This window comes from Hirundo rustica, chromosome 31, assembly GCF_015227805.2.
Source record: "Hirundo rustica isolate bHirRus1 chromosome 31, bHirRus1.pri.v3, whole genome shotgun sequence".
Taxonomy (NCBI): Eukaryota; Metazoa; Chordata; class Aves; order Passeriformes; family Hirundinidae; genus Hirundo; species Hirundo rustica.
In genome coordinates this window covers 953064-1023550 of record NC_053480.1, presented here as the reverse complement: position 1 = coordinate 1023550, position 70487 = coordinate 953064, and the positions used below count along the sequence as shown (strand labels likewise).

Sequence of the window (70487 nt, the reverse complement as noted above, 5' to 3'; positions counted from 1 at the left end):
ATGCCGCAGGGCCTCTCCCTTTGTTCAGGAATAAAGGCACTTTCACAGGACTCCTCTGTCTCCTTTGGGGACAGAAACCTCTGGCGATGGGATTTTTCCCGCACAGTCCCGGGAACAGGGCAGCCACCTCCGTGCTACCCACAGGAAGCGGGACGAGGCAGCGCTGCTCCGGCAACCGGCCCCTGCCGAGGCCCCAGCGGCAAGGAGACCGCGGGCAGCCGCTCCCGCAGCGCCCTCAGGCCACGGGCAACACGGGGCGGACACGGCACAAGGAACCCGCCAGAGCCCCCGGACGCCCCCTCGGCCCGCAGCCAGCCCCGAGCCCCGGCAGAACCCAGCGCGGCTCCCACCTGCGCTGGGGCCGCCTCCGAGCTCCGCCGCCGCCTCACCGGGCTCCGGCCGCTGCCGCCGCTCCCGGGCCCGCACAGACGCTCCGCGAATGGCGGCTCTGCTGCGCCAGGGGCGCCCGGGAGGGGGCGGCCCCGGGGCCGTGCTTGGCCCCGCTCTGCCCAATCAGCGCGCCAGAATGATGAGTGACGGCACAATCGCCCAATCGCAGCCAGCGGCGGGCTGTGCACACGGCCCAGCCTCGGCCCGCGCTCTCCGGGACCCCCGGGCTGTGTGAGGGGAAAGGCGGAGATGAGGAACGGCCCTGGGACGGGCCCGGGCCCGGGCCCGGGCCCGAGGCGGCATTGATCTGAAAACACAAACAAAGTTCTCCGCAGCTCCCGGCCCGCCTTTCCCAGCCCTGCGTGTTCGCTGCCACCGGCTCAGAGGAAAGCCATCAGTTCTCCTATCCCGAATTAGGAGCAGCAGTGCATGGCTTTGATTGCCCCCAAAAAGGGAAAAGCCCCAACGCCCTTCGGCTGAGTGAAGGAGGGGAGAGATTTCTGGCAGAAAACTCCCAAAGTCGTTTTTCCCCAGAGTTGGGAAGAACGAACCAAACCCAGGTGAGGTGCCCACCCCCAGCAGCGTCTCTCTGCCGTCCCAGCTGAAGCCCTCGCTGGCTGCTCCAGGCTGCATGGGCAGACTGGGAGCGCTGGGAAGGGGCCCCGGCTCGGGGCGCAGCCCCCGGGGCAGCCCCAGGGCCCCCAGGGCAGCTCCAAGGCTCTGGCAGCCGGGATGGAACATGGGAGAGGGAGCAGCCCTGTCCCCTGTCCCCTGTCCCCCCTGGCTGTGACCCCGGCGGTGACAGCGGCGGGCGCGGGGGCCGGACCGGCGGGGGTTGAGGGGCCGCACCCGGACCCGCCCGTTCCTCGAGTGTCACCCGGGCGTGTCCCCCCGCTCCCCGGAGTGTCCCCAGCGGCCATGGAGCCTCGAGAGGTGCGACAATCCCGGCGAGAGGACACGGGGTTGGCAGGAGGGCGTGGCAGGAAGGGGGAAGGTAACAGAGGGGTGCAGGGGACCGAACGTGGCGGTGGGACAGACAGTGGGCGCTGGCAAAGAGGACAGTGCAGAGTGGCAGAGTGGACATTGGGCAGTGGCAGGGAGTGGCAGAGGGGATGAAGAGGTGATAAAGGGACAGAGGGGACAGCTGAGCCTTCCAGGGAGGGGACAAAGGGGTCCCCTGGAGGGCACAGGGGCCACCCCAGGAGGCCAAAAATGCCACGAGGTCTCTGCCAACCCCCCAGCTGTCCCCTCACCAGCTGCTGGAGATGCTGGTGGCCGTGGTGGTTCACCCTAGGTGAGCTGGCAGCCACTGTGACCATGCCATGCAGGACCCTGTGGCCGATCCCTGCAGAGCGACCTGAGGAGATTCACTTGGCACCTCTGTGACACCCTGGGCCACCACCTGGGCCACCTTCGTGGCTACCCCTCAGGCCACCTAGGCCGATGTGACAGCTATGTCCAGTGCTTGGCAGGGCTTGGTGAACGACTTCCCAGGCAGCTGGTTCTGGCTGGTCTAAGAGACAGTCTGAAGATCCTTCATCTGCCTCACAACCGTTGCCAAGGATAGAGAATGAAACCCTGAAACCCCAACACAGGAGTTCTGGCCTGGCTGAGGTGGGATGTCTGCCTAGTGTTGCCTGCAGAAGTGTTCACTGGACCAAAAAACTGGTCAGGAACCATGGGCAGATCACAGTGGACCAGCTGTGCTTGTTGCAGAGTCTGTCCTGTACCTGTTCTTTCAAATGATGTCCCCTTTGGCCAACTGCCTGTCACTTTGGAAAAGACTATAAAGACAACTCTCTAAGTTAACCAACTTGTGATCACCCCATGGGAAGACGCATCTATTGGCATCGCCAAGAGGACTGTTCTTTGTTGGTAGCTATTACCCCTCTCTCTCTCTCTCTTCCTCTCCCTCTATCACATACTGTGATTGCACACATAAAAGTGCATTGTTGTTAAGTAAACTGTTGTCCCCTGCTGTGTCTTTTGTGCTCTGAGACAACTAACAGAACCATCACAACTCCTGCTTGTATTAGTGTATTGTGACAGCTGGTTAATGAGGCCACTGAGTGCTACAATACCTGGGAGGATGAGGCCACCGCGGAGGCCACCACCTGGGCTGGGGACATGTGGGATGAGACCACTGGCTGGGGGACAGCTGGGGACAACCTGGAGGCCATGGCCCGGCAGCTGCTGGTGGCCCGCCCTCAGTGGTGGCTGAACACGATGCCTGGATGGCAGCAGCCACCAAGGCCATAGAAGAGGCCGTGCTGGCCATCAGCCAGGCAAGGGCAGCCACCAGGAGGGGACAGTGGGTGGAGGTGGCCCGGGGGCTGCTGTGGTGCTTGGTGGCCAGGTGTGACAGAGCCAGGGTGCTCCCCTTGGAGCTGCTGTGCCAGTTCGGGCACATCGAGTTGGCCCTCGCGGGGACAAAGGAGGCATCCACCGATGTCTCTGAGGCCTTGGTGACTGCAATGGTTGAGGCCAAGTGGCTGTTGGGAGGCCAGTGCCCACCTGACCACGTCACCTGCTAGTGACACTTGAAGACATCCACCACCTCCTCTTCAGTCCCTATGGTGGCTCTGGTGGCCCTGGTGGCCGTGCAGTGTGCCAAAAAGCCATCGAGGACATCCCGAGGCTGCTGGGGGGACAGTGATGTCACTGCTGTGATGCCATCAGGGCAGTGATGTCACTGGGGAGACTCGTGGACACTCGAGTGCCACCAGCTCTTCATGTCACCAGGACTTCATGCAAGAGTAATTTGGGGGGGTCCTTGTGCGACCAAGAGCTCTTCACGTGTCACCTGGACCAGCCCCACCCCCGTGCAAGAGTCCCCAGTGTCCCCCAGGATCTATGTCTGTGTCACACACCACCCTTGGGCTCCCACCAGGGACCCCCGAGTACCGCAATCCCCATGCACCAGGACCAGCCCCTCCCTCAAGCACCGGGACCCTTGGCCATGATGATCATCATCCTCCTGCACTAGGACCCCTGCCTCGTGCACCGGAACCCCTGAATTTCACCATCCTCGTGCACTGGGACCTCCCCTCAGGCATCAGGACCCTCGGATTTCACCTCCTCTTTCCTCATGCACCGGCACCACCAGACACCTCCCCCGCCAAGGAATCGCCTCGTGCACTGGGACCCTCCCACCGGAGACCCCTCCCATCAATCAGCGCCATCACTGTTCACTGGGACCCCCCCCTCGAGCATTGATCCCCATCCATCGTGCACTGGGACTACCAGAGAGCCTCTCAAACAATTGCCAGCCTTGAGCATCGGGACCACCGGAGACCCCCTCCACAAATCACCAGGCACCAGGACAACCCCTTGGGCACCACCCCCACCCTCGTACACCAGCAGCGGGACTGGACCATTCTCATGCACGGCAATTCTTGTGCACTGATCCCTCACTGGGCACTGGGACCCCCCGCTCGTGCACCAGGACTGGATCCCCCTTTGTGCCCCCCACCCATACCGGGGAGTTCGGCCCATCCCTTTTCACCACGCAGGAACAGCGCCGGGACTGGGGGGGCCCAAAAGGGACTGGGGGGGGCACAGGGGGGTCCCCAGCACTAGCGGGGATCCCCTGGGGCTCGGTCTTGTCCCCTCCGTTATCAGCTGGGACCCCCCGTTATCATCAGGTACTCCCCCCAATTTACCAGGGCCCCCCCCAAGCACCCGGACCCCCCATTCACTGCGTCCCCCTTCACCGACCCCCTCAAAGTGCTGGGAACCCCCCGATCCATGAGCTCCCCCTGTGCGCCAGGACCCCCCACTCACCGCCCCTCCCCCACCCATGGACTACCACCTCACCGCGCTCCCCCCACTCACCACGACCCCCCAATCCATGGGATACCCCCCCCACACCTACCACGCCCCCCCCTCCCCCAGGATCCCCCGGGCTTCCCCCCATTGATTGAACCCCCGGGAACGCCCCCAGCCCTTCGGCCTCCCCGAGCCCCCGGCCGGCGTTGGGCCCCGCCAGGGCCGGGCTGGCTCCACCCCCCGGGACCGCCGCTGCGCGGAGCCTTTCAATGAACGCCCATCGGTCTTGTAGCCACGCTCACAGGGCGGGACTGTGAGGGACGGCCAATGGGGAGCGTCAGAGCGGGGAGGGGGCGGGGTTTTGGAAAAGGCGTGGGAGCAGGGGGCAGGGCCAAAGGAATGTCGGCCAATGGAGAGAGGAAGGGGCGTGGCCTAAAGTGGCGAGGGGGGGAAGGGCGGGGAAGGAAAGGGGTGTAAGGGGCGGGGCCTGAATTGAGATGAAATGGGCGGGCCCTGGGACACAGGGAAGGGGCGGGGCCATGGGAGCGCGGGCAGGGGAGGCAAAGGGACCCTTTGGAGACGTCGGGGGAGTTTGGGGACCCCGAGGGTCCCAAATGATCCCAAATCCTGCTGGATCTCAAGGAATAGTCCCAAATCCTGGATCCTGAGCAGTCTTAAATTTCAGATCCCAAATCCTGCTGGATCCCGAGGAATGACCCCAAATGACCTCAAATTCCAAATCCTGGATCCCGAGCAATCTTGTGCCACTGGCGGCTGGTGGCACTGCCCTGTCCCTGGTGCCACTTTTGCGGTGTCGCCGTGTCCCCGCAGTGTCCCTGGACCCGGCCTGCGCCGCCCGGGTGATGGCCGAGTACGGTCACCTGCTGCCGGCCCTGGCCGCGGCGGCCTTGTCCTGGTAGATGGCCCCGCGGGGAGGGGGGGCGGGGCCGGGGCCATGACGTCACCTCGCGTTGTCTGTTCCGGCCGCGCCACTTTCCGGGGTGTCGCTGAGTGCCACTGCGGGCGCCTTCGCCCCTCGCAGTGTCCCCGGAGTGTGCCCAAGGTGGCCCCGGAGTGTCCCCAGGGTGTCCCCATAGTGTCCCCAGCGGCCATGGAGCCCCGTGAGGTGCGACAATCCCGGCGCGGGGGGGCAGGAGAGGACTAGGGGGCCACGGGGTGTGGCAGAGGTGACAAGGGGTCGCAAAGGGGACAGGAAGGCATGCGAGGAAGGGGGTAGGTGACAGAGGGGTGGAGGGGGCCGAGGGTGGCGGGTGGGGGGGAAGAGAGGGAGGTGGCATGGATGGCAGGGGGGACAGTGGGCGGTGACAGGGAGTGGCAGAGGGGATGAGGAGGTGAAAAGGGGACAGAGGGGACAGCTGAGCTTCCAGGGGGGGACAAAGGGGTCCCCTGAAGGGCACAAGGGCCACCCCAGGACACCAAAAGTGCCACGAAGTCCCTGCCATCTCCCCTGTCCCCTCCCCAGCTGTCCCCTCCCCAGGTGCTGGAGGCGCTGGTGTCCGTGGTGGCCACTCTGGGCGAGCTGGCATCCACCGTGACTGCGCCACGCAGGAGCGTGTGGCCACTTCTGTACCCAAAGTCCCTGCATACAGACCTGAGGAGATTCACCTGGCGCCTCCGTGACATGCTGGACCACGGCAGTGTCACCTCTCCAGGCCAGCACGGTGACACCTCCCTGAGCCGAGCCCTGGCTGCCCTCGGTGCCACCTCGGGGGTCACCTGGGCCAATGTGAAAACCTGGCATGACTCGGTGTATGTGCTCACAGAGAGCTGGTTCTGGCTGGTTGAAGAGGCCGTTGATCTCCTTGATACCTGGGAGAACGTGGCCACCGACAAGGCCACTGCCACCACCCAGGCCAAGGACCTGCAGGACAAGACTGCCAGCTTGGGGACAGCTGGGGAAAACCTGGTGGCCACGGCCCGGCAGCCACTGGTGGCCCTGGCTGAGGACGAGGTGGACTCATTGTTGGCCACGCACGAAGCCCGGGTGGTGGCGGTCATCAAGGCCATGGAAGAGTCTGTGGTGGCCACCAGCCAGGCAGGGGCAGCCACCAGGAGGGGACAGAGGGGGGAGGAGGCCCTGGGGCTGCTGAGGCGCTTGGTGGTTGAGTGTGACAGAGCCACCGTGTTCCCCTTGGAGCTCCTGCGCCAGCTTGGGGACATCAAGACCACCCTGTTGAACATAAAGGAGCGGTCCCCCAATGTCCCCGAGGACTTGGTGGCCGCAGTGGCTGAAGCCAAGCGTCTGTGGGAGGCCAGTGCCCGCCTAACCACGCATCACCTGCTGGTGACACTTGGGGAAATCGACTTCCTCCTCTCAAGTCCCTATGGCGGATCTGGTGGCCCTGGAGGCCCCCGTGGCCGTGCAGTGGCCGAGCGATGCCAAAGAGCCATTGAGGACATCCCGAGGCTGCTGGAGGGCAGTGGTGTCACCAATGTGATATCATCAAGGCGGTGACACCAACGGGGACATTGCTGGTGTCACTTGTTCCCTCCACGTCACTGCATGGTATCTGAGACAGTTTATGTGTGCACCTTATAGCTGACATAAATATAGCATAATAAATCAGTATTATATCAAAGGCCTTAGAAAATATTGAAATAGAGACTGCACAATTCTAAAATGCTTTTATAACTATTATAACTAACTTCTGTATTATAACCAACTCAGGGAATGGTGTAAAACAATTCTGTTGTTTCTCACATCTGCGGGCCAATGATAACAGTGACAGAAACCAGAGCACCAGAGAAGAATTTATTAATTTACCAGGGAGTGTGGAACAACAGGATGGGACCAGGAGAAGAAATAAAATACATGAACCTGATGTGCGGATGTCCTGCAGACAAGTCAGAGGTTGGAACCAAACAAGAGAGTTCCTGGAACATGAAAACCTCACAGGAATGTTTGAATGACGTCCAAACTCATGAATGTGTATGTGCCGCAGCAACTGTGTGGTGCATAGGGAACATTGTTTTAAAACACTCCAGCGCTGGATATTGTCCCTTTTTTATCCCTGATTAAACTTGTAACAATTTCAAAGAGTGAGCTTTGTTTTTCACACCCAGGTGTGATTTGGGGGACCGGGGGTGTCCTGGGCAGTCCCCACCACCCCTGATCACGGCCCCACTGCTGAGCACTGACCCCACCCTGGGGGACCCCCCAAAAATCCACACCCACACCCCCTTCAGTGGAGCTGGTGCCTGGAGAGGCTCTTGGAACAGAGGCTGGACAGAGTGAAATGAACACAACAGGGATTTATTGAAAAGGTTCAAAGGGTTCACCCGGGGCAGAACAAGAACCCGGCCAGGGCTCCCCCTCAGGGCAGTCCTGATCTCATCAATCTCATCAACCTCATTAATCTCATCAATCTCTCATCAACCTCATCAATCTCGTCCTCCTCCTCCCTCGCAGCCCTTCGAGCAGGAGCTGTCCGGCTCTGCTGACTCTGCCGGAATATCAGCTCTGCTCCCAGCAATCGCCATTCCAGAGAGCGCCGAGCCAGCCTGACCGCGCCGGGCGAGCCGGGCTGTGCCCGTGCTGGCCTTGGTGACGTCATCGCCCCGGCCTTCAGGGTTGCCATGGAAACTGACGGGTCTGAGAGCGGGAGAATCCTCGCTCCGGCCGTGGGAGGGCAGAGAGCTCTGCCCCGGCTGCTGCTCTGGGGCGGTGCCGTGCCTGCCCACGCTGCCTGTGCCCTGTGCCCTGTCCCCTGTCCCCTCCCCGGCTCTGGGGTAGTGCTGTGCCTGCACACACTGTCTGTCCCCTGACCCTGGCAAGGGATGGGGCTGCCAGCGCCAAGAGAACACGAGGGACACCAGGGGCACTTCACAAGCATTTAATGCAAAAGATAAAATCATGTGGAAGAAAAAATCAAGAGCAATTGTGGCACCATAGCACAGGGCCACACAAGGACATGTCCCACTGTAGTGGGGTGACGCTGCCCGAGGCCAGGCACCCACCAAAGCCGCTCTCACTGCCCTCCACAGCCACACAGGGGAGAGAAAATTTAACCAAACGTTTGTGAGTTAAGGACCAGGAGAGATCCCTGATCAAACACCATCATGGGAACAACAAGCTCATGGAGATACAAATTGGATTTATTGCTAATAAACTCAGAGCAGGATAATGAGAAGAAAAAGAAAACCCTTCATAACACCTTCCCCCACCCCTCCCTCCTTCCACCTCTGCCTCCTACCCGGCATTTCAGGGAGACAGGGAATGGGGTCATGGTCAGTTCATCCCCCGTGGGTTCTCCCTCTGCTCAGGGACAGGAGTCGTTCCCCTGCTGCACCCTGGGGTCTCTCCCACCAGAGAGTTCTCCAGGAACTTCTCTAACCTGAGTCCATCCCATGGGGAACAGCCCCCCTCAGACTGCTGCAGCGTGGGTCACTCTGCCATGGGGTCAGACCTTCAAGGACAGGCTGCTCCAGCGGGGGCCCCTCTGTCCATGGGGTCACAGCCTCCTCTCAGGCATCCCCGTGCTCCAGCGTGGCTCCTCCAGGAGCTGTGGGAGGATCTCCGCATCCTCGTGGATCTTTGCATCCAATACCTCCATCTTTGGAGCCACCAGAGACTGGATCTGCCAGACAGAGGAAACTTCCAGAACCTTCTCTCAGAACCCAGTGTTGTAGAAAACCCAGCTACCAAAAGGAGGCCATGTAAACCCAATACAGCTCCAAAAATGGGGTCCCAGATGTCCAGCAGCTCAGGTGCGCCCCAAAATGGCTATCCAAGATGTCCAGGGGCTCAGGTGTGCCCAAAAATGAGGCCCCAGCTGAGGGCGTTCTCTGCTTGGCTGAGCGCTGCCTGAGGGCTGGGGCTGCAGCAAGGGGGGACACCCTCCTCCAGCAGGGATGTCCCACAAACAGGGAATCCCCAGAAGCCCCCTGGAACCCCAGGGCTGGGCTGGCCCTGCCTGCATGCTGAGACACCAAAACTGCTCCTTGTCCCTGCCCTCTGCAAGTGCACAGGGACAGGAAATACAAAGAAAGGCCCAGGAGCTGAGAGAAGGATGGGCAGGGATCCTGGTCCCAGCACTGTCACGGGCACAGGGAGTGGATTTATTCACAGCAGAACCGAAAGAAAAATCTCTCCAACACTTTCCTCCCACCTAGTGGGGATCTGGGGGATGAGGTCTGCAATGAGACAGCCACACTTTGGGATGAAGAGCTTGGGGCAAGCCAGTTACTGAGGAGGTTTTGGGGCACCCTCTAGTCCTGAGGAATGAGTTACTGGGAGAGGAAAGACACCTGGCTCTGACATTGGAGCTGGGCCCATATTAGGAAGGATGTGGGAAGCCCCTGTTAAGGAAGATCCTGCTGCTTTCCGCCAGTTTAGGGGGGTTATAAACGGCTTTGGGGGATTTCCTGGCCAGTTTATAGGTGAAGGTGACCCCGTCTTTTGGAGAATTCTGATGCTTTCTGCCAGTTTCAGGCATTCTACGTGGCTTGTGGTAGACTCACATTCGTGGGTTCTGATGCCACTCGCCCACACTTTGAACTGGTCCGGACTGGTGCTCCCAATGCCGCCCGGGGCGGGGCCGCGGGGACCCCCCCCAGCACAAGCGCGGCTGCTTTGGGGCCGGCGGCACCGCCCGGCGCTGGGGATGGGGCGTGTCGGGGGAGCTGGGGCCGTACTGGTGGTGCTGGTGGTGCTGGGAGCTCACCTGTCTGGGGGCCAGCGGGACTCGGGTGAACGTGTGCGCTCCCCCTGGGGACCCCCAGCCCGGTGTCACCCCCTTTTCTCTGCCCACAGAGCTCCTGAGCCCGCAGCGGCCGCAGCCCCTCCCTGTGGCCTCGGGCCCGGCCGGGACCCCCCGCTCCATCCCCTGTGGAAGATCAGACAGCTGCAGAAGCTGAGCTGGGTAACACTGCCGGCCTTTTGGCCCTGGGACAGCGGAAGCTGTGGGAGAGAGAAACTCAAGGCAAGAACAAAAGCAAAGACTTCATGTCTGGTCACTCTGACCACTCTGACCAGAGAAGATGTAACAAGGACATTGCTGGCAAAAGAATATAATGAGGACTTGATAACTGAAAAGATTGTGCTACTAAGGGAACAGGGGCAAAGGGGTGGAAGGAGTGGAAAATTCTGTATGGAACTTAGAGAACTATAACTACAAGTGTTTACTGTAATAATCTGGCTTTGCTTGCGCAGCACAGTGTGTCCTCTCAATTCCTGCAGTCCCTGCGCTGATTTTGGGAGGGGTCAGGTGCTCCCCTCAGCCCCACTGTCACTCTGCCCCCGCCCGCCTGCTCCCAGTGTTCCCAAAAAAGCTTCCCAGTTCACGCCGGTGCCGTTTATTGGGAGGGTCTTGGGGGCACCCGCGGGGGAGCCGCGATGAGGCGGGAAGACGAGTCCAGGAGGGGAACGCTGGGCACTGCGGGTCTGCCCGGCAACTGGTGAGTCATCAGATCTGCTAGCTCCAATTGGCTGAACCCTGTTCAACGCCTCCTCTGATTGGCTGAGGAGCGGCCTGGGAGTTGAGAGAAGGACCGAGAGAGATCCTGCCCTGAGCGCCAGCGCTGGCCCAGACCCAGCACTAACATTTAGCTCAATCAAGCTCAGAAACACCAACATTCACCCCCGTGAAAATCGTGGATCCCCCTCCCCGATCACCTGCTGCATGTAGTGGGGGGCAACGCTCCTGGGGCTGTGGGGAGGCTGCAAATACAGGGAGGGGTGGAACCGTGTGGTTTTGTTGGGGGTTAGGTTTGTTCCTTTTTGTCTTAGATATTTTTTCCCCATAAATTACTAGGAAACAAAGTGCTGGTACTTAGAGGGTACTTGACTAACACAAAAGATGTGGCCAGGAGGGAGAAGATCAGACAAAGTTTGAGGGAGGGAAAAGGACAAGGATGGGTGGAGCTGAGGGTTCTTCCAGCTCTTGGCATAGGAGAGGACAGTCAGGCTACTGCTTGCTGTGGGAGGAGTCCACGGTCAACAGAAACTCCGGTCCTGGGAAATCTACCACCATCCATCATCTGCTGGAGTGCCCAGGAATTCGGAGCCCACTTCACCTGTCCTGCTGGAGCTGGGCCAGCCCCATCCAGCTGTCACTGGCTTCTTCAGCACTGCTCACTTTGCCGGGACACCCCCTGCCTGCTGGGACATTCCCCCTGGACTGCCGGGACATCCTGCTGTCCCAGCCACCAGCCCCGGAGTTTCCACCACTCCAGCTTGGTGCTCTCAGAGCCCCAAGAGATCAGACTGCCCCGGGCTTTGTGAAACAAAGCCCCTCGAGGTTCCTGGTTCTGTTTATTATTAATATTGTAGTTGTTGGCTCTTTGTCCTGTTATACTTACTAGTAAAGAACTGTTATTCCTTTCCCCATACCTCTGATTGAAAAGCCTCTTTAATCTTCTTAATTAAAATAACTTGGAGGGAAGGGATTGGAATTCCCCACTCCTAGAGAGGCCCCACCCCTCCCTAGCAGATACCTGTCTCTCAAACCAAGACAGGTTCCTTGGCTTCGGCAAGTGAGGACACACTGATCCAGGTGTGGCAGAGCTCCCATCACACCAGGGATCGATCACACTGGAGCTCTTGAGAACATTCAGGATGGGTGTGGATCGAGAGGAGGTCTTTCCTCATAGACACAGAGGCCTCTACATACACTCTACATCTTAGAACCAAGGAGGGAAAATACCAAAAATGTTGAATTGGGATAAGTTGAAAAGATGAGTGGGTGTGTTTTATTCAACCACTATTAGCAGATGGGGGGATAGGTTTGAAATGCATGAATTTTCATTTGCTCCTAAATGTGATTGTAATTTACTGAGAAGGGATTTGATGGCTAAATTAGGAATGCAAATTAATATTGTAAAAGGCAATACAGAGGCCAGTTTTGTGGTACCTTTGTGTCAAATGTCACAATGTCACTGACAAGGCCACTGCTGAAGTGAACCCAGAAGTGTGGGCAGCCCCAGGGAAATCGGGAAAATCAGATACCCAGCCTCTCCAAATTACTCTCAAGCAACCAGGACAAGTGGTGTCTAAAAGCAATACCCTATTCCAAGGGAGGGAAGGAAGGGCTCACAGCCTGTCATTGAGCCCCTGTTAAAGGCAGGGATTTTGGAGACAGGGATCTCTCCCTGGAATGCTCCAATGCTGCCAATCAAAAAACCAGATGGAATCTACAGAATGCTGCAGGACCTAAGAATAAGAAATGAGATTATTAAACCGAGGCACCCCACAGGCTCAGATCCTTACACCATCTGCAACCAGGTTCCCTCCTCACACTGCTACCATTCAGCACTTGATGGAAAAGATGCTTTCTGGGGATGCCCACTTACACAGGATGCTGAACAGGAGCTGGCCTTTGACTGGGAACAAGAGGAAAAACAGATTATGGTAAAGACATGGATGGTTCTTCTGCAGGGATGCACAGAAGCACCAGCCTTGTTCAGGCCAGCCTTGCAGAAAATATCCAAAGTATTTACCTCACCCCCAGGAACTGAGTTAATGCACGATGTGGAAGACTTGCTCCAATCAGGAGGACAAGAAGAAGTGGTAGAAGAAGCCTCTGTGAAATGGTTCAATTTTCAGGCTAAAAAGCATCTTTGACTACTTGAAAAAAACAGTGCAAATGGTGGAGAAAAAGGTTAAATATTTGGGACATATTTTGACTGAAGGTTTGTGGTGTATTGACTCAGAAAGGGTCAGGGGTATCTGAAAAGTAACGTTACCCAGGACTAAAAGGGAGCTGCAATAATTGTGAGGATTAACTGGGAATTGCAGGACACGGATTGAGGTTTCCCTGTTCTAGCCAGAACGTTGTAAGACTTTTTAACCCCATTAAGCCAGAATGTTATTGTATGAACATGAGAAAGTGAACTAAACTTGAGAAAATTTAAAAAACCAAAATAATTGATGCCCCAGCCATGGCTCTTCCAGACGCAGAAAAGGAATTGGAATTGTATGTGAATGTTAAACAGGGCCATGCCAAAGGAGTTATTGTGCTAAAATAATTAACCCACCGGCCAGAGTGGCCCCCTCATTGTCTGCACAATTGTGCAGCCACAGCTCTAAGGGGACCTGAGGCCTGAACACTAACAGCACAAGGAGCTCCTGTTGTTCAAGTCTGGCATCAAGTTCAAGCTTTGATAACCAAAAGAGCTGTGCTCGGTTATTACAGTATGAAACTTGTTCAGTGGCACAGGAGGATGCAGAATTGAGGACAAGGGAAGGGTTTAACCCAGCCTCCTGTTTCAACAGCCTGGACAGGGGCTGGCAAGAAACCCAGGACTGCATTCAAGTGACAGAGCTCCAGACCCAGCCTAGGAGAGATTTATGAGACATTCCCTGGCCTGAGGGAGAAAATCTGGTTATGGATGGGTCTTCAAGGGCAGGAGAAGGGAAAAGAGTTACAAGACAGGCTGTTATTTAGGAAAGGGAATTAGACAAAGCTCAGGTTACTGCCCACACGGTCAGCTCAACCAGCAGAGCTGTGTGTGCTTGTGAGAGCCTGGGAATGAAATGCCCTGAGCAGGAAGGCTCAAATATCTTCTGCTAACACCATGTCACCTAACAGGGTGCCAAAAGCAATTCTGACTTCTTCAGTAATCACTGCATCACATAGGAGGGTATTTCTAAAATAAATAATTCAGGGATAAGGGATTGTGGAAGCAATAGACTCACATGGGGAACTCATTTGACAGGAGAGATCCCTCAGGCTGTTTTGGCAGCTTTAGGAATACAAATGGATCTGCACATCCCCTGGCACCCTCAGAGCTCAGGTCAGGTAGAAAGAATGAATGGGGAAATAAAGAAACACCTTTGGAAGCTGGTGAGAGATACCAATATACCATGGATACCACTTTTGCCATTGACTTTAGGAAGAACAGGAGCCAGATCCAGGGCAGATATTCAATTATCTCCCCTGGAATTGATCTTTGGAATTCCTTACCCTCGTAATTCTCTACCCAGTGCAGGGGGGAGAGAAGGGATGTGTATTTAAAGCAGTCTGTGGCCAGAATCCTGTCTCTGGTGAAATCTCTCCCACAGGAAGCTCGGCTGGCACAGACCCTGCCTTGGGACTTTGCTCTTCACAACATCCAACCAGGACATCGGGTCCTGCCTAAGGACTGGGAAGAAGCAGCACTGGTGGCCAAGTGGCGTGGCCCATTCCAAGTGTCCCTGAGCACAGAAACAGCCCCAGCACAGCTGAACACAGGCGGACCCCTTACCCTCGGCTCAAGTTTTCTGAAGCCCTGGAGATCTGGACGTCCCAGCTGCAGGAGGAGGATGGGAGGCTGCTGATATGGGAAACGTATAGGCATATGAAATTCAGAATTTGGGAAACATATAATGTGCTAAAACAAGTGAAGGGGAGAACAGAAATATATACAGCTCATATAGCAGTTTTGTAAAAGTAGAGAAACAACTTATACCAGAACAATGGAGTGTAACTTGTTAGGTAGGACCAATTAACAGAACACTGGAATTCAGTTGCTAGGTAAAGGCCACACAGTCAAGATGTACATTGTTAAAACTCAGTAGTGTTACACAGGTATTGTGAGGACCCGATAAAGCAGAACTAGTTAATTAAGAAACCAGCAAGAACAAGGTTCCTGGATTTGGCCAGGACAAACTGACCTGGGAATTAGCCAAACCTTCCCTTGGCTTGCTCAGAGATTGAGAGGAATGACAAGATTTGTCTTTAAAAACAAGCCCTGGGTCTGCTAGTAGATAAAACTAGCACTGGGAAGTAAGAGAAACAATGGGAAGGATTCTATTGATTGATGAAAGGAGAAGAAGAAATTTGCCTTTACAAACAAACCTATGCTTTGTTTGTAAATGAAATTTAATATTGAAAGATGAAAGCAACAATGCGGAAAATCCCATAAAAATTAAAAATATGGGGGCTTATACATTAAAAGGGGAATCTTAGGCATTTCAGGAAGTCTGTACCTCTCAAGTACCTCAGCCAACGGGGAAAGAGAGAGGGGAAATGCGGCCGGGAAATTAGGATAAAAAGGAGGCTGTGTCCTCCGAAAAACTGAGAGACCCCAGGGGAAATGCCCCATGGCCTCTCCCTTTATTCGAATAAAGTAAAAGGACTCCTCTGTCTCTCTTTTGGACATAAACCTCTGGTGTTCATGGAATAATTTTCCTAACAAGATGGAGGTCAAATAGCGAACACGGAGGAAGACTTCTTACTTCATCAGACTAATTGTAATATAAAGTGCAAGGACGCAGAGAGTAGGCAGAGAATGGGTGGGCAGGGAGCTGCAGCTTTTTGGGATCTAAATGTATTTAAACCTGGAACCTGTCTCAACCAGGTACACATAATTGGTGGAAATATCACCTATGTGTCCCAGCTGGAATAAAACAAACCTGCTTTACAATTTCTAACTGTGTAGTCCTTTATTCCACAATTCCCTGCACCTGATCCTGCACTGAAGGCAAGGGAGCAGCAACCCTGTGCCTGCCCACACATCCTCTGCTGGAATAGTCTGCCTGGGCACCCTCCTTTGGCATCTCCAGCCACTGCGGGCCAATCCTTGCTGCCACTGCTGGAGCTTCAGTGCTTTCTGTGCCTGCACTCGCCACAGCTGCTGGGGAAGACAACCTGACAATTCCACTCTGGGGCTCAGACTCACACACTGGGCTGGCTGGGATTAGACTGCTGGAAAATATACCAACTTTGAAATAATTTATTTTATTTCTCTAGTCTGGCTTGGTTTGCCTTTGCCCTGGGGAAAGGAATTTTAAAGGGGTTTTTTTTAAGGGAGGTTACACCACTCAACAGAAATGAGTTTAACATCTCAACAGATTGGGAAGAGCACAAAAGATACCCACAAAGATAACGACCATCAACAAAACATCAAAGCCCATCAGCAAACACCAAGGAACACCTACCCCACACACTGCCCCTGGAATAGTTGGAGACACCTGATTCAGAAAAAGTTGATAAGGAAATCTAGGAGTGCGGACCTAATTAACATCAAAGGCAAAGAAATCGGTGTCCAGTTGGAAACCAAATACTAAGAACTTCACGACTTGGAGGCAGTCAACATCAAACCAATGGATTTCTCTGGGTTCAGACTGTTTAAAGTTTAGGAAAAATCTAGTAAAACTCACATGTCATGGAATGATTTTCTCTGCACACCCTGGCTATGTCTGGATGAAATAATTTCTGTTGCACATCCTGGCCACAATCAAGTAATGCTTTGACTCTTAAACACGAAAGATATTGTTGCAGAGTTTTTGGTTTTTTCCGCAGTATCAGTGACAAGATTACAACATTAGAATAATATTTACTAATAATCCAACTTTTATATTGCCATTTAGGTTTGGACCAGGGATGTGAGAATTAATTTTTAGTCCTCAGAGAAGAAGTAGAAATACTTGATTGCTCTGGTAAGTTTTTGTGTATGTCTGTGTGTGGCTCTTAATGATGGCAGAATTTTGGTATGGGTTTTTTGATGTCCACCTTTAGGCTGCACTTTGCAAAACTAGAAGAGCTTTAAAGGTGACCATTTCAAGCCTAAACAGTTAATGAAATATTGTTAAAGAAAAACAAAAAAACCAAAAACAAACAACAACAACAACAACAAAACACCACCCCACCCCCCCCCAAAAAAAAAAAAAAAAAAAAAAAAAAAAAAAAACCAAAAAAAAACCACCAACAAATTGTGAGGGCACCATGCATGAAGTCATTCAAGGGTTGCCCTGAAAGAGAAGCTTCATTCTAGGCAGCCAGGGGAGGAGCTTTAAAAATGCAAATTAACACTGCTGGGGAAAAGTGTGGACAATGCACCAGGGTCTTCTTGCCTGGGGCAGGAATTGGGCTGATTCCCTCTGCCCCTCACCCCAAGCTCTGCCTGCTTGCACAGATGGAATTTACACAGCCAAAGGCAGAGCCCACACTCAGCATATCTGACTCTGCAACAGAAACTGGTGCAGCTGCAAAGGAAAACAGCAAATGGAGAATGCTGTGAAAACCTCACTATAATAAGGGGGGGAATCATCCCTCTCCCCACTACCAACATGTGCTGTCACTGTCTAGGTCACATAGGGAGCATGAGAGAACTGGGGTGTTCTTCCTACCACAATTTCAAAGAAATTAGTTGGGAATCCAACTATGTGATGATTTAATTAGAGAAAAGCGACAAACTGATGTTCCTCCTCGCTGGAGGGAGCAACCAAAATTGGGGAAAAGATGGAACAGCCAGCAGAACAAATCCTACAACACCATGGAGCAGCCCCTGGGAACCCTAACCAATGCAGATCAGGAGCCAGAGAACCCATTTATCATTTCAAAGGCATAATTAGATTACAAGATATCCTCGAAATAATAACCAACCAGACAGATCCAGCTCATGAGTCTGGCCGATCAATCCACTCAAATGAAGAACGCGACATTTTACCACAGGATGAGATCAGATTATCTATTAGCAGAAGGAAGAGCACACTGTGGAAAATTACTCAAGATCCTGTTTGCAAATAGATGACAACCAAAAAGTGTGAAACAGGTAACAAAGGAAATAAAAAAGCAGCTCATGTTCTGGTCCAAACATAGAAAGGATGGGAATGGGCACGGTTTACTGGTACCCTGGCACACCATGGGTTAAACGAATGCTCTTTCTCCTGTGTTACAGCAACTCTCATCTTTTGACCATGCACAGACACCTTGCTGGGTGCAGCTCATTCAGCAGGGGAGCAAGGGGATGCAGGTGGCAGCCAGGCCTCCTGAGCCACAAACGGCTCCAAAGGACAGGGAAGGAGGTCACTGAGAATAATCCCAAATCCAAACAGGACCCAGTACGAAAAAAGAGTCAAACAGTGAATCTGCTTGGAGATAGGGTCAGGGACTTGGAGATAAAGAGGTAACTGGAGAAACCATCAGTTTCAGAAAATGTTACTCATTGACACGGACTGCTGCTCAGCCAAGATCCTGCTAAACTCCTGAACATTGAGAAGAAGAACAAAGACTGAACAGAGCCATGAATATCGGATGTTATACAAAAGAGGGGATGCATATTAAAGGGAAACTGAAGCAGGCGGATCGGGAAGTCTGAACTTTCAAAGTACCTTCGCCACTGGGCAAAGGGAGAGGGAGATGCAGAAGGCAAAATCTAGATAAAAAGGAGGCTGCGTACTACAACGATCAAAGAGACCCCATGGCAAATGCCGCATGGCCTCTCCCTTTGTTCAGGAATAAAGTCACTTTTACAGGACTCCTCTGTCTCCTTTGGGGACACAAACCTCTGGAGACGCGAATTTTCCCGCACACTCCCGGGGACAGGGCAGCCACCTCCGTGCTACCCACAGGAAGAGGGACGAGGCAGCGCTGCTCCGGCAACTGGCCCCTGCCGAGGCCCCAGCGGCAAGGAGACCGCGGGCAGCCGCTCCCGCAGCGCCCTCAGGCCACGGGCAACACGGGGCGGACACGGCACAAGGAACCCGCCAGAGCCCCCGGACGCCCCCTCGGCCCGCAGCCAGCCCCGAGCCCCGGCAGAACCCAGCGCGGCTCCCACCTGCGCTGGGGCCGCCTCCGAGCTCCGCCGCCGCCTCACCGGGCTCCGGCCGCTGCCGCCGCTCCCGGGCCCGCACAGACGCTCCGCCAAGGGCGGCTCTGCTGCGCCAGGGGCGCCCGGGAGGGGGCGGCCCCGGGGCCGTGCTTGGCCCCGCGCCCGTGCTTGCTTGGCCCCGCGCCCGTGCTTGCTTGGCCCCGCGCCCGTGCTTGCTTGGCCCCGCGCCCGTGCTTGCTTGGCCCCGCGCCCGTGCTTGCTTGGCCCCGCGCCCGTGCTTGCTTGGCCCCGCGCCCGTGCTTGCTTGGCCCCGCGCCCGTGCTTGCTTGGCCCCGCGCCCGTGCTTGCTTGGCCCCGCGCCCGTGCTTGCTTGGCCCCGCGCCCGTGCTTGCTTGGCCCCGCGCCCGTGCTTGCTTGGCCCCGCTCTGCCCAATCAGCGCGCCAGAATGATGAGTGACGGCACAATCGCCCAATCGCAGCCCGGGGCGGGCTGTGCACACGGCCCAGCCTCGGCCCGCGCTCTCCGCGCCCCCCGGGCTGTGTGAGGGGAAAGGCGGAGATGAGGAACGGACCTGGGGGAAAGGCGGAGATGAGGAACGGCCCTGGGACGGGCCCGGGCCCGAGGTGGCATTGGTCTGAAAACACAAAGTTCTCCGCAGCTCCCGGCTCGCCTTTCCCAGCCCTGCGTGTTCACTGGCACGGGCTCAGAGGAATGCCGTCAGTTCTCCTACCCCGAATTAGGAGCAGCAGTGCATGGCTTTGATTGCCCCCCAAAAAGGAAAACTCCCAACGCCCTTCGGCTGAGTGGAGGAGGGGAGAGATTTCTGGCAGAAAATGCCCAAAGTCGTTTTTCCCCAGAGTTGGGAAGAACAAACCAAACCCAGGTGAGGTGGGGCCCCCCAGCAGCGCCTTTCTGCGTCCCAGCTGAAGCCCTCGCTGGCTGCTCCAGGCTGCATGGGCAGACTGGGAGCGCTGGGAAGGGGCCCCGGCTCGGGGCGCAGCCCCCGGGGCAGCCCCAGGGCCCCCAGGGCAGCTCCAAGGCTCCGGCAGCCGGGATGGAATGTGGGAGGGGGAGCAGCCCTGTCCCCTGTTCCCCCTGGCTGTGACCCCGGCGGTGACAGCGGCGGGCACGCGTGTTAGCGTTGAAACGCATTATCACAGAATGATAATATGCTGGTGTTTTTATTGAAGAGCTCTGGGAATCAGGGGTACAGACGGACCCAAATCTGACTCCAACATAGGTTTGATATGAACATATTTTTATACCCTTTTTGTTATATAACTATATATTAATTATTAAACCATATTGTTCTGTTGTATACCTTGATCTTATCCAAGCATGAATTCTTGTAATTTTCATCCGGTCCCCTAAACATTCTTTCTCATTATTCTTGTTACAATTACATAGTTTCTCATGATACTTATTATGATTGACCACTAATCATATTCAATTACTAAACGACCACTACATTTAACAATCATTTATCATATGACAAATATGCAGGTACAGTTTCACATGATCTATTAAAAACAAAGCTCAACATTTGTTCCTAAGGCCTTGTTCCCTATCCCAGGCCTACCAGACCCAACCTTTTTTTCCACCCCCTGAATTTATTATACAATTCCTATGACTTTAGAAACATTTTACCATATGCAATAATTTCCCTGCTTTGAAAGAGTTTTCACTTCTCTACGATAAATGCAAATGCTTTCACTTGATACAGTCCTTTTGGCTTCTGAGTTTATACTTGATATTCATCTTCAAATCCATGGTTGTTAGAACCATTGTCATGGATGTTGTCACAAGCCAGGGAACTTGAAGATGATGGATGTGGGTTCCTGTCCAGTGTCAGTGCTTTCATTATCTTTCGGTTCCAGGATGTCTTTTTCTGTATTTCTCTTTTCAGGATGTTGTTGATTAACCAAATCACTAAGAACATAACTAGTAAGATTATCAAACTCTCAATGATAGACTTAATCCATAAAGTCACATTCCATCCTGATCCTTTGAAGATTTTGTATAACCAGCTTGTAGTCAAGTCCTTTTGTTCTTCTTGTGCCTCATGCTGTATTTGTTTCAACTGATTGATATCATATTCTACATCTGCAGTTATGTTTGGGATGTGGATGCAGCAATAATCAATTTGTCCTTTTAAAAATCCACACACTCCATGCTTTTTCAGGAGTAACATATCTAAGGCCAATTGATTTTGTAAAGTCATTTTTGTGGTGGCTTGTAATTGCACGTTTACTTCTTTAAATCCTTCCTGGGTGTCTCTTGCTAGTCCATCTACTTGACCTGTAAGTTTATACACCATTTCTCTATTTAGGTAGTTTGCTATAAGGACCGAATAAAGACTCTAGGGCCCACCCAAATTTCACTCTACTAGAGGGTTCTTGCCAAGTTTCATCTTGATCTGGAACTTCTCATCTTGTTCTTACCTGTAGAAGTTTGTGTTTTCCATTAAATGGGGACTTTTTCCAAATTGGACATAAAGTAGGCAGGCCCAGAGTAATTTCTCTTACTTTCCCGTCCACAGGCAGTTGTGTTCTCCAGGTACCATCACTTGTTGCCCATACAAATTGCCCTGCACTTCGGATTGTACTCTTAGTACATCCCACTATTATCTTATAATCTACTTTACCTTGTTTGTGTTTGATCCCTCTGCAGACACAACCAATTGGCAAGGCTACTGCCAGTGGTGACATTTGTTTTATCTTTACGTCATCAGAAGTGCAATCATAAGTTTTATTACATTTACAACTTACTTTATCTGCCTTCATTTTACTACTAGTGGCAGTGTTCATTACTGCTGAATTTGTTTCATTCTCAGGGCCTTCTTCTTTAATACGCCAAGGGATGTTTGCCACATACTGAAATTTCTGGAGTATACTCAGGAACCATGCACTGTCCCAGGGTACCATTTGACCTTTCCAATCTTTTTCCTCACACTTCCATACAAGAGTCTCTGTGATATTTTCTTTAATCTTTTTATAGTGTGGCAAGAAACATTCCCAGTTTGCAAGGTGTTGGTCTTCAACCCACCACTCTATGATTTGTCCCACCTTTCCATGACTTAAAATACAATCCTGTTTCTTCAAAGGCCTCATCCATTCCCCTATTGCTTTCTAGGTCACTTTGACTACTTGCCTTGACTCTGGTACTTGTTTACATGTAATTGTTGTGGTTTTTTGTATTTCAGGTAATTTTGACCTTATGATTCCCCAGCTTATTGGATCTCCTGCTGCCTTCAGTATTGGCTGACAGGCAGTTATTCTACTTGTTCTACTTATTCTATTTGCATTTTGGCAAAGTCTTTGACTAATCCAATTATTACATCCTCAGCCCGAATTGCATTGGAAACTTTTATCACCTGTGTTGTTTCTGCCTGTACCTCCCTCTTCATTCTATGAAGAGTGGTCAGTTGATCCTTTTGCATTCCATATCCCAAAGCAACATCAATTCCAGCTGATGACGTTAATAACCATAAAATGAGCATTGGCACAATTACTGATATAATTGGAAACAATTAAACACATCTTATCTGCAGCTTTGTTGGTCTTACAGCTTGTGCACTCCACAGTCCAGGACGTACCTTCTTCACCTGGGTATTGTGTATCTAGGAATCCACTCCAGCCACCTTGACTGTTGTAAAAGTGGTCAACAGCACCTGATAGGTTCCACTCCACCTCTGTTTTAATGGTTCTTTGTAGTGGTGTGGGATTTGTTTTGGTTTTATTGTATGTGCTGTTAATTTATTGAATGGTTCCTCCTATGTACCACTGTTTGTTCCCCCCAATGGTCTTTCCCTGTTTTTCTGCCCTCCAACAGTTATATGTCAGTCCCCCACCCCCCTCCTCTGAAGTCTTCCTGTCATCTCGGGGCCTTCCCCTGGAGCTAGAAAGTTCTTCCAAGGGCATCAAGTGATAGGTCAGATCCAGAGGGGGTCCCTCCTCATCGTGTATGTTTGGTTTATGAAAATATCATTCACCAGTGTGCCCCCTCCCTGGTGATACCTGATTTGCTCACCGCCTGCCGCTTCCCCTTGTTCCACCCCCAAATAAAAGGTGCTGTCAAGCAGCCTTGGGGGCTCTGCCTGGGCATTTACCTGGAGGTGAGGAGGTCCCGCACTGGGGCTCCAATAAAATCTTGTGACCTGCCCAGCAGAATCCACCTTTCTCTCTCCGCCGTCGTTACCTTGCACCACCTGCGCCTACCGCTGAGGTCACGTGGGAGCCAAGACCCCACAGGATCAGATTAGCTGGCACTGCCAGCTAGCCGTACCTTTTCACACTGCTGTGCCTGAGCTAGCCCGAGCGAGCATGGGGAAGACCACACATTAGGCACCATGACAGTTCTTCATTCCAAGTCTCAATATACGCATCATCTCCTGGATGTATGTCGTGAACTGGATTCTCAAGGGTCAGTGGCCTATTCCACATGAAGGTGCTCCGAAGCCGAGCTGAAGTTTTCCCAAGAGACAAAGCATAATTATACACCTCCTACTTCCTCGTGACATGTACATTCGGATTAGGTTCAGAGGATTCATATGGTTTCCCATACAATATCTCATAAGAACTGACTGACATCCCACTCCTAGGCTTCATCCAAATCCTCAACAGTGCTATGGGTAAAACTGGTGGCCACTGCAGTTTGGCTTCTTGGCATATTTTACTGATTTGCCTCTTTAATGTCTGATTCATTTCTCTACCTGTCCACTTTATTGGGGTCTCCATGGTGTGTAGAGGTCCCAAGTTATTCCTAGCAACCTACACACTCCTTTTACCACTGTGGCTATAAAATGTGGGCCCCTATCTGATGATATCCCTATAGGCACCCCAAATCTGGGAATGATCTCTTGTAGTAACCATTTAACTGATTCTTTTGCTTGATTTGAGCAACAGGGAAGGGCTGGCCATCCAGAAAAGGTGTCAACCCTCACTAATACATATTTGTATCTTCGAGTTCTTGGTAACTCTACAAAATCTACCTGCCAATAGTCTCCTGGTTCTATCCCTACCCGAATTCTTCCTAGCTGTGCCTGTCATCTAACCACTGGGTTGTTTCTCAAGCAAAGCTCAGATTTTGTCATTACTGATTTTGCCGTTGTTAACATTTGTACCGAGATTAAATTTTGTTTTAGCAATTTCACCAACGCTTCTGCACCCCAATGACATTCAGTATGTTTAATTTGTAGAACTTCTCTCATTATCAAGGAGGAGTACCACTATTTGCCCTTCTGAATTCTTTTGTGCATTCAGCAAACATCCCATTCTCTCGTCTTCTGCTGAATATTTCGGTTTTGGAGGCAAATTGAATTGAGATACATTATCAATGCCATCACTGTTTGCACCTTTCAAGCAACCTGTTGGGCTGTCCAGTCTGCTTTTCAATTTCCCTCACAAATTTTGGAACTTCCTGGTTGGTGTGCTTTACAGTGTATAATTGCTACTTGTTCAGGTTTTTGTACTGCTTTTATCAATTGCCAGATTGCACCTTGATGTTTAATGTGCGTACCTTGAGGAGACAGCAGTTCTCTTTCTTTCCACTGTGCTCCATGTACATGCACCACTCCAAAAGCATATTTTGAGTCAGTCCATATGTTTACCTTTTTCCCTTCACTCAATTCTAGTGCTCTGGTTAAGGCAACTAGTTCTGCCCTTTGGACAGACGTATTTGATGGTAATGCTTTTACTTCCACTACTGTACTGATTATTACCGCATATCCAGCATATCTGGTTCCGTTCTTCACGAAGCTGCTTCCATCTGTGAATAACTCCCATTCTGGTTGCTCTAACGGGAAATCTTTCAGGTCTTCTTGCACCAAATTGGTATACTTTATTGCTTCTACACAGTCATGTTCTAATGGGCCTTCTTCAGTTGTGGTACCTGGGAACAAAGCTGGATTCAAAAGGTTAGTTGTCTTTAACGTGACATTATCCTGCTCAGTCATGATTACCTGGAATTTTATCATCCTGCTTGGACATAGCTAATGGCCCCCATTTTGCTCTAAAACAGTGGTTACCACGTGTGGCACATAGACATCTATGTGTCTTCCCATCATGAGCTTCCTGGCTTCTTGTATTAACATTACAGTGGCTGAGACTGCCCGCAGACATGAAGGCCATCCGGCACTTACATTGTCAAGTTGTTTGGAAAAATAGCCCACCAGCCTTTTCCAGCTTCTCAAAAGTTGGGTCAGGACTCCCAGCGCCAGGCGCATCCTTTTATGTTCAAATAGCTGAAAGTCTTTAGACAGATCAGGTAACCCTAATGCTGGGGCAGCTGTCAGTGCTTCTTTCAATTTTAGGAAGGTCTCTTTCTGTGGTTTGCCCCAGGTGAACGGCTGCGTCTTCTGAGCTTCGTACAGGGGTTTCGCAATTAGCCCATATATGGTCCATGATCCACAGATGACACCACCCTGCCATCCCAAGGAAGACTCACAGCTCGTGGAGATTCTGAGGCTCTGGAATAGCACAAATAGCTTGGATATGGTTAGTACCCACTTTTCGCTGTCCTTATGAGATTTCACTTCCCAGGTAAATTACAGTCTATTGGAGAATTCGTACCTTTTCTCTAGACACTTTGTATCCTCCCATTCCCAGTGAATTTAAAATCTCAATTGTTACCTTTATGCAGGTTGCCTTTTCTTCTGTCGCTATCAATATATCATGAATATACTGCAACAAAAAGTATTGATCCCTTGGTACTTGCCCCTCTTTGGTCCAGATCTCCAGTTCCTTTGCCGGTTGGTTTCCAAATAGGGTGGGCAAGTTCTTAAGTCCTTGGGGGAGTAGCATCCGAGTGAGCTGGGTCTTTCTTCCATTTCCTGGATTTTCCCACTTGAAGGCAAATCGTTTCCTACTTTCTTTGTCAAGGGGTATGCAGAAGAAAGCATCTTTTAGATCAATTATGGTAAACCATTTCTATATCTGTTTTATGGATGTCAACAATGTGTAGGGATTAGCAACCACTGAATAAATGTCTTTAGTTATTTCATTTATTGCCCTGAGATCTTGTCCTAGCCTATAATCCGTATTGGGTTTCTTTACTGGGAATATTGGTGTGTTATATTCTGATTCACATTCTTCTAGAATTTGTTATTTTAAGACTTTATCAATAGTCTTTGCTATTCCTTGCCATGCTTCTGTTTTTATAGGATACTGTTTGACCTGTGTGGCTTTTGCCCCCTCTCTTAATTCCATATATACTGGTTGTGCTAGTTTAGATTTTCCAGCTATCTGTTTCCCATACAGAAGGGATGACTGCATCTTCTACTTCCCTAGGGATTGTAGGAACTGGTTTCTCTTTCATCATTAAAATTTGTCCTGTTTTTGACGCGGGTACCTTCATTAGTAATTCTCCATTCTCAAAGGTAATTACTGCATCAAGCTTTGCCAATAAATCTTGACCTAAAAGTGGAATAGGACATTCGGGATCATACAAGAACTCATGGGTTAATACTTTGTTCCCAAAACACAAATCTAAGAGTTGTAGGAATGGCTGATTTTCCTCCTTCCCTGTGGCTCCAGCTATTGTGGTTGATTTGTTCCTCATTTGGCCCTCAAGATTATTTAAAACAGAGTGGGTGGCCCCTGCATCAATTAAAAATTTCACTTCTTTTTCTCCTAACAGTAAAGTCACCAGAAGTTCCTGGGGCATGGATTCTTTCCACCTAGTATAACACCATTAAGTTGGCAACGTCTCTCTGCTGGAACTGATCGCCCTGGTAAAACAAGTTTGTGCACTCTCTCTTCCAGTGGCTCTCTTGTTTACAATATGTGCACTGATTCAAGCCTAACCCTTGCGTAACTGGCCCTCCACAGTCCTTGCCAAACCTGCCCCTCCCCATAGCTCTGCCTGGCTGCCTCTAGCACCTCCCCTTGTATTTCCTTGCACTACTGCCTGTTGTTGTGCATTATTTGGGTTTATATTGTATTTCATTTTTATACTGGGTTTTGTAATGGTTTCTTCTGTACCCCCCTGTTTCCCTGAAAAATGAATCATCCCGAAGTTTGTCCCTGCTCCTTTTCCTGGCCCGTTCTCCCACACTGGAATGTAATCCAACTCTGTTCCACTCCCACCTTATCCCTGATTGGGTAGTTGCTTGTCTTCACCTCTAGCCCCTTCCCCCTGGATAAAAGCCAGGAAAGCACACAGAAATTTCCGCTTGGCTCGGGGATGGGGACAGGGACCGGGTCTCCTGACCCAGGTGGGGGCAGGACCACAGGAGAAAGACTGAATAAAGCCCTGATTCCCCCCGGATCAAGTGCAGACCCTTGTGCCATCGACAGATGCCTGCTCTCTCTAAAGGAAAAGGTTCACAGCCACTCTGGGATCTTTAGGGCCCTGAGGATAAAATCCTCCCAACTGTGGTTTGTCTCTCAAGCTAAGCCAAGGCAAAAATGGACCCAAGGGGCTTCAAGAGAGAGAGGCGCCGCAACTGCCAAGAGATTCTGCCCTTGCTTGTTAACATCTTTTTCCCTATTGTTATAAACCTTCCAAGCCACCTCAAGTAGTTTATCCAAATTTTTCAACTCCCCCCTTCCAGTTTCTGTAATTTTTTTCCTAATGTCATCCTGTGATTGGCCAAGAAAGATAAGAGCAAGCTGAACTTTTGCTTGTTCTGTATCTGTTTGAGGGTCAGTATGTTTCCTGGCTGCTTCTTTAAGTCTTTCTAAAAAGACAGTTGGATATTCTTTCCCCTCCTGCCTGATCTCATATAATTTGGACCAATTCATAGTTTTAGGCATAGCATTTTGAACCCCTATTTGGATCTGCTCTTGATATTTCTTTAGCCTTATCATATCCACTCCAGATGGGTCATTAGGATCCCACAATGGGTCCTTGGTGGGAAAGTTATAATCGAAAGTTACTAGTCCATTGCGAATATCTTCTCTCGTCCTTTCCCTGGCTGCTCTGAGTACCATTTCCTTTTCAGCAGAGTCCATTCGGGTATCTAATATCACTTGGATGTCATCCCAGTCAGGATTTTGAGTTTTCATAGTCATTTTCACTACTCTGGCCACTTTATCAGTGTTTTCTCTATAGGTCCCAGCCGACTGCTTCCAAATTACTAAATCTCCTGGGGAAAAGGGTGCCTTTACAAAAACCAGTCCATCCACCCCTACTCCTTGTCTTAAAGGGGCAATTAGAGTTCTCTTTTGTTTGCCTGATCTTAATAAACCTTTTCCTGTCCTGGGCCAAGCCGGGGATAATTTTGACCGATGAGATACCAGGGTTACTGGTTTATTGTCATCACTCCCACTACTCTCTGCTCCTTCTACACTCTCCCCATGTCTCTGTATCACAGTTAAGTCTTGGTCATTTCCTGGGGAAGAAAGGGGTGGGTGAAGACGGCGGTCGAGGAAGTTACAGGGAGACGGGAGCAGGCGAAGGAGGCGTTGGTGGGGGAGAAGGGTATCTTTGAGTAGACGCAGGTGGGAAAGGAGGGTATCTTTCGGCAAGGAGGTAAGTGGATCAGGTGCAATAGGGCCAGATGAGGTAGGGTCAGATTCCCCTGATGCCATGGGGGCTACTAGCAATTCACCCTCCCTATCATCTTTCTGGTATAAACTTTCATTCAATGCCAGGTGTTCTAAACAACGCTTCCCTTGGACACAAGTCATGCACTTGTTTTCAGGTACTTTAACAATCATTAACCCACACTCAGCCAGCCACTCTGGCTTTTCCCATAAATAGAAAAACAAATCAACATACCCATCCCATTTTCCCATACTTCATCCCATTTCCCCTCCCATTTACAAAATATCAATAACTGTGAAATTATGTCAGATTGCAAAAACCGATTTTTCGGCCATGTTTTCCCATTCTGCAAGACATATTTTGGCCACCAAGTGTTACAATAATCAATCAACATAACCTTACGTAACTCTTGCCCAAAATTACCATGTTCCTAATGTGCTAATAAGCACCCCAAAGGAGAAGTGTGCGGTATGGGGGCATTGCCACCCCAAATCCCTTTAAGCTTCTCTATGTTACAGCAAAAATAGACCACTGATGCCAAACCTGCAATGCTTTTGTGACTGTCTAATGGACAACGCCTAGGCAATTGCTAGGAATTCCTTACCCCAACCATGCTAAGCTTTCACTGCATCTTACTGGCAGGCAACCAGACCAGAGTAAAAGCACCTTACCTCTCTCCAGGGGACATTGTGAGTGGCGGGGGATCCCAGCTCCAATGGGCTCCCCAAGAATCCCTCGGTGCTAGCTGGAGCATGATCGGGTCACGGCGTCCTCAGCAGCACTCGCAGGGTCCCATCTGGGTTGCTAAAATATTAGCATTGAAATGCATAATCACAGAATGATTATATGCTGGTGCTTTTATTGAAGAGCTCTGGGAATCAGGGGTACAGATGGATCCAAATCTGACTCCAACATAGGTTTGAGATGAACATATTTTTATAACCTTTTCATTATATAATTATATATTAATTATTAAACCCATATTGTTCTGTTGTATACACTGATCTTATCCAAGCATGAATTCTTGTAATTTTCATCAGGTCCCCTAAACATCCTTTCTCATGATCCTTGTTATGATTACATCATTTCTCATGATTCTTATTATGATTGAACAATAATCATATTCAATTATCAAACAACCATTACATTTAACAATCATATAATTTATCGTATGACAATTATGCAGGTACAGTTTCACTTGATCTACTAAAACCAAAGCTCAACATTTGTTCCTAAAGCCTAGTTCCCTTTCCCAGGCCTCCCAGACCCAACTGTCACCCTAGTTTTTCTGAGTTTTTTAAAGCCTTCTACTTGTTCATAAGATGGAGTCAGTTTCTTTAGTTTCTGCACAATATTAGGAGCAGTGTTTTGCTTTTCTCAGCATGGGAACATAAACAAACCTTTTGGTTTTGTTCCCTGTCCTTTGTTTACATATTTCTAGCCTGAAAATAATGCTGGTTGACAGCTGGTCTGGCCAGTGGGGTGGAGGGATAGTAACCCCAGAAGCCAGTCCACAACCAGACCCACAAATGTATAAAAATGAAAGAAATGAACAGGCTCTCTCTCTGCTTGGGGAGCAACTCTGCACTGCAGACCTCTTGTCTCCCTGTTATCGCTCTGCATGCGGATACCACACCCAACCTTTCTTTCCACCCCCTGAATTTATTGTATACAATTCCCATGATTTTTAGGAACATTTTAACCCTATGCTATCAGGCACGCAAGGGCTGCAGGCTGCACAGCAGAGCAAAGACTCAGAGCAGTACTGAAGGAGCAGCAGGGGAGGGACAACAGTGACCCTGCTCCCAGCATGGTGACAGGCCCCTCTTTTAGTGAGGCAGGCAATAACCAGGTCCCAGTTCAGTGGGTGCTCCCAGGAGTGGGGGCTCACCCAGAAGAAACAGGACCAAGCTGGACTTCTGCAACAGCAGTGAATTCTTTTCTCCAAGCTGCAGCTCCACCCGTCTCCTCTGAAGGCTCAGATCGAGTGAGAGAGTTTCCCCTCCCCACTGTCTCAAGCACCCAGCCATCAGTTCTTAGCAACACAATGGGAAAAAAATTCCATTAGTAACAAGTAAAGAAAAAAGGAAAGAAATAGGAAAGAAAAAACTCAACCCTCAACAGCCAAGTAGGCACAAGAGCAAGGGGTGGATCTAACCAGGGACAGTATTTCTCAAGTTATTCATGACTGTGAGATGTGTGCTGCAAGCAAGCCAGCCAAGTGGGTGAAGCCCCTGTGGTACGGTGGGCAATGTTCAAATATAAGTACGGGGAGGCCTGGCAGATTGACTACATCACCCTTCCCCAAACCCGCCAAGGCAAGTGCTGTGTGCTGACCATGGTGGAAGCTGCCACTGGATGGTTGGAGACCTACCCTGTGCCCCATGCTACTGCCTGGAACACCATCCTGGGCCTTGAAAAGCAAATACTGTGGAGACATGGCACTCCTGAGAGAATCGAGTCAGACAACAGGACCCATTTCAAGAACGGCCAGAGAATGTGGTAGTGAATGGATATATCACATCCCTTATCATGCACCAGCTGCTGGGAAAGCTGAATGGTGCAATGGACTACTTAAGACTACCCTGAAGGCACTTGGTGGGGAAACCTTCAAAAATTGGGAAGTGAGCTTAACAGAGGCCACCTGGACGGTCAACACCCAAGGGTTGATCAATCGACCTGGTCCTACCCAGTCTGAATCCTTGTACACAGTGGATGGACATAAAGTCCCTGTGGTACACATGAAAGGTATTTTAGGAAAGATTGTTTGGATTAATCCCACCTCAGGCAAAGGCAGACCCATTCATGGGATTGTTTCTGCTCAAAGAACTGGTCCCACTTGGTGGGTAATGCAGAAAGATGGGGAAACCCATTGTGTACCACAAGGAGACCTAATTTTAAGTGAGAATTGTGTGTAAGATTTCATTCTGTATGTATGTATATGTTTATGTATAAGTATATGTATATCTATCTCTCTCTGTAAGAGTGTATTAATTTGGGTATGAAGTAGATGGTAATAGACTAAGGGGTGGATTATGTCCTAGGTTACAATGTAAGATGGGCCCAAAATATGTATTCTATCACCATCTACATGAGCTGTTGAAACTAGGTTGGGCAGTGTTTACCTTGCCCCCTCCCTCCAGACTATCCTGTGTTAATGGTCCATCAATGCCCTGCCACATGACTCATAGGTAACTCCCTCCAGGAGCCATCTCTGTTTAATGGGCAATCAAGGACCCATTGCAAGAATCATAGAATGATTATTAGCCCATTGTGAGATGCTCCGCCCAGGTGGAGGAGCCAAGCATTCCCACCTGGATATAATCTGGGATTTGGGACAGCACAGGCAGCCTTACCCACTGGATTCCCAGAGGGCAAGAGCTACCAGACCTTTCTACAGGATCACTGCTTCAACAAGGCTGGGGAAGGTGTGGCTGGACAGTGAGCAGGCAGAAAGGGACCTGGGGGCACTGGTGACAGCAGCTGGACATGAGCCAGCAGTGTGCCGAGGTGGCCAAGAAGGCCAGTGGCACCTGGTCTGGATCAGGAGTGGTGTGGCCAACAGGAACAAGGAGGTCATTCTTCCCCTGTGCTCAGCGCTGGTGAGGCTACACCTCGAGTGCTGTGTCCAGTTCTGGCCCCTCAGTTTAGGAAGGACGTGGAGACGCTTGAGTGTGTCCAGAGGAGGCAACGAAGCTGGTGAGGAGCTTGGAACACAAACCCTGTGATGAATGGCCGAGGGAGCTGAGGTTGTTTATCCAGGAGAAAAGGAGATTCAGAGGTGACCTTATCACTCTCTACAATTCCCTGAAAGGTGGCTGTGGTCAGGTGGGGTCAGTCTCTTTCTCCAGGCAGCAACTGACAGAAGGAGAGGACACAGTCTCAAGATGTGCTAAGGGAAATACAGGTTGGATATTAGGAAAAAGTTTTTCACAGAAAGAATAATAAAGTACTGGAATGATCTGCTCGGGGAGGTGGTGAAGTCATCATCCCTGGATGTGTTTGAAAAAAGACTGGATGTGGTACTCAGTGCCATGGTTTAGTTGAGGTGTTAGATTTAGGTTGGAGTCGATGATCATAGAGGTCTCTTCCAACCTGGTGCTTCTGTGATTCTGTGACTCTGTGATCTCTCTGGGTCCTTGTCCCCAGCCAGGAACCCTCGGTTCCATTTTCTGTGCCCCATGCGGCTGTGGGGCAGGGACAGAGTGGCTTTGGTGGGTGCCTGGCATCGGGCCAGGGTCACCCCACGCCACAGGCACCCCCGAGATCCTGCGCACCTGCGGACACATTTCTGGGCACACCTGAGCTCCCACCTGCCCTGCACCCCAAGGTTTTCCCATCCCCAAAAAAACCCACCCCAGGACTGCAGCGTCCCGGAACCCGCTCAGCCAATCACAGCACTAGCTAATGAGAGCAAAAGTTGGTGGCGCCTCATCACTTGCCAGGTAGACCCTCCGGAAAATCGGTGCCCAAAAGCGCTCTGGGCCAATCAGAGCGCGTGGCACTACTGCCCATGCCGCACTGGGCCGGACTGGTACTCCCAGTTGGGTGTGGCTGCTTTGGGGCTGGTGGTCCCTGCCCGGCGCTGGCCATGGAACGAGTGGCAGCAACTGGGGCTGCACTGGTGGCACTGGGAGCACCCCCAGCTCCGGGCGTGGAGCTCTCGGGTGAGCAGGGGAGGTGGGACGCGGTGGGGCAGGGGGGGAGAAGGGGGAAAAGGGGAGAGCCCAAAATGGAAGGGGGAGGAGGAGGGGACCTCCCATAGGAAGAGCGGCAGGGGTTGGGGGAAGGTGAAGAAGAGGTGGGAAAGGGGGGAAAAGAGGAGGGTGGGACCCCAAACCTGAGCGGGATGGGGATGGGGATTGGGGAAATGGTGTTTAAAAGGTTTGGAAAGGGGGAAAAGGGGGGAATGGGACCCCAAAAGTAATCTGGGGAGAAGCTGCAGGTGGGAGGGGTGGGGAGGGGAAAGAGGAAATGGGGAGAAGGGTGGAAAAGAGGAAGCGGCAGGGCAGGCAGGAAGGTCCCATGGTGGCCTTGGGGCACAGGGGGTGCAGAGTGGGGATTTGAGGTGGTCCCTGGAGCTCTGGGGGTGCTGGGGGGGCACCCCCCGACCTGTGTCCTGCATACTCAGGGGTGTTCCAGAGGATGTATAAGGCCGAGTGTTACTTCATTAACGGCACGGAGAAGGTGAGGTTCGTGAAGAGGTACATCTACAACCGGGAGCAGCTCTTCCACCTTGACAGCAACGTGGGGCTGTTTGTGGGGGGTACCCCTTATGGGGAGAAACAGGCCCATTACCGGAACAGCAAACTGGAATTACTGGAGTACAAATGGAGTCAAGTGGACACGTTCTGCCGGCACAACTACGAGGTGTACAGCCCGCTCTTCGCGGAGCGCAGAGGTGAGCATGGGGCAGAGCGTGTCCCCTTGGGTCCTGCCCTGGGAATGACCCTGGAGCACCTCAAAACCTGCCTGGGAATCATCCCAGAGCCCTCAGCTGTGGTTGGGCTCATCCCTTGGGCCTCCTGTCAAAGACTGTCACTCATGACAGCAGCACCATGTCCTGCATCACCGAGGGCCCTGACACCACCCATGTCAGCAAGGGCCACAGCCAGCACCCAACAAGAGAGGGACAGGCTGGAAGCGGCACGGAGCAGCCCCGCACTTGTGGCCTTGTAGCCCCTGCCGTGCCCAGAGCCCTGGGAGCCTTTGGCCACGGTGCCAGCCGACAGCCCCAGCCCCGGCCTGCAGAGCCCTGGGGCTGCAGCCCGGGCTGTTCGGGGCACGGGGAATTGGCCGGCCGTGCCAGGGCCTTGTGGGCAGCGGCTCCGCGTCCCGCGGGAGGCCGGGGACGAGGGGTGTCCCTCAGGGCTCTGCCTGGGCCCCGGGGCTGGGCACTGCCTGCCTCAGTGACACCCAGGGGCACCCAGCGCAGCCTGGGCGCCTTTGCAGGGCACGGGGAGCTGAGCGGGGCAGGGGCACCACGGAAACACCGAGGGCCAGCCCGGGGCACAGCCGGGGGAAAGCCGTGCTGGAAAGCCGCCAGAGGCTGCTCAGAGCTGGCCCGGGCACTTGGGCACCTGCCAGACAGAGCCCGGCTCTGAGCTGACACCGAGCCAAACACCTGAGAAATGACAGCACGTTTTTCTAGACACACACCATTATTCTGGAGTTTCTCAAGGTGGCTTTTTATGAGGGAAGATTTTCAATGCACATTTTGCTTTATTTTTTACCTGTTAGAAAGTATACTGTTGTATTTTGTTATGTGTGAGGAGGGATGGGCTGGGAAAGGTTATTGGTAATGAAGTTTTTTATTCAATGTATTTTCAAAACTGAGATATGGCAAAGTCCAAACAGACTCCAAGAGCAGTGTCTGGTTCCAGACTGCTCTGCTTTTCATGGTGAGATCTCAGTTCTTTCAAACCCAGCAGTCAAAACCCTTGAAACACAGAAAAGCTGGGAATCAGGTTAAAGCCCTTGGAGGGTTTGCTCTCTCCATACATTCCACATCTCCCCTGGTGTCCATTCAACCTCTCCACTGCTCTGCTATGTGCACATTGCTGTATCCAGAGTTCAGTATGTGCTTTTATCGATAGATATATGTGATTATTATTATCATCACTCCAGAGTTTCTTCTTTCAAATCATCTCTCAAACTGAGACAGCCTAGAAGTGCTTGGAATGTGGAATGAGCTCCAGCCTGAGTTCCCACCTGATCCACCACCAGGAGATCCAAACTAAGGGACATCGCTGCTGGTGCTTGGAATGTGGGAAGAGCTTCAGCAAGAACTCGCAGCGCATCAAGGACCACAGGATCCACAGCGGGGAGAGGCCCTGCGAGTGTGGGCAGTGTGGGAAGGGCTTCTCCCAGAGCTCTCACTCGACCCAACACCAACGGAGGCACCGCTAAGGGAAGCGCTGCGAGTGCCCCGAGAGCGGGAAGAGCTTCGTGCGCTGCTCCAGCTCCATCCCCCGTGGGAGGATCGGCCTTGGATGATCCCCAGTGACCCCCGTTGGGCAGAGCCCTGCTGATCCGTGCTCCTGCTGATCCCCGCTGGCTGTGGGGAAGGTGTTGGAGAGATTTCTTTCCCTTCTCCTGGTGCTGCTGTGATTTGGTTGGTAATAAATTCCCTCCCTGTGCCCAGGCTGGCTCTGTTGTGGCCGCGCCGCTGCTCGGGGCGGGATCTGTCCCGATCCTTCTCTCCACTGCCGGGCCTCTCCTCAGCCCATCAGAGAAGGCACTAAAATAATTGACCCCATCAGAGCGCAGGGCGCTGATGACTCCCCAGGTGCCAGCCAGCCCCACAGCGCCCCGAGCTCCTCAGCCGGACTCCCCTGGGGCTGCGGAGTCGGGGCTGCCCCGGAGCTCTTGGCTACTCTGGGCTGCTGCGGGCACCCCCGCACCTGTGTCCTGCACACACAGGGCTGTTCCAGGAGATGCTGAAGTGCGGCTGGCACTGCATGAACGGCACCGAGCGGGGGAGGGTCGTGGACAGGAACAGCGACAACCGGGAGCAGCTCCTGCCCTTGGGCAGCGATGTGGGGCTGTACGTCGGGGACACCTCCTGTGGGGAGAAGTTGCCAGGTCCTGGAACAGCGACCCGCGATGGAGGGAGTACAGACGGGCTGCGGCGGACAGGCACTGCGGCACAACTACGAGTTGTCCAGCCCGTTCCTCGTGGAGCGCGGAGGTGAGCGTGGGGCAGAGCGTGTCCCGTGGCGCCCTGCCCTGGCAATGACCCTGGAGCGCCTCAAAACCTGCCTGGGAATCAGCCCAGAGCCCTCAGCCCTCCTTGTGTCCATCCCCGGGGCCTCCTGTCCCTCTCAGAGACACCCGTGGGTCTCCCAGTCCATCCCAGTCTCTCCCAGTTCTCCTTCGCGTGTCCATCCCGGCCGTGCGTGGAGCTGACACCGCTCAGCGTCTCTGTGATGACTCATCCGTTGCCCGGCAGAGCCGAGTGCCCCGCGCTGGATTCGGCCTCCCAGTGCCGCGCTTCATTCCCAGTTCCTCCCAGTGCGGTCCCAGCCCCTCACACTCCATTCTCAGTCCCTCCCACTCCCTCTCATGCCCTGCCAGTCCATCCCCAGTCTCTCTCAAGCCTACACCAATCCTCTCCCATCTCTCCCACTTCCCCCCAGCTGATTCCAGTGTGTTCCCCCCAGCGTTTCCATCTCGCGGCTGCCCTCCAGCTCCCAGCCCGGCCCCGGCCGCCTGCTCTGCTCCGTGATGGATTTCTACCCTGCCCACATCCAGCTGAGCTGCTTCCAGGGCCAGCAGCAGCTCTCGGGGCACGGGGTGGCACCGCCGTGGTCCCCAACGGGGACTGGAGCCAGCTGCTGCTGGTGCTGCTGGAAACCTCCCCGCGGCGCGGGGTCACCTCCAGCTGCCAGGTGGAGCACGTCAGCCTGGAGCAGCCCCTGAGCCGGCACTGGGGCACGGGGGAGGCACTGGGGAAGGGGGTGGGGGGGCGGAGTTTGGGAGAGGGATTGGGGTGTGTTGGGAGGAACTGGGAAGGATTTGAGTGAGCCTGCAGGGCCAGGAAGGAGAATGGAGTTTGGAAAGTGGGGTTGGAATAAGGTTGGTTGTCCTGGGAGAAGACTAGTAGGGGTCTTGGTGAGGTCTGGTGGGGCTGGGAAGGGACTGGGAGAGTTTGGGGGTCTTGGGGTGGTGGGGTGCAACTGGGAAGGGGTTTAGGGATCCTGAGAGGGCCAGGAAGGGCTTTGGTGAGTCCTGGGGAGGCCACAAAGGGATTGGGAGGAGGTTTCAGGGGCTCTTGGGTGGGTTGGGGGTGACTGGGAGGGTGCTTGGAGGGGCTTGGGGTGTCTGTGAGAGGCTTTGGGGGTCCTGACCCCTGTGGACCCCCCGAGATGCTGCCAGATGACACCCACAGCAAGAAGCTGACAGGGGTCGGGGCTTCATGTTGGGCTTCATCTTCCTGGTGCTGGGGCTCAGAATTGAGGGGGACCCTGCAAGGGGACCGTGATTTGGGGGGGAGGCAGAACAGGCCCTGAGATGGCTCAGGAACGGGGACCCCTTGTTTCATCCACCCCCCCCCCCCTCCCCCCCCGCCATGTCTCTCTGCTCTTGGGACTCCTTGGGAAGCACCTGATCCCCAACACGGCACCTGTGCGAGAGACAGTGGGGACGGCAATGAAAGATCTCTGGAGTCCAGGGCAGCTCTTGAAACATGTGGTTTATTGCATAGTTCGTTGGTGCAAGAGCTTTGTTTAAGCTGCCAGCCACAGCTAAAAGCGTGCCTAAGCAAAGAGGACTCAAATCTTGTTACAATACATTATATCTCCTCCTGTGTTGAATATTCTAGTTTACACTGACCAACCAGTACAAGACACAAATGCTACAGAATTTACATACAGCCTATGGGAACTACTACATTACCATACCACACTACATTCCAAATCCTAAAAGCTGGTTTCTAGACTCCTTTTCCCTGCCACCTTGGCAGGGCCGCTCCCCCTTGGACCCTCAGCATCCCTTTGTCTGTTAGGGGTATTGCTCAATCAACAGGGCTCTTGCCTTCAGCTAACTCAATTACTGTCTTCCAGCTTAGCATCCTAGATCTCAAAGCTTGCTTTCATTTCTGTTTCACTCATAGGTTTCATGCTGTTAGAATCTTTTGCCAAGCAATCATATTTGTAAGGTTTTCCTGTTTCATCCTCTCCAACAGACACCCAGTGAACCCCAAAAGGTGCCATGACCCCTCAAAGCTTCCAGGGAAATTTGAGGAGGGGGCTCACAGGGGGCACCCATGCTGGGCCTAGAACCCAGCACTGCCCCAGCCTGACCTGCCCCAGCTCCATCCCAGGAAGTAGAAAGGAGGAGTGGGACCCCTCCCAATGCAATTTGGGGGTCCCAGCCCCCTCTCCCACTCTTTCCATGTCCCAGACCCCTCTTTTCCCCCGCTCTTCCTCCCTTTTCTCACTGCCCCCCAATCCACCAACACCACCATCCCACATGCTTGGTTTTGGGGGTTCCAGGACCCTCCTGCTCAGTCCAGAGGTCCCACCCCTCTTTCCCTCAATTCAGGCACCTCCTGGCAGCTTTTTGCTGGGAGGAGTCCCTGAGTTTTGGGATTGTTTGGGTGCAGTTGTTGAAGCGGACAGCTCTGTCTGGCTTTCCCTTCCCTGTTGCGGCCTCTCAGCTGCCTCCAACACCCTGGGGCTGCTGGGATTTCCCTCCTGGGGACAAGAACCTTCATTCCCTTCCAGGAGCCCAACGTCCGGCTGGGGGTCCAGGTCAGGGGGTCCTTGAGCAGCTGCTCCAGAACCTCCACCAGGATCTCCCAGTGCAGCTGGAGCCACTTGGCCTGCGGTCCCCAAAGCCCTCAGCAAGCCCCAAGTCCCTCCCAGGAACCCTCAACTCCCCCAAACCCAGCATCCCCCATAGCCCCTCAAGTTCCCCCCATGTCACTGGCCACGGCCATGTCGCCATGTCACTGGCCATATCCCACCATGTCCTCACCCATGGCTGTCTCCCTGTTGTGGTGCTTGGCTTCCCTAATGGTTTGTTCCTGATTTCCCTTGACTCCCGGACAATTGGTTTTGCCCTAAGTTTGTTCCCTCCTTTATTCCAGAAAAATGTATGTCAATCCCTGTTTGTTCCATCCCCTCAGTTGTCAGTCTATTACACCTACCCCTAGTTGCCAAAGTTCTCCTTTCCTTGATGCCCCCTTGGATCCCCAGAATTGTAACCACCCCTTATATTCCCCTATTGGCCAGAGTTTTATGGGCCCCTCCCCATGACCCTCCCCCATTGTGTCACTATTGATGTTGTAATGTATCCACCCCTTGCTCCACCCCTGCTTAAAAATCCCTGTCACCCTTTGTTCCCTGCTCTCTCTCCCTGGAACATTCAGCCCTAATAAACTCCTTGATGGAATCCATATTGAGGGCCTCCTTGTTCTCCTTCACTTGATCCTGGATGCAGCTTAATCTACCCCTTGGGGACTGGATGCCCTAAAGGTCTTGCCTGAGGCAGACGCATTCCTCAGGTAGCTCCCGTTTCCTAGCACTACCACTGGCTCCAAGGAGCTAGTCAGGGTTGGATTTGCAGAGCCAAGCAGTGCATCCTCTTCTCACCATGCTTCCATCCCTGTCATAGTCCCCAACGTCTCCATCTGTGCCCGTACCCCCATGTCCCCACAAATGGCCACATCCCCCTCAAAATCCATGTGTTCTCATGTTATTCTCCATGTCTATGTCCCCCCATGTTCTCACCCATGTCTTAGTTCAATGTCTTTATTTTGACCCCAGTGTTGGATATTTTAAAGAGATGAAGAGAAATGAAAACCAAATCAAAACCAAAAGAAAAGGATTTCCATTTCCGTGCCAGCTGAGGATCCACATGCTTGGGTGGGAGGGAAGAACCTTTTTGGGGAGGGTTTTTCACCCCACTGTCTCCAAAATCTTGGTCTTTGCCCCAGTTATTCACCATATGGCTGCGAAAGACATCCTTGGGCAACAGGAAATCAAAATCCTGGAATCCTTGAAGTTTGAAAATATCTCCAAGACCATCCAGTATTCCTCGATGCCCCCAGAAGATAGGACTGAACACAAAATATTTTCTGGGGTTCAGAGTCAACAAATCTGTTCTGCCCAAAGAATTCCCAATGTCAGTCTGTGTCCCGATGGATGTTCCTGCCACTGTGTTCACCCAGGTGCCCACGGGGAGCCAGGAAGATGCGGAGCATCCCAGCCAGGTGTCTTCCCAACACAGATCACCAGGACCATGGAACACCAGGGCTCTGCCCAACGGGGGTCATTGGGGATCATCCAATGCTGATCCACCCATGGAGGATGGAGCTGAAGCAGTGCACGAAGCTCTTCCTGCTCTTTGGGCACTAGCAGGGCTTCCTTTAGTGGTATCTCCGTTGGTGTCCAGTCAAGGTTGAGCTACTGGAGAAGCTCTTCCCACACTCAGGACACTCATAGGGCCTTACCCCAGTGTGGATGTGCTGGTGCCTGTTGAGGTTTGAGTTTTGCTTGAAGCCCTTCCCACAGTCGGGGCAGCGGAAGGGCCTCTCCTCTGTGTGAATCTGCTGATGTCTGAGGAGACTGGAGCTGGTCTTAAACCTCTTCCCACACTCAGGACACTCATAGGGCCTCTCCCCAGTGTGGGTGCGCTGGTGGTATTTCAGGCTGGAGCTCCATCCAAAGCTCTTCCCGCATTCCAAGCAGGTGTAGTGCCCTTCCCCAGTGTGGATCACCTGGTGCTGGATCAGGTTGTAGCTTTCTCTGAAGCTCTTCCCACATTCCCCACACTTGTAGGCCTTTTCCCCAGTGTGGATCCTCTGGTGTTTCCTCAAGCCAGAGCTCTGGCTGAAGCTCATCCCACATTCCTCACACTCATAGGGTCGATCCCCAGTGTGGATCACCTGGTGTTGTACCAGACTGCCCTTCTGGCTGAAGCTCTTCCCACACTCCCCACACCCATAAGGCTTTTCCCCAGTGTGGATCCTCTGGTGTTTCATCAGACTGGAGCTGTGGCTGAAGCTCTTCCCACATTCCCCACACTCATAAGGCTTTTCCCCAGTGTGGATCCTCTGGTGCTGGATCAGGTGCAGGCTCCGGCTGAAACCCTTCCCACATTCCAAGCACTTGTGGGGCTTCTCCCCTCCATGAGGCTTCTCCACCAGCTCTGAGCTCCGGCTGGATCTCCGGCCGCCCTCCTGGCACAGGGGGGGTCTTTGCTCCTTGCAGCTCCCTGCGCTGGGTTTGCAGCCCCTCCTCGTGCGGAATCTCAGGGGCTTTTCCTCCTCCTCCATCTGGCCACTCCTTGGGAATGAAGAATCCTGGTTTGGGGGAAAAAACAAGAGGAGAGCACCTTAGACTGGGGGTTCCTCCTTGCCCAAGTTCATCTCAGGAAGTCACTGGGCATCTTGTCTGTGTAAGAACCTCCAAACCACCAAGATTCGGCCCACAGCTCCTCCAAACACATCAAAAATTCCCCAAACATCAAGACTCAGACAAAGTCTATTCTAAAATACAAAGATTCAAACCCTTGCAAAAAACCAAAGCATCAACATTTAGCCCAATAAAATTCAGAAACACCAAGATTCAACCCCGTGAAAATCGTGGATCCCCCTCCCCTGTCACCCTGTGGAATGTGGGGGGGGACAATGCTCCTGGGGCTGGGGGTGAGGCTGCTGATATAGGGAGGGGTGGAAACTTGTGGCCCCTACTCTTCCTCACATTCCTCTCCCTCCTACTATTCTTCCTTCTCCTCCCACGTGCATCCCTTGACCATTTTGTTCTTCAAACCTGCCTCTCCTTCCCTTCTCCTCCTGCCCCCAGGCCCAGCACCCACTGCCGGCTCCCTCTTCCCCCCAAACCCACAGCATCCCACCGCAGGGGCAGGGATGGAGCTGGGGCAGGTCGGGCTGGGACAGCGCTGGGCTCTCGGCCGCTCCCGCCCGCACTCGGTCCCCGCTGCAGCCGCTCCCGCCAGGACAGCGCGGGGGGGCCCGGCCTTGGCGCTCCCCCCTCCCACCTCCCCAAATTCCCCTCGCGGGGGGCTCTGGGGCCGAGGGGGGGGCACAGGTAGGGTCCAGGTGGGGAACGCTGGGAGCTGCGGGTCTGCCTGGCAACTGGTGAGTCATCAGCGCCACACGCTCTGATTGGCTGAGTTCTGCCGGAGGGGTGGGGCTGCAGCAAGGGCGAACACCCTGCTCCAGGGGGATGTCCTGAAAACAGGGAACCACCATGAAAGGAGGAAGAGCAAAGTGTCTTTAGAAACAGATGCTGTGAATCCGCTCGGGGATAGGGCCAGGCACTTGTACATAAGGAAGGCACAGAAGAAGCCATCAGCTCCAGAAAATGTTATTAACTGACCACACAGACTGCTGCTCAGCCAAGGGCCTGATAAATTCATCAACTTCTAGAAGAATAAAGACTGAACAGAGCAGTGAATATTGTGATCTATACAGTAGTGGACTGCATAGTAAGGGGGGTATGTAGTAGGTGGATGGGGAAGTCTGTGCCTCTCAAGAACTTCAGCCTATGGGGAATGGGAGAGGGAGATGCTGCTGGAAAAATTAGGATGAAAAGGAGGCTGCATCCTCCAATAATTGGAGAGACTCCATGGGAAATGTCCCATGGTCTCTCCCTATTTTTTATGAATGACTTTTACAGGACTCCTCTGTCTTCTTTGTGGACACAAACCTCTGGTGATGTCAAGTTTTCCACACACCTTGGGGCTCCTCTGGAATTCCTTCCACCGTCTGGGCCAGCGGGCAGTGAGTGGAGCTGAAGGTGCCTCACCCAGTTTGGGTGATCGGCTCCCTTGGGTGGCGGCGGCACCGGGGATTGATTGGGTACCCGAGAGTGTCCAGGAGACAGACGAGTGACAGATCAGGGGGGGCTGTGAAGAGTCACCAGGGAGAGAGCACTGAAAATCTCATCAGTGAGGACACTGGCATCTTCAGGGAGCAAACATGGCAGGGAACACATGCAGAGTGGAAAAGGGAAAGCCAGGAATGGTTCATGGCCAAAGGGATGATGATCCCAAAATATCTCTGAAGGGTCCCTTGGGAGAATGTTGAGGCAGTTTGCACATTCTCCCAGAGGTAATTTAAGGACATGGACACCCAGAGGGGCAATAAGGGAAGTCGAAAATGGGTCTCAACAACAGGGGATGGATGATGATGTTGTGCTGAGAAGGGATTGGGTGAAGGGGAGTGTGCAAGAACAGGGTTAAGGCAAGAAGCAGCAGGAGGAATCTATGTGGTAAGAAAAAGGATGATGGAAGAGGAAGAGAAAAATACTGAGCAACTGAGACGTTTTACAGGCTGGTCTTATCCTCTAAATTTCTCAGCTGACCCAGATCCTTTGTATCCCCGGTTTCCAGGAGAGGGAAACAAGGAGGTCAGGATTTCAGGGGGTTTCTCTGTGCTGGGGAGCAGCAGGAGCGGGCACAGATGTGCGGGACCAGGAGCATGGGCTGGGGGCCTGTGGGGAGCTGCGGGGCCGGGCCGGGGCTGTGGGGCAGCCGGGGCTCAGCGCTGGGCGCTGCCTGACCCCACCACCCCCCGGGCAGGGCCGGCAGTGGCCCCCGGCCCCCAGGAGGCTGCGGGACGCCCCGGCCGCTGCCCGGCCCCGTGGAGCTGCCGGCCCTGCCCGCCGGGGCAGCCGCCTTGGGACACTGCGGCAGGACAGGCACCGCCTCTGGGATACGGGCTGGGGCGGGCAGGGCGAGCACAAGGACCAGGAGCAGGAAGGAACAGCTGGGAAATGTGGATTATTCATTAAAGGTGAAAGAAAACGAAGGGAGCAGCCCGAGTCAACCACGCCCTTCACAGAAGTAATGGTGAATGCTCCTTTATTGAGGGTAAACAGGTTTCTTTTATACATATACATATATCATTCTTGTGCATAAGCTGTTCACGTGGCATTTTACTACTAGGTATCGGCTACCTCCTGGTGTCCATGAGCCCCAAGCGGCTATACTATTTGCTAGTGTTATCTGCATAAGCATTCCTTTGCAGTTACTTGTTTACACTTCGTTGAGGGGCCAACAGCTTGTTCTCATGCTATTTGTCCTTGACAGTGCTAAAACAACAGAACTTTCCCAGCACTGTAAGGCCTCTCTGTGTCTATCTCCAAAAATCCTTCTACAATTCATGGAAGGATGGAGCTTTTGATTTCATGATTTTGTTTGGGTCACTGCAGAAAGGAATGCCCTTGCAGAGAGCTCAGCAGCTGTCAGAGGATGAGCACCCACAGGCAGTCAGGGGGGCTGCAGCAGTGGCACAAGAAGCCCCTGGAGCAGTTGGTCACAAAGGCACAGCAGGTTAACACAAGGAGGGATGAGGAAAAGGCCAAGGTGAAGCCAAAGGCCATGGCAGAGTTTCTACAGCCCCTGAGGGATGAATCCCAGGGCCCAAGGGGGCCCCAGGACCCAGGCTCGGCCACAAGGACCTGGCAGAGGCATTGCCCTCCTCGGCAGGGGAGAGCCAACCCAAACAGCCCCTGGAAAGGAATCAGAGTTCCATCTACAGGCCACAAGGACACTGGAAGCACAGCCTCAGGCGGTGCAAGTCCACCCCTGCATGGACATGGATTGTTAGGGGTGGCAGAGCTCCCATTACACCAGGGACCTCCCACACTGGAGCCCTTGAGAACATTCAGGGTGGGTCTGGATCCAGAGGAGGCCTTTCCTCATAGACACAGGGGCCACTCCATCCACTCTCAATCTTAGACCCAAGGAGAGAAAATACGAAAAACATCTATGATTATTCCCAGGATAAGTGGAAAAGATGAGTGGGTGTGTTTTATTCAACCACTATAAGCAGATGTGGGAGATATACTTGAAATGCATGAATTTCTGCTTCCTCCTAATTGTGATTATAATTTACTGGGAAGGGATTTGATGGCTAAACGGGGAATGCAAATTAATATTGTAAAAGGTGGTACAGAGGCTAGTTCTGTGGTACCTTTGTGTCAAATGTCTGACAAGGCCAATGCTGAAGTGAACCCAGAAGTGTGGGCAGCCCCAGGGAAATAGGGAAAATCAGACACCCAGCCTCTCCAAATTACTCTCAAGCAACCAGGACAAGTGGTGTCTAAAAGCAATACCCTATTCCAAGGGAGGGAAGGAAGGGCTCACAGCCTGTCATTGAGCCCCTGTTAAAGGCAGGGCTTTTGGAGACAGGGATCTCTCCCTGTAATGCTCCAATGCTGCCAATCAAAAAACCAGATGGAATCTACAGAATGCTGTAGGACCTAAGAATAAGAAATGAGATTATTAAACCGAGGCACCCCACAGTCTCAGATCCTTACACCAGCTGCAACCAGGATCCCTCCTCACACTGCTACCATTCAGCACTTGATGGAAAAGATGCTTTCTGGGGATGCCCACTTACACAGGATGCTGAACAGGAGTTGGCCTTTGCGTGGGAACAAGAGGAAAAAGGGCAATGGTAAAGATATGGACGGTTCTTCTGCAGGGAGGCACAGAAGCACCAGCCTTATTCAGGCCAGCCTTGCAGAAAATATCCAAAGAATTTACCTTACCCCCAGGAACTGAGTTAATGCACGATGTGGATGCTCCAGTAAGGAGGACAAGAAGAAATGGTAGAAGAAGCCACTGTGAAATGGCTCAATTTTCAGACTAAAAAGCATCTTTGAATATTAAAAAAAAAAGTACAAATGCTGGGAAATGGTTTAATATTTGGGACATATTTTGCCTGAAGGTGTGTGGTGTATTGACCCAGAGAGGGTCCAGGGAATCTCAGAAGTAACATTACCCAGGACTAAAAAGGAGCTGAGACAATTCTGAGGATTAATAGGGAATTGCAGGACATGGATTGAGGATTCTCTGTTCTAGACAGAACACTGCATGACTTTTTAACCCCAGACAGCCTCAATGTTATGGTATGGACATGAGAAAGAGAACTAAACTTGCGAAAATTAAAAAAAAACCCCAAAATGATTGATTCCCCAGCTATGGCTCTTTCAGACTCAGAAAAGATATTTGAATTGTATGTCAGTGTTAAACAGGGCAGTGCCAAAGGAATTATTTTCCTAAAATATTTAACCCACTCGCCAGAGTGGCCCCTGCATTGGCTGCAGAATTGTGCGGCCACAGCTCTAAGGGGACCTGAGGCCTGAACACTGACAGCACAAGGAGCTCCTGTTGTTCAAGTCTGGCGTCAAGTTCAAGCTTTGATAACCAAAAGAGCTGTGCTCGGTTATTACAGTATGAAACTTGTTCAGTGGCACAGGAGGATGCAGAATTGAGGACAGGGGAAGGGTTTAACCCAGCCTCCTGTTTCAACAGCCTGGACAGGGGGCTGGCAAGAAACCCAGGACTGCATTCAAGTGACAGAGCTCCAGACCCAGCCTAGGAGAGATTTATGAGGCAGAAAATGGATTTACGTATGGGTCTTCAAGGGCAGGAGAAGAGAAAAGAGTTACAAGACAGGCTGTTATTAAGTAAAGGGAATTAGACAAAGCTCAGGTTACCGCCTGCATGGTCAGCTCAACCAGCAGAGCTGTGTGTGCTTGTGAGAGCCTGGGACTGAAATGCCCTGAGCAGGAAGGCTCAAATATCTTCTGCTAACACCATGTCACCTAACAGGGTGCCAAAAGCAATTCTGACTTCTTCAGTAATCACTGCATCACATAGTAAGGCATTTCTAAAATAAATAATTCAGAGATAAGGGATTGTGGAAGCAACAGACTCAGATGGAGAACTCATTTTACAGGAAAGATCCTTCAGGGGGTTAGGGCAGCTTTAGGGATACAATGGGACCTCCACAACCCCTGGCACCCTGTCCTAGGGTAACTTTATGATGCTTGTATCCCCAGTCGTCAGTTCTGTTTGTGCTGTGTATTGAGTCCTGTGCCTTTAAGACTGGTTCTAAGAGCAAGGAGAGGCGCGGAGTTTGTTTTGAGAAAACTGCCTGACTCCTCCACATTCTTCTCCTGACTGGGTATTCGGCAGAGGCTTGGAGAGACTGCAGGACAGAGATTTTTTTTTTTTTCTATTAGTTAGTTTCAGCTAGCTAGGGCAGAGAAGTTTCCTGGACTCTTTTTTTTCCTTTTTCTTGGAATTGTTTAAACCTGCTCTGGACAGAAAACCCAGGAGAGCACTGGGGGCTTGCACCTGCATCCCACCAGGGCCTGGACCTCGGCATTTTCCAGCAGTGTCAGAGGAACTGGGACTGATGAGAGACTGAGAGAGAGCTGAGTTACACCAACGACAAGAACTTTCTCAATTTGCCATCTCACTCCAGAACGAGAGGTTTTATTGTTTCATATTATTCATTCTTTATACTTGTATGCACTTTGTTTGTTAAGTAAAATAGTTTTTTCCACTTTTCTCCAAAGAAGTTTTTTATCGGACCGGTTGGAGGGAGGGGCCATTTGGGTTTGCTTCCCAGAGGGATCCTATTCAGAGGTTTTCTCCCAAATTTGTCCCTAAACCAGATGTCCTGGGGTGACTGTGTATCCCCAATCGTCTGTTGGGTGCAGGGAGGGAGGGCAAGTGCGGTTTGTTTTTCCCCAAGAAAACCCTGCTCATCGGAGTGACCTTGAAGCAGGGGAGTTGGAACACGGCAAGACGAAAGAAGCTCTGTTGTTTTTTCCCTGGCAGTTAGTTAATTTAGTGCTAGCATAGTTAGACGCTGTAGAATAGCTGAAGCTTTTTGCCTTTTTTTTCCTTTTCTTTTTTTGTCCTTTTTTCCTTCCTTTTTGCTTTTTTTGCCCTCTCCTCGGAACTGTTCCAACCTCTCCGGACTAAGGACCTGGGGAAGCACCGGGGGCCTCCACAGGGGACCCACCCCACCAAGACCAGCCCTGCACATCTCCTTTTCTCCCAACGTCAGCGGAGACGGAGCGGTGGAGCACAGTGACGACCCTCAAGAGGAGACTTTCTTTAAGTTTGTTATCCCTCCGTAAGCAGCACGAAGCTCTTGTCATCGGGTATTGTGCTGGGAGTGCTTTGCCTGTTTAATAAACAGGTTTTTTCCACTTCTCTCTGAGGAAATCTTTTTTCCCGAACCGGTTGGAGGAGGGGAGGGGGGCCCCGTGGGAGGGTTTCTCCCAAAATCTGCCTGAAACCACCACAAACTTATTGGTGCCCAACGTGGGGCTCGAGAGAGTGGAAAAACCCTGTACTAATTAGTATTTAAGAGTCAGTAACTATGCTGTTTGACCTCATGTCTCTTGGGGTAGGGGCCTTGATGTGTTTTAGATCCTTAGGCTTCTTTGAAGTCTTAATACCTTTGTAGTCCTTAGGTTTATTTGCATATCCAGAGATAGCCCCAATATTGTCATTAATATGCAGTTTTTACAGCAGAGGGACACAGATTAGAGTAGCTATTAGCCTTAGTTTAATCATAATAATTTGTAGGAAGTTTATAAAAGTGCTGAGATCTTTTCCTACTATGTATGGGTCATGGTTATGGTTATTCACCCTGTTTGTGGGAGGAGGAGCAGAGGATGAAGCGTTGCAGTCTTTCGTTTCCTTCTTCTCCTCTAAATCGGTTAAATCATTGTTAGAGAATGTTGAGTTTCCCCTGAGTGTTAAAGAGACCATCTTTCTAGTATGTCATCTGGTAAGCCTCCTCTATACAGTCTGCAGCTTCTCTAGAATATGGGCTGAGATTTCTAGAGGGGCTGATAAAACTCCTGACCCAGGCAGAGGAAATCCTGAGTGGTGTGGAGAATGGGAGGATATGGGCCAACTCCTCAAGGAATTCTCTGACCCTGTAGTCTGGGATTTTCCACAGGAACAAATTCAGAATCCAGTAGAGCTGAGGAAATACCTAAAAGAGAAGTACCATGATAGCTCTAAGGGGGAAAAGATGGCTGCAGTAAGCTGGGCCCTGGCAAATGCTTATCGCACATTGCTAGAGACTGTAGGGCAGCAGACAGAGGCAAGGGAGAAAGAACACAAATCAACAGCTACCCCAGTCACTCAGGCTGCAGCCAACACCCCAGTTATGAAGCCAGCAGCTAAACTAGAACCTGAGCCTGAGTTAGCAGCTAAAGCAGACAGTAAGCCTAAGCCCCTGGCAGTTGCTCCGGCAAAGAAGCACACAGTCAAAACCGATCGACCAGTAGACAATGATGACCCAAGAGAAGGACCTTCACCAAAATCAGAAGCCAAAGCTTCTAGCATGAGATCAGAAGCAAATATTGATTCCTTTTCCCTGAAGGACCTTCGGGGCCTAAGAAAAGATTACTGGCGACAACCTGATGAATCTATAATTAGTTGGTTAGTCCGTCTTTGGGATGCTGCAGGCGAGGCTACAATTCTGGACGGCACTGAAGCGAGGCATCTGGGATCCCTGTCACATGATCCAGTCATCGACCAAGAGATGATGAGAGAGGCTAGTCCTTGCAGTCTCTAGATACGGGTCCTAGGAAGTGTGGCAGAAAGATACTTGTATGCAGATGATCTCTATATGCAGCAAACCCCATGGAAGACCATAGGACAAAGGATTCAACGCTTGAAAGAAATAGCAGTGGCAGAAATGGTTTTCTCAGATGATATAAACACTAAGAACCCAGACTTAGTATCATGTACATCTGTGATATGGCGAAAACTTATACGACTCAGGCCATTAGAATACGCTTCTGCTTTAGCAGTAATGAAGTGGGAGGACATGGAGGAGACGGTGCTTGATATGGCAAAGAAGCTCCGAGCATACGCAGATGCTGTGCATGGCCCAACACACGCCAGAATCGCAGCTGTAGAAACACGTCTACAGAAACTAGAGGATAAGATAGATGAGAATCATAAGAAACTCAGGGAGGAGATTAGAAAGAACCTTCTCCAAATCTCAGCAGTACAGATCAGAGGTTCTGGTACCCAACGTAGACGCTCCCCGGGTAAGGAGAAAAGATACACTCCACATGCTGAGCTGTAGTTCTTCCTGCAGGATTGCGGAGAAAATAAACAGATGAGATGAAAAATCTACGGCTGCCCTGGCACAACAGGTGCGTGAATTGAAGGAAGTCAAGACTCAAAGAGAGAGTTCCACCAAAAGGGAAGCGGCTCCAGTTGCCCGTAGCCGAACTGCCAGGTATGACGATGAGGCATGTCCAACCCCCTTGAAGGAACCTCTAAGACATATGCTCAAGGAAAGAAGGATAACCAGGCTTAGAGGGGCCCTGCCTCTAGCCAGGTAGAGGCTAAGGAAAACCGTGTATTTTGGACTGTGTGGATTCGTTGGCCTGGCACAACAGAACCACAAAAATATGAGGCCTTGGTCGATACTGGTGCGCAGTGTACATTAATACCACCAAAACATGTAGGGGCAGAATCTGTCTCTATTGCTAGCGTGACAGGGGGATCACAAGATTTTACTTTGGTGGAAGCAAATGTGAGCCTGCCTGGAAAGGAGTGGGAGAAACACCCTATTGTGACTGGGCCAGAGGCCCCATGCATTTTGGGTATAGATTACCTCCGAAGTGGGTATTTCAAAGACCCAAAAGGACTCAGGTGGGCATTCGGGATAGCGGCTGTAGTGACAGAGGGCATCCAGCAATTGAACACCTTGCCTGGACTGTCTGAGAATCCATCTGCAGTAGGACTCCTGAAAGTACAAGAGCAACGGGTACCAATTGCCACTTCTATAGTGCAGCGCCGACAGTATAAGACAACTCGAGATGCTGTGATTCCCATCCGTAAGATGTTTCAAGAGCTAGAGAGCCAAGGGGTAGTTAGTAAAACCCACTCACCCTTCAACAGCCCCATCTGGCCCGTGCGTAAATCTGAAGGAAAATAGAGATTGACTGTAGACTACCGTGCATTGAATGAAGTGACACCGCCACTGAGCGCTGCCGTGCCAGACATGTTGGAGCTCCAGTACAAGCTGGAGTCCAAGGCAGCAAAATGGTATGCCACAATTGATATTGCCAATGCATTTTTCTCCATTCCTTTGGCAGGAAAATGCAAGCCTCAGTTTGCCTTCACATGGAGGGGAGTGCAGTACACCTGGAACCGACTGCCCCAGGGGTGGAAACACAGCCCCACCATCTGCCATAGACTGATCCAGACTGCGCTAGAAAAGGGTGAGGCTCCAGAACATCTACAGTATATTAATGACATCATTGTGTGGGGGAACACAGCAGCAGAAGTGTTTGAGAAGGGAAAGAAAATCATCCAGATCCTCCTGGAAGCCAGTTTCGCTATCAAAAAGAGTAAAGTTAAAGGACCAGCTCATGAGATCCAGTTCCTGGGAGTAAAGTGGCAAAATGGACGGCAGCAGATTCCCACTGAGGTCATCAACAAAATTACAGCGATGTCTCCACCAACCAATAAGAAGGAGACACAAGCTTTCCTAAGTGCTATAGGTTTCTAGAGGATGCATATTCCCGAGTATAGCCAGATTGTGAGCCCTCTTTACCTGGTCACCCGCAAAAAGAATGATTTCCACTGGGGCCCTGAGCAGCAACAAGCTTTTGCCCAGATCAAGCAAGAGATTGCTCATGCAGTAGCCCTTGGCCCAGTCAGGACGGGACCAGATGTGAAGAACTTGCTCTACTCAGCAGCCAGGAACAATGGCCTGTCCTGGAGCCTTTAGCAGAAGGTGCCTGGTGAGACTCGAGGCCGACCACTGGGATTCTAGAGCCGAAGTTACAGAAGGTCTGAAGCCAATTACACCCCAACTGAGAAGGAAATCTTAGCAGCCTATGAAGGAGTTCAAGCCGCTTCGGAGGTGATTAGTACAGAGACGCAACTCCTCCCGGCACCTCAACTGCCTGTGCTAGGGTAGATGTTCAAAGGGGAAGTTCCCTCCACCCATCATGCCGCTGATGCCACATGGAGCAAGTGGATTGCTCTTATTACGCAGCACGCCCGTATGAGTAAACTAAATCGCCCTGAGATTTTAGAAATAATTACCAATTGGCCTGAGGGTGAAAATTTTGGCCTCACAGATGAAGAACAAGAGCAAGTGACACGGGCTGAAGAAGCTCCACCATACAACCAATTGCCAGCAGAGGAGACACATTATGCCCTTTTCACTGACGGTTCCTGTCGTATTGTAGGGATGAACCGGAAGTAGAAAGCAGCCGTGTGGAGCCCCACACGACAGGTTGCTGAGGCCACTAAAAGAGAGAGTAGATCAAGTCAACTTGCAGAACTCAAGGCTGTTCAATTGGCCTTGGATATTGTTGAAAGAGAGGGGTGGCCGAGGCTCTACCTCTATACCAATTCATAGATGGTAGCCAATGCTCTGTGGGGATGGCTGAAGAAGTGGAAAAAAGCTAATTAGCAGCATGGAGGGAAACCAATTTAGGCTGCTAAGGAGTAGAAAGACATTGCTACCAGGGTAGAGAGACTACCTGTAAAAGTCCGCCACGTAGATGCCCACATCCCCAAGAGTAGAGCTAATGAGGAGCACCGAAACAACGAGCAGGTAGATCGAGCAGCAAAAATAGAAGCGTCAAAGATTGATTTAGATTAAGAACACAAGGGAGAGTTGTTTTTAGCTCGATGGGCCCATGATGCCTCAGGCCATCAGGGCAGAGATGCCACCTATAAGTAAGCCCGAGACCGAGGGGTGGATCTAACCATGGACAGTATTTCTCAGGTTATCCATGACTGTGAGACGTGTGCTGCCATCAAGCAGGCCAAGCGGGTGAAGCCCCTGTGGTATGGCGGGCGATGGTCCAAGTATAAGTACGGGGAAGCCTGGCAGATTGACTACATCACCCTTCCCCAAACCCGCCAAGGAAAGTGCTGTATGCTGACCATGGTGGAAGCCACCACGGGGTGGTTGGAGACCTACCCTGTGCCCCATGCTACTGCCCAAAACACCATCCTGGGCCTTAAAAAGCAAGTCCTGTGGAAGCATGGTACCCCCGAGAGAATTGAGTCTGACAACGGGACTCATTTCAAGAACAGCCTTATAAACACCTGGGCTAGGGAACATGGCATTGAGTGGGTGTACCATATCCCTACCATGCACCCGCTGCAGGCAAAGTGGAAAAGCACAATGCATTGTTAAAAACCCAGTTGAAAGCATTAGGTGGGGGGATCTTTCAAAAATTAGGAGCAGCATTTGGCAAAGGCCACCTGGTTAGTCAACACCCGAGGCTCCACCAACCAAGCAGGCCCTGCCCAGGCTGAGCCTCTGCATACAATAGATAAAGTCCCAGTGGTGCATGCCAGAGGTCTGTTAAGGAAGACAGTGTAGCTCAAGTCTGCCTCAAGTACAGACAAACCCATTCGTAGGGTTGTCTTTGCTCAGGGACCAGGTTGCACATGGTGGATAATGCAGAAAGATAAAACAACACGATGTGTACCTCAGGGAGATCTGATTGTTGAGTGAGAATCATTTACAAACATCACTGTCTGCTGAATGCTATTGCCATTGTACATTAAACCACGCAGAATGAAATAGAAAGAAATGTGTAAGTGAGAGGGTATGTGTTAAGTGTTGAAAATATGAGCAAGTGTTGAAGGTATGAGTAAGTGAGAGAGGAATCCTTCTGCCCTGCAGCCTGGGGCCTGGATTCAGTGGCTCAGTGTGGAACGTTAACAGGAGCATGATGGGTATTGCTTGTATTCTTTTTTTTTTGTGGGGAGAATAGATGGAAGTTTTATGTAGAATATATATTAGTTCTGTCTGTAAGTCGACGATATGGGGATAAGGGGTGGAAGATGTCCTGGGGTGACTGTGTATCCCCAGTCGTCTGTTGGGTGCAGGGAGGGAGGGCAAGTGCGGTTTGTTTTTCCCCAGGAAAACCCTGCTCATTGGAGTGATCTTGAAGTGGGGGAGTTGGAACACGGCAAGACGAAAGAAGCTCTGTTGTTTTTTCCCTGGCAGTTAGTTAATTTAGTGCTAGCATAGTTAGACGCTGTAGAATAGCTGAAGCTTTTTGCCTTTTTTTTTCCTTTTCTTTTTTTGTCCTTTTTTCCTTCCTTTTTGCTTTTTTTGCCCTCTCCTCGGAACTGTTCCAACCTCTCCGGACTAAGGACCTGGGGAAGCACCAGGGGCCTCCACAGGGGACCCACCCCACCAAGACCAGCCCTGCACATCTCCTTTTCTCCCAACGTCAGCGGAGACGGAGCGGTGGAGCACAGTGACGACCCTCAAGAGGAGACTTTCTTTAAGTTTGTTATCCCTCCGTAAGCAGCACGAAGCTCTTGTCATCGGGTATTGTGCTGGGAGTGCTTTGCCTGTTTAATAAACAGGTTTTTTCCACTTTTCTCTGAGGAAATCTTTTTTCCCGAACCGGCTGGAGGAGAAGAGGGGGGCCCCGTGGGAGGGTTTCTCCCAAAATCTGCCGTAAACCACCACACCAGATCAGTCACCTAACAGGGTGCCAAAAGCAAATCTGACTACTTCAGTAATCACTGCATCACTTAATAAGGTATTTCTAAAATAAATAAATCCAAGAGAAGGGATTGTGGAAGCAATAGACTCAGATAAGGAACTCATTTTACAGGAAAGATCCTTCAGGAGGTTTTGGCAGCTTTAGGAATACAATGGGATCTGCACAACCCCTGGCACCCCCAGAGCTCAGGTCAGGTAGAAAGAATGAAAGGGGAAATGAAGAAACACCTTTGGAAGCTGGTGAGAGAAACCAAGATGCCATGGGTACAGGTTGTGCATTGCCTTTAGCAAGAATCAGAGCCAGACCCAGGGCAGATATTCAATTATCTCCCCTGGAACTGAGCTTTGGAATTCCTTAACCTGATAATTCTCTACCCAGTGCAGGGGGGAGATAAGGAATGTGTATTTAAAGCAGTCTGTGGCCAGAATCCTGTCTCTGGTGAAATCTCTCCCACAGGAAGCTCGGCTGGCACAGACACTGCCTTGGGACTTTGCTGTTCACAACATCCAACCAGGACATCGGGTCCTGCCTAAGGACTGGGAAGAAGCAGCACTGGTGGCCAAGTGGCGTGGCCCATTCCAAGTGTCCCTGAGCACAGAAACAGCCCCAGCACAGCTGAACATGGGGGGACCCCTCACCCTCGGCTCAAGGTCTCTGAAGCCCCAGAGATTTGGACGTCCCGGCTGCAGGAGGAGGATGAGAGGCTGTGACTGACCCTGCACTGAAGGCAAGGCAGCAGCAGCCAGGGCTCCACAGCAGGGGAAGCCCCTGTGCCTGCCCACACATCCTCTGCTGGAATAGTCTGCCTGGGCACCCTCCTTTGGCATCTCCAGCCACTGCGGGCCAATCCTTGCTGCCACTGCTGGAGCTTCAGTGCTTTCTGTGCCTGCACTCGCCACAGCTGCTGGGGAAGACAACGTGACAATTCCACTCTGGGTCTCAATCACACGCACACACCGGCCTGGCTGCGATTAGACTGCTGGAAAATATACCAAATGGAAATTAAAAAAAAAATCTTACTTCTCTAGTCAGGCTTGGTTTGCCTTTGCCCTGGGGAAAGGAATTTTAAAGGTTTTATTTTAAGGGATGTTACACCACTCTACAGAGATGAGTTTGACATCTCAACAGACTGGGAAGAGCACAAAAGATACCCACAAAGATAACGACCATCAACAAAACATCAACGACCATCAGGAAACAGCAAGGAACACCTACCCCAGACACTGCCCCTGGAATAGTTGGAGACACCTGGTCTGGAAAAGGCTGATAAGGAAATCCAGGAGCGCAGACCTAATTAACACTAAAGGCAAAGAAATCGGGCTCCAACAGGAAACCAAATACTAAGAACTTCACAACTTGGAGGCAATCAACATCAAACCAATGGATGTTGTTGTGTATTATTTGGGTTTATATTGTATTTCATTTTTATATTAGGCTTTGTAATGGTTTATTCTGTACCCCCCTGTTCTCATGGAAAATGTATCACGAGATTTGTCCCTGGTCCTTCTCCTCTCCCATTCTCCCACACTGGAATGCAATCCAACTCTGTTCCACTCCCACCTTATCCCTGATTGGGTAGTGGCTTATCCTCGCCTCTAGCCCCTTCCCCCTGGGTAAAAGCCAGGAAAGCAGGCGGATCTCTCCCTTGGGAAGGGGACAGGGATGGGGACTGGACAGGGCTCCTGACGCTGCGGGGAGAAAGACTGAATAAAGCCTTGATTTCCCCTTGGACCAAGGGCAGACTCCTTTTGCCATCGACAGGGACATGCCTTCTCTAAAGGAAAAGGTTTGCAGCCTCTCTGGAATCTTTAAGACCCTGAGGGAAAAAATCCTTCCGGCTGTGGTTTCTCCCTCAAGCTGGCCGAGGCAAAAACAGAGCCGGGGCTCCGGGAGAGAGAGCCATGCCAAATGGAATTCTATGGGTTCAGACTGTTTAAAGTTTAGGAAAAATCTAGTAAAACTCATGTGTCATGGAATGATTTTCTCTGCACATCCAGGCTTTCTGTGGATTAAATGATTTCTGTTGCACATCCTGGCCACAATCAAGGAATGCCTTGACCCTCTAACACTAAAGGTAAATTTTGGGAATTTTTGTTTTTCCTGCAGTTTCAGTGATAAGATTACACCATGAGAATAATTTTTCAAAATAATCCTACTTTTATATTGTCAGTAAGATTTAGGCCAGGGGTGTGAGAATCAATTTTTAGTCCTAGGAGAAGAAGCATAAAAAACTTGATTGCTTTGGAATGCTTTTGTGTATGTTTGTCTGTGGCTCTTAGTGATGGCAGAACTTTGGTATGGGTTTTTCGATGTTCACTTTTAGCCTGCATTCTGCAAAATTAGAAGACCTTCAAAGGTGACCCTTTAAGGCATAAACAGTTAATATAATATTGTTAAAAAAAAAAAAAACTTGTAGGGGTACCACATGCGAGTCATCCAAAGCTTTCTCTGGAAGAGCAGCTTAGCTCCAGGCAGCCAGGAGAGGAGCTTTAAAAATGCAAATTAACACTGCTGGGGAAAAGTGTGGACAATGCACCAGGGTCTTCTTGCCTGGGGCAGGAATTGGGCTGATTCCCTCTGCCCCTCACCCCAAGCTCTGCCTGCTTGCACAGATGGAATTTGCACAGCCAAAGGCAGAGCCCACACTCAGCATATCTGACTCTGCAACAGAAACTGGTGCAGCTGCAAAGGAAAACAGCAAATGGAGAATGCTGTGAAAACTTCACTAAAAGAACTGGGGGGGAATCATCCCTCTCCCCACTCCAACATGTGCTGTCACTGTCTATGTCACATAGGGAGCATGAGAGCACTAGGGTGTTTTTGCTACCACAAGTTCAGAGAAATCAGTTGGGAATCCAAGTATGTGATGATTTAATTAGAGAAAAGAGATCAATTGATGCAGTGCTGCCTGAAGGAAGCATCCAAAAATAGGAAAATGATGAACGGCCACCAGAACAAATCCTACAACACCATGGAGCAGCCCCTGGGAACCGTAACCAATGCAGATCAGGAGCCAGAGAATCCATTTATCATCTCAATGGCATAATTAGATTACAAGATGTCCTCGAAATAATAATCAACCAGACAGATTCAGCTCTTGAGTCTGGCTGACCAATGAAGAACGAAAAAATTCATCTAATCTCTGGATGGGACCAGATTATCTATTAGCAGAAGGAGGAGCACAGTGTGGATAATTAAATGACTCAAGATCCTGTTTGCAAATAGATGACAACCAAAAAGTGGTGAAACAGGTAACAAAGGAAGTAAGAAAGCAGCTCATGTTCCGGTCCAAACATAAAAAGGATGGGAATGGGATACGGGTTTGTGGTTCCCTGGCACACCATGGGTTCAACGAATGCTCTTTCTCCTCTTCTGCGCTACAGCAACTCTCATCTTTTGACCATGCACAGACACCTTGCTGAATGCAGCTCATTCAGCAGGGGAGCAAGGGGATGCAGGTGGCAGCCAGGCCTCCTGAGCCACAAACGGCTCCAGAAGGACAGGGAAGAAGGTCACTGAGAATAATCCCAAATCCAAACAGGTCCCAGGAAGAAAAAGAGTCAAACAGTGAATCTGCTTGGAGATAGGGTCAGGGACTTGGCGATAAGGAAGTAACAGGAGAAACCATCAGTTTCAGAAAATGTTACTCATTGACACGGACTGCTGCTCAGCCAAGATCCTGCTAAACTCCTGAACATCGAGAAGAACAAAGACTGAACAGAGCCATGAATATCGGATGTTATACAAAAGGGGGATGCATATTGAAGGAGAACTGAAGCAGGTGGATCGGAGAGTCTGAACTTTCCAAGTACCTTCGCCACTGGGCAAAGGGAGAGGGAGATGAAGAAGGCAAAATCTGGATAAAAAGGAGGCTGCGTACTACAAAACCTGGAGAGACCTCGTGGCAAATGCCGCATGGCCTCTCCCTTTGTTCAGGAATAAAGTCACTTTTACAGGACTCCTCTGTCTGCTCTGGGGACAGAAACCTCTGGCGATGGGATTTTTCCCGCACAGTCCCGGGGACAGGGCAGCCACCTCCGTGCTACCCACAGGAAGCGGGACGAGGCAGCGCTGCTCCGGCACCGGCTCCTGCCGAGGCCCCAGCGGCAAGGAGACCGCGGGCAGCCGCTGCCGCAGCGCCCTCAGGCCACGGGCAACACGGGGCGGACACGGCACAAGGAACCCGCCAGAGCCCCCGGACGCCCCCTCGGCCCGCAGCCAGCCCCGAGCCCCGGCAGAACCCAGCGCGGCTCCCACCTGCGCTGGGGCCGCCTCCAAGCTCCGCCGCCGCCTCACCGGGCTCCGGCCGCTGCCGCCGCTCCCGGGCCCGCACAGACGCTCCGCCAAGGGCGGCTCTGCTGCGCCAGGGGCGCCCGGGAGGGGGCGGCCCCAGGGCCGTGCTTGGCCGTGCTTGGCCGTGCTTGGCCGTGCTTGGCCGTGCTTGGCCGTGCTTGGCCGCGCTCTGCCCAATCAGCGCGCCAGAACCACGAGTGACGGCATAATCGCCCAATCGCAGCCAGGGGCGGGCTGTGCACACGGCCCAGCCTCGGCCCGCGCTCTCCGCGCCCCCCGGGCTGTGTGAGGGGAAAGGCGGAGATGAGGAACGGCCCTGGGACGGGCCCGGGCCCGAGGCGGCATTGATCTGAAAACACAAACCAAGTTCTCCGCAGCTCCCGGCCCGCCTTTCCCAGCCCTGCGTGTTCGCTGCCACCGGCTCAGAGGAAAGCCGTCAGTTCTCCTACCCCGAATAGGAGCATCAGTGCATGGCTTTGATTGCCCCCAAAAAGGGAAAACCCCCAACGCCCTTCGGCTGAGTGGAGGGGATTTCTGGCACGTGAAAAACGCCAATCACTTGTTTTTAAAATTTTAAAAGTTTAATAGTAAATAAGATGGTTATGAAAATAGAATTAGAATACAAAATTGAACAATTAGAGTTAGGACAATACGAGACAATAAAAAACCAAAAGTTACAGACGTCTAGGTGCCTCCCCGAGCAAAAAGGTCCGGAGAAGGGACGCTTGTTAACAAAGTATTATCTCTTAAAAGCAATAGCCTGTTGAATATTCATACATTTTATACATGATGCATAAATTCCATTCAAACAAAGAATTGTGTCTGGTTAGTATCACTTTTTTCCTTTAATCTCTATGGCGTCCACAAGGCTGAGAGAGGCAGGAGGAGTTGGTTTCTTCTGATAAGGAAGTAGTAAATTCTTTTTTCTCTGAAAGATTTACATTTTCCTATGGTTGGTACATAAAAACGACATTTTAACTACAGAACTACATTTACCATACTATCAAAATATTAATACAATATTAACAATCAATACAACATAATACATATAGTAAATATCTTGCGTAGAGCCATATAATATGCACTTTTCACAATCCTTCCTCTTTCTTTTTATAATTAATTTGGCTCGAGCAATATTCATTGTTTTCTAGCCTTCATTATTCGCTCAATTTTTTCACACGGCAGAAAATTCCCAAAGTCGTTTTTCCTCAGAGTCGGGAAGAACAAACCAAATCCAAGTGCGGTGCCCCCTCCCTCCAGCAGCGTCTCTCTGCCGTCCCAGCTGAAGCCCTCGCTGGCTGCTCCAGGCTGCATGGGCAGACTGGGAGCGCTGGGAAGGGGCCCCGGCTCGGGGCGCAGCCCCCGGGGCAGCCCCAGGGCCCCCAGGGCAGCTCCAAGGCTCCGGCAGCCGGGATGGAACGTGGGAAGGGAGCAGCCCTGTCCCCTGTTCCCCCTGGCCGTGACCCCGGCGATGACAGCGGCGGGCGCGGGGGCCGGACCGGCGGGGGTTGAGGGGCCGCACCCGGACCCGCCCGTTCCTCGAGTGTCACCCGGGCCTGTCCCCCCCGTCCCTCGGAGTGTCCCCAGCGGCCATGGAGCCTCGAGAGGTGCGACAATCCCGGCGAGGGGAGGGAGAGGGGACAGGGGGGACAGAGAGGACCTGGGGTTGGCAGGTGGGGGGCTGGAGATCGCAAAGGGGTCAGGGGGGCCTGGAAGGAGACGGAGGGGTGCAGGGGACCGAAGGTGGCAGGGCTGGGGAGGCAGAGGGTGGTGCCAGAGGGGACAGTGGGGATGGCAGGGGATGGCAAAGGGGACGAGGAGGTGACAAAGGGACAGAGGAGACAGCTTTGTCCTCCAGCAAGGGGACAAAGGGGATCCCGGGAGGGTACAGGAGCCACCCCAGAAGGCCAAAAGTGCCACGAAGTCCTCACCACCCCCCCTGTCTGCTCCCCACCTGTTCCCATCTCTGCTGGAGATGCCAGTGTCTGTGGTGGCCACTCTGGTTGAGCTGGTGGCCACCGTGACCCCGCCACGCAGGAGCGTGTGGCCATTCGTGTCCCCAAGGTCCCTGTACGAAGACCTGAGGACATTTGCCTGGCAGCTCCATAATACCCTGTGCCACCCCTGTGTTACCTCCCAGGAGCACCACAATGTCACCTCCCCAGGCCAGGTCCTGGCTGCCCTCAGGACAACCATTGGGGCCACCTGGCCAGTGTGAGAGCCACAGTCAGAGCCTGACGGGAGTCAGTGGACGCACTCGAGGACAGGTGGTTCTGGCTGGTTCAGGAGCCCAACAGTCTCCTCGATGACTTGGAGGAGGAGGACATCACCGAGGACATCACCAAGGCCATTGCCACTGCCCAGGCCAGGGACTTGCGGGGCCAGGCTGCCGGCTGGGGGACAGCTGGGGATAACCTGATGGCCACAGCTCAGCAGCTGCCGGTGGCCCTGGCCAAGGATGATGTGGCCTCAGCAGTGGCCGCACATGAGGCCCAGATGGCGGTGGCCACCAAGGCCACAGAAGAGGCTGTGGGGGCCATCAGCCAGGTGAGGGCAGCCACCAGGAGACAGCAGGTGGAAGAGGCCCTGGAGCCGTTGGAGTGCTTGGAGGCCACGTGTGACAGAGACATCGTGCTCCCCCAGGAGCTGCAGCGCCAGCTCAGGGACATTGAGGCAGCCTTGGAGGGGATAAAGGAGACATCTGCCGATGTCCCCAAGGACTTGGTGGCCGTGGTGGCTGAGGCTGAGCGGCTGTGGGAGGCCAATGCCCACCTGGCCACGCGTCACCTGCTGGGGACACTTGGAGACATCCGCAGGCTCCTCATGAGCCGCCTCTATGGTCCCGGTGTCCCTAATGGCTCTGGTTGCCCTGTTACCTTGGTGGCCCGATGGCCCCACAGTGGCCAAGCGTGCCAAAAAGCCACTGAGGACATCCCGAGGCTGCTGGGGGGACAGTGATGTCACTACTCAGGGTGGTGACATCATCGAGAATATCACTAGTGTCACTTGTCCCCTCCCCTTCACCACGTGGGATTTGAGACAAATTTGGGGAAATTTCTGGGAGTTTTCATTGTAACTGTCCCAAATCCTGATGGGAATTCCTGGGCTGGAATGTCACTGGGGACACTCAGGGATGCTCAAGGGCACTTGGGGATGCACAGGAATACTCAGGGACACTCGGGGACACTCAGGGGTGCAGGGGCAGGGGGTGAATGAGCCCCCTGGGTGCCTTGCAGGAGAGTCAGCAGACCCAGGTTGTAAATGACAATATAATGACAATAGAAAGTTGACTTTCACATTCACGTATCGGCTTTTGCACATTGTTATTGATAACAATTTTGATATGGTACAAGTTATAATTCCTTTCAGCTGCTTTTTGGTACAACATAATTTATCAGTTTATGTGGGCACCATATAGCCGACAGAAATGGCAGCATAATAAATCAACATTATATTGTAGGCCTTAGCGAAATATTAAAATAGAGACTGCACAATGCTAAAATGCTTTTATATTATAACTACTATAACTAACTTTTTAATATTCCTAGTAAAGACCTGTTATTCCTATTCCCATATCTTTGCCTGAAAGCCCCTTAATTTCAAAATTATAATAATTTGGAGGGAGTGAGTTTACATTCTCCATGTATCCCATGTTTACATCCTCCCTCTCCAAGGGAGGCTCTGGCTTTTCCTGGCACACACCTGTCTTTCCAAACCAAGACACAGAGCCAGTGGCGTTTTCCGCCTCACAGTTTGTAACTGAGAGTCAGCTGCAGCCGAGAAGGCTCCAAACGCCTCCTTCGAGGCTGACTCTGCAGATGCTGAGGCTGCTCTGGTCTCTGCCAGGGCTCTGCTGGGGCTCAGCTCTGAGCAAAGCTGGGCTGCTCTCCCCTCACATTGCTCCAGGCAGCTGAGTCACAGGGGGACAAGGACAGGACATGTCAAGGCAGTTGAGGTTTAAGAGAGTTTTTATCCAAAAAACTGCCATAGCAAACAGCCTGTCCTAACTACCATACCAAACAAGGTGCCCTAACGACTCCAAATAACTACCATAACTAAGTAGTTGCCCTAACTACCATTAACAAAAAGCTGTCTGCAAGTGCTTCATGCTCCCTTGTGGGAAACACTAAAAGTAAAAAGGATTTTTAGGAGCTGAAGAAGTAGGCCTCAAAACAGAAAAAGCTGAGAACTCAGAATTTGCTGCAACTGAAAAATTTGAAACTAGAGAAAGATACAGCAGTATAACAAACAAGAATATGGGAAACAAAGTCTGAGTTTTTAGGTTTGGCTTGAATAAATCTTAACACTGCTGAAAATATATAGACAAGATAGTAGAAGGTCTTAGGCTTCATAAGGGCATTGGGTATTGTTAATAAAAAGCATACAAGCTAGTATTGTTTGAAGAAGGTGTACATGTGCTATAATTGATTGGCTAAAATAACTGTCTGTAAGCTTTAGCAGTATATTATTGGCTGAAAAGTTTTTAAAATGCTCTGTAACAAATAAATTTGGGGCTGCTGCTGGAAGGCTGTGAGCTGTTGTTTTTTCTCTGAATTGTCTCTACCTCTGTAATGAGACTGATGCCTCATTAAAAAAAGATTGAGAACAGGTACTCCGGCTGTCCCATCCTGTTCCTGTCCTGTCGCCGACACAAACTGGTGCTCCGTGTCCGACACACTCCCTCAGTTGTTTTGTTGCAGTGATCAGAGTTGTCAGGCTGGAGAGAGGTTTGGCTGATGATCAAAATGGGAGCTGCCCAAAGGATCATAAAGAAAGAAATGAACTGTTACTTTCCAAAGTCAAGTTCCTCACAGGCTCTGTTGCAACAGGACAAAGGGGAATGGTTTGAAACTCAAGAGAGGAAAGCAGGTTCAGATTAGATCTAAGGAAGAATTTTATTTTTTTTTTTACCAGGAGAGTGGGGAAACACTGACAGAAGGTGTCCAGAGATGTGGGAGGTGCCTCCTCCCCAGAAACATCCAAGTTTAGGTCAGGCAGGGCTCTGAGCCACCTGATTTGCTTGAAGATGTCCCTGCTCCTTGTGGGGCACCAGGTCCAGATGACCTCGAAAGGACCCCCCCAGCCCAAACAAGGAGAGGATTCTGCTTGCTTTGTGTGTGAAAAGCAGCGAGACTGGAGATTATGGGAGGGGGGGCCCCACAAGAAAACCCCTCCCTCATGCTGATGTTTCCCCTGCAGCCACTTCACATTCACCTGCAGCAGCTCCTGGGCAGACCAGCGCTGCTCCTCATCCAGCTCCAGGCTGCACTCGAGAAAGTCCCGCAGCAGAGCCGACAGGCGCCTGGGCTCCTGCAGCTGCGGGGTCCCATTCTGCCGGATCAGAGCCCGAGCCTGCAGGAAAAGTAAACACAGTGCTCTGCCAGCTTCCTTCACACCCACAGGATGCTCACATTGACCCCGGGTTCTCAGCCCCAGCTCCAGGGGCAGTTTCCTCCCTGGCAGAGATGCCGCTCACAGCTCATTTTTCTATGACAGCCAAAAATCCCAAACCCTGATGCAGCCACTGCAACAAAGAAATGATCTTGCCTTGAGAGCCATTTTCATTGGCTGACTTTGTTAGTAGGAACCTGCATCAGAAATAGCCCATCTTCCTTCTCCAAATACAGACACCAGTTTTACCAGGCCATTTTCAAGACTCAGTGTGGTCTGATTGTGTTATTTCAAAGGATTCTTACATCAAATGCATCTCTGCAGTGCCACTGACACTCGAGTAAAGTATTTCTGATGATCCATCCCAGAAACTGCCAGGCAAGAAACAGGTTTGTGTTGCTGAAAGCTCAGGCTTGGTGACATAGAGAAAGTAGCTTGGACTAGGAAAGAAATACGTTAGACTATGGGGAGGTTAAACAGTCATCTTCATGTTTTAGACAAGTTTCTCAGTGAGAAGAGCCAGGGGGAGGTCATCTTGCAAACCTTCTTTTAGAAACTCCTTCAGAAAACTTGTTTGGTTTGGATGTGCATTTTGGGGTTGGTTTGGGGTTTTCTTGCAAAATAACAAAAGAGCTGTGTTAGGGGTTTGTCTTGGTTTGAAAGACAGGTATCTGCTAGGGAGAGGCAGGGCCTCTCTAGGAGTGGGGAATTCCAATCCCTTCCAAGTTATTATAATTTAGAAGATTAAAGAGGCTTTTCAGGCAGAGCTATAGGGAAAGGAATAACAGTTCTTTACTAGTAAGTATAACAGGACAAACAAACAACAACAACTACAGCAATAATAATAATAAACAAAACTAAGAACCTCAAGGGGCTTTGTTTCACAAGCCCGGGGCAGTCTGATCTCTTGGGCCCCTCCCCAGGAGCACCAAGCTGAAATGGTGGGGCACTCCGGGGCAGATGGCTGGAAGGGTGGGTTGTCCCCAGCAGGCAGACGGGTGTCCCGGAAAAGTGAGCAGTGCTGAAGAGAAGCCGTGACAGCTGGATGGGGCTGGCCCAGCTCCAGCAGGGCAGGTGAAGGGGGCTCTGAATTCCTGGGTGCTCCAGCAGATGATGAATGCTACCATAGGACTGGACCCTCCATTAACAGCAGCCGGGGCGTCCCGCAGCCTCCTGGGGGCCAGGGGCCACTGCCGGCCCTGCCCGGGGGGTGGTGGGGTCAGGCAGCGCCCGGCGCTGAGCCCCGGCTGCCCCACAGCCCCGGCCCGGCCCCGCAGCCCCGCACAGGCCCCCAGCCCGTGCTCCCGGTGCCGCACCTCTGCGCCCACTCCAGCTGTTCCCCAGCACAGAGAAACCCCTTGAAATCCTGACCTCCTTGTTTCCCTCTCCTGGAAACCGGGGATACAAAGGATCTGGGTCAGCTGAGAAATTTAGAGGATAAGACCCTCCTGAAAAACATCCCAGTCCTCAGTATTTTTCTTGTCCTCTTTTCCATCATCCTTTTTCTAGTATCACATAGATTCCTCCTGCTGTTTCTTGCCTTAACCCTATTCCTGCACACTCCACCCTAACCCTTCCCAGCACACCAACATCATCCATCCTCTGTTGTCTAAATCCCTTCTCGACTTGCCTTATTGCCCCTCTGGGTGCCCATTTCCTTAAATTACCTCTGGGAGATTGTGCAAACTGCCTCAAGATTCTCCCAAGGGACCCTTCAGAGATATTTTGGGATCATCATCCCTTTGGCCAGGACACTCTCCTGGCTTTCCCTTTTCCACCCTGCATGTGTTCCCTGCCATGTTTGCTCCCTGAAGATGCCAGTGTCCTCACTGATGAGATTTTCAGTGCTCTCTCCCTGCTGACTCTTCACAGCCCCCCCTGATCTGTCACTTGCCTGTCTCCTGGACACTCTCAGGTACCCAATCAATCCCCGGTGCCGCTGCCACCCAAGGGAGCCGATCACCCAAACTGGGTGAGGCACCTTCAGCTCCACTCACTGCCAGCTGTCCCAGACAGTGGAAGGAATTCCAGAGGAGCCCCAAGGTGTGTGGAAAACTTGACATCACCAGAGGTTTGTGTCCACAAAGAAGACAGAGGAGTCCTGTAAAAGTAATTTCATTCATAAAAAATAGGGAGAGACCATGGGACATTTCCCATGGAGTCTCTCCAATTGTTGGAGTATGACCACAGCATCCTTTTCATCCTAATTTTCCCAGCAGCATCTCCCTCTCCCTTTCCCCATTGCCTGAAGTACTTGAGAGGTACAGACTTCCCAATCCACCTACTACATATCCCCCTTATGATGCACCCCACTTCTGTATAGGTAACGATATTCACAGCTCTGTTAAGTCTTTGCTCTTCTTCTCGAAGTTCGTGAATTTATCAGGACCTTGGCTGAGCAGCAGTCTGTGTGGTCAGTTAATAACATTTTCTGGAACTGATGGCTTCTTCTGTGCCTTCCTTATGTACAAGTGCCTGGCCCTATCTCCAAGCGGATTCACATTATGATATATTCACATATTTCTCCCAGGGCTAACAATTATATAAATGTTTAAATACAACACATATGTTTTACTAGCAAATAAACACATTGTTCTGAGTCACTGAGCTTGCTTTTTCCACTGTTTTATCCTTCTCTTTTTCTTTCTCTGAGCAATCTTTACTAGATTTGTCTTCTTCTTGCAAGCTAGGAAAACTTGAAAGCTGTAGTTGGATTGATTCTTGGTTGTCATGAAGATTTTCTGCTCCTGGATATCATGTTGAAGCACTTCTTTTTTAGACAATATTCCTTCCAGTTCTTCTCCCAAGACACTTTTTTTCTTTTTCAAAATCCTGAATCAGAGATCTATGTTCTCTATCTTGAGCTGCATTTTCTTCCTGTAATCTCTCAACTTGTGGCTGTCAACTAATTACTTCCTCCTCCTTTTGTCGAGCACGGCACTGCTCTTTTTAAATTTTTTAACAAGCATTCATTTGCAATTTTTAACAAGTTAAGAGAATCATATTCTTCATTAGGATCTGAAATGCTCAATCCCACTTGCTCAAGTAGGTGGTACATCTGAGTTCTTACAAGGGATGTGTGTACTTACTCATTTTCAAGTAATGTTGATACATGGTCCTCCTCTGCAGTCATCATTTGCAGTTTCTTTTCTAGGTTTTCAGACTGGTCTTTCAATACTAAACAAACATCTTGTTCAGATGTAGTCTTTCCCAGCTCTTCACTTAATTCACGTTTTTTCTAAATGTGTTTCTTATTTTCCTCACGAAGAGTGTACACTTCAGATGAAAGCTGCTCTTTATCGCGCACCAGAGATTCAATCTGTTTTTCTAGTTACTCTAGTATTTGAGCATTTTCAGCGTCATTTAGTTTCTCTGTTAATTTCTCTACCTTTTCCTTCAGGTCATTACTGTACTGGTTAGCAACATCTACTTCTCGCTGAAGTTCCTGAATTTTAACTTGTTCTTGCACGCATGTTTTCTGAAGGGTTTCTCTCTCTTCACCCAAGCATTTTACATCATTTAAAATATCCCTGTTTTGATTAGTAAGTGCAATGATCTCTTCTAGTTCTCCTACAGTAAACTCTTTTTGGTTAATGGAGTTTATCACTGTGTTATTGTCCTCCTGAAGACTATCCATTTTACATTTAAGTTCTTCTATCTCTAACTGATTAGATGACAAATTTTCTACTTTTTCCTGGAGGCAATTTACAGTTTCAAGAAGAACATCCTTTACATTAAAAGCAGCCTGGAGTTTCTGTTGCAGTTGACTGACATCAGAAGCTTGCTTATTGTTGTTTTATTGATTCAAACTCCTGGCTGATCTTTCCAGCAGATTTACCTAGTTCAGTCTGTAGAGTTTCCATTGTTTTTCTCAGGCTGTTGTAATTGGACACTGCTTCTTCTTTCTCTTGAGTTAGCTTTTCAAGTTGTTATCTAAGTTCCTGCATTTCAAAAACAAATACCATCTGTTCTTTTTCAGAACCAGATAATAAAGTATCATTTTAGTTCAGAAACTTCTCTCTCGTGTTGATCTTTCAGAGTCTGAACCTCTAATTTGTGCTCTTTTGCAGCAGTTTCATAGTGCTGTCTTGCTGCTTGAAGCTCCAATTTTAGTTTTTCAAATACACAGTAATAATCTTCTTTAGTAAGCTGCAATTCATTTATTTTGAAGTCCAGGTCTTCCTGCTCATGAAAGTGCTCATCCTTCATGCAATGGATTTCCCCTTTGAGTTTTATCTTGACATTACTCATATGAGGTAACTTGTCTTTTAATATACCACATTGGGACTGGGGTTCCTCTAAACTGTGCTCCAGGTTCATTTTTGCTTCTACACAAGGTTCTTCTTGTGTATCTACATCTATCTTGTTTTCTAAATTTTTATTTAAGACTTCCCTCAGCTGCTCCAAGTCATATTCACCCTGGTCAGTCTGAGCACGCATTTCATCCTTGGTATTATTCTCTGCCAAATTGTGCTGTAACTGATTTATTTGATTTTGCTTTCAATCCAATGCATTAGTTCTGACACCTCTTCCTGATGGGCAATTTTTAAGTTTTTAAGCTCTTCATTCAGAATTTTTATTTCATTACTGTAACTCTGAGGGTTGCTTTTAATAGTTTCTTGCAGATTTGTCTTTTCTTTGTCTTCATTCACAGCTTCCAACTGCTTGTTCAGACGCAAGATTTTGCTCTTCATAAGTAGATTCAATTCTTTGGATATCATCTTGTAATCTTTTAACGTCTTTGTGACTATCACTGAACATTCAACCTGTTCTACCAACTTCATTTCTTTCTTCACTTGCTTATCTAATTCCATCTTCAGTTTTTTTAAAATCCTCATTGTGCTTGCATTGTGCATTTGCTAATTCACTCTTCAGAGCTTTTATTTCTTCCAGAGAGTCAGTTCTTAATTGTTCCAGTTGTTTCTGCAATTCTTCTGTTGGTATTTGCTCGTTAAGTCCACACAAATGATCAACAGCGGCGTGAGTCCCATGCCCCCATTAACAGTTCAGAGTGCCAATCTCCATGCTGGTCCTTCAGAGAGTTTAATGCACCATAGTCAACCTGGATTGCAGTTTGTCGTCAATACAGAATGTGTCCTAGAAATGCATGTTACCACACAGATATTCATACACAGTATTTTAAATCTTCCAAACCAAGTGCTCTCTATTGGAAAGTACAGAGTCTTTGCCACGTATTACTTGTTTGATGAATGTTTCAATCTTCTTTGCATTTTTTTTTCCAGTATCCATAACCAATCGTTGCTCTGCTCTTTCATTATCCTTCATAGCTGAATAATCTTTTCTTCTCCTGATACTTGAGTCCCCATCATTATGTTCCCAGCGGCTCACCTGTACTCCAGGTGTCAAAATCAAGTCCGGACTGGCAGCTTCACCTACTGCTCTCAGCTTCGCTGGGCTCCATCTCTGCTGCACCTCACCCTGCAGCCCAACTGCAAATCACATCGTTCAGACTGTTGCAAATCACGTAGGGGTCACCATTTGTTATGGCTGAGATTACCACAGCACTCAAGAGTGCTTCTTTAAAAACTTCAGGGGGGTGCAAGCATCAGTACCTTGTTATCTAATAGTCTTTCATGTCCTTTCTACATTGCAGTACCATGAGCAACCCCACACAGCTCTGACTCTTTCTTCTATCTTCCTTCTGCTGTTCCAGCTTGCTGCTTCCTGTCACTCACACGGCCGCCTAACTCTGTGTGTCCCTTGTACAATATCTTACCCTTTCTGCCCCTTGCATGACCTCCTGTCCCTTCCTCTTCACAGCACAGCCAGCAAACTCCAAGTAACTACTCCACCAACTCACTCTTTTATCATCCATACCTGTGAGGCAAAGGTATTCCCACTCTTGGGTAATTAACACAGCTGCAACACATTAGGGGCAAGAGTGCCCCCAGCACCATCTCCACCTGTTCTCCCACACCCTCTCTCCCCACACCCCCTGCTGATCCCAGTGTATCCCCATTCTCTCCCAGTGCCCCCCCGAGTTTCCATCTCAATGGAGACCTTGAACTCCCAGCCTAACCCCAGCCACCTGCACTGCTTCGTGATGGATTCCTACCCTGCCCAGATCCAGGCAGTTCCAGGGCCAGCAGGAGCTCCCAAAGCACGTGGCGGCCACTATCGTGGTCCCCAACAGGGAGTGGACCCACCAGCTCCTGGTGCTCCTGGAAGCCTCCCCATGGTGCGGGGTCACCTACAGCTGCCAAGAGGAGCACGTCAGCCTGGAGCAGCCCCTGAGCCCGCACTGGGGTACGGGGGAGGCACTGGGGGGAGGGGGGGGCTGGGAGTAACTGGGAGGGATTTGAGTGAGCCTGGAGGGCCAGGAAGGAAAATGGGGTTTGGAAAGCGGGGTTAGAATAAGGTTGGTTGCGCTGGGAAAAGACTGGGGAGGGTCTTGGTAAGGTCTGACAGGGCTGGGAAGGGACTGGGAGAGAGTTTGGAGGTCCTGAGGTGGTGGGTGGCAACTGGGAAGGGGTTGTGGGACCCTGAGAGGGACAGGAAGGGCCTTGGTGAGTCCAGGGGAGGCTGGAAGAGATTGGGAGGTTTCAGGGGCTCTTGTGTGGGCTGTAGGAGGGTGGGAGGGTACTTGGAGGGGCTGGGGTGTCTGTGAGATTTCCTGACCCCTGCAGATTGCCCAGAGCTCCTGCTGGATGCCGCCCACAGCAAGAAGCTGATAGGGATCAAGGGCTTCATGTTGGGCTTTGTCTTCCTTGTGCTGTGGCTCAGAATTGAGGGGGACCCTGCAGGGGGACCATGATTTCGGAGGGCAGAATAGGCCCCAGGATGGATTTGGAATGGGGAACCCCATGTGTCACCCCACTCTGGAGATTCCTTGG

The 70487-nt window shown here is 51.1% G+C and overlaps 4 protein-coding genes and 1 pseudogene across 7 annotated transcripts in view; 2 read left to right on the top strand and 3 right to left on the bottom strand.

Moving 5' to 3' along the window:
- The window catches only part of LOC120764560 (zinc finger protein 239-like), a 13902-nt gene extending 8999 nt beyond the window's left edge, over window positions 1-4903 (bottom strand). The window contains exon 1 of one of the 4 annotated variants that reach the window (XR_009208561.1): window positions 351-410. The gene's annotated coding sequence lies outside the window, so the exon portion shown is untranslated. Of the gene's footprint in view, window positions 1-350; window positions 461-4885 lie in introns of those variants that run through there. The other 3 variants (XM_058423831.1, XM_040088541.1, XM_058423830.1) reach the window with 3 other exon arrangements.
- Window positions 4904-5148: 245 nt separating this feature from the next.
- Window positions 5149-7179, top strand: LOC120764563 (uncharacterized). Its single transcript, XM_040088546.2, has 2 exons — window positions 5149-5284; window positions 5642-7179. Exons 1-2 carry the CDS (start codon window positions 5270-5272, stop codon window positions 6632-6634), a joined length of 1008 nt encoding a protein of 335 aa, XP_039944480.1. The 5' UTR covers window positions 5149-5269; the 3' UTR covers window positions 6635-7179.
- A 25550-nt stretch (window positions 7180-32729) lies between these two features.
- Window positions 32730-37121, top strand: LOC120764540 (class II histocompatibility antigen, B-L beta chain-like). Its single transcript, XM_040088524.1, is given in 6 exon segments — window positions 32730-32805; window positions 33270-33559; window positions 36287-36434; window positions 36437-36582; window positions 37006-37045; window positions 37048-37121. Coding segments are annotated over 6 exon segments (774 nt in total).
- A 1439-nt stretch (window positions 37122-38560) lies between these two features.
- Window positions 38561-58279, bottom strand: LOC120764568 (zinc finger protein 239-like). The gene is made up of 3 exons (XM_058423834.1): window positions 58207-58279; window positions 42344-42514; window positions 38561-40946 (listed from the first exon to the last, which is right to left on the bottom strand). The coding sequence occupies exon 3, from the start codon at window positions 40917-40919 to the stop codon at window positions 40011-40013; it is 909 nt and encodes a 302-aa protein (XP_058279817.1). The 5' UTR covers window positions 40920-40946; window positions 42344-42514; window positions 58207-58279; the 3' UTR covers window positions 38561-40010.
- Window positions 58280-66233: 7954 nt separating this feature from the next.
- Window positions 66234-68631, bottom strand: LOC120764539 (GRIP and coiled-coil domain-containing protein 2-like; annotated as a pseudogene).
- Window positions 68632-70487: the final 1856 nt, after the last annotated feature.

What these genes read in the sequence shown, in the direction of transcription:
- LOC120764568 (XM_058423834.1), bottom strand. Translation starts at nt 40,919, where the DNA reads ATGGAGGAGGAGGAAAAGCCCCTGAGATTCCGCACGAGGAGGGGCTGC.